Source organism: Haliotis rufescens, unplaced genomic scaffold, assembly GCF_023055435.1.
Source record: "Haliotis rufescens isolate VD_foot unplaced genomic scaffold, xgHalRufe1.0.p SCAF_32, whole genome shotgun sequence".
Lineage (NCBI taxonomy): Eukaryota > Metazoa > Mollusca > Gastropoda > Lepetellida > Haliotidae > Haliotis > Haliotis rufescens.
In genome coordinates this window covers 1,420,904-1,492,992 of record NW_025964024.1, presented here as the reverse complement: position 1 = coordinate 1,492,992, position 72,089 = coordinate 1,420,904, and the positions used below count along the sequence as shown (strand labels likewise).

General features: G+C 40.2%; 1 protein-coding gene across 1 annotated transcript; it reads left to right on the top strand.

Annotated features, from left to right (window-relative positions):
* The first annotated feature begins 35,943 nt into the window (after positions 1-35,943).
* On the top strand, positions 35,944-65,396 carry LOC124149139 (organic cation transporter protein-like). Its single transcript, XM_046520513.2, has 11 exons — positions 35,944-36,056; positions 51,661-51,885; positions 52,301-52,538; positions 55,205-55,308; positions 57,845-57,999; positions 59,567-59,732; positions 60,385-60,600; positions 62,599-62,825; positions 62,949-63,130; positions 63,400-63,551; positions 64,406-65,396. The coding sequence occupies exons 2-11, from the start codon at positions 51,740-51,742 to the stop codon at positions 64,494-64,496; spliced, it is 1,677 nt and encodes a 558-aa protein (XP_046376469.2). The 5' UTR covers positions 35,944-36,056; positions 51,661-51,739; the 3' UTR covers positions 64,497-65,396.
* Positions 65,397-72,089: the final 6,693 nt, after the last annotated feature.

Here is a 72,089-nt window from a genome sequence, read left to right as displayed (position 1 = left end):
GCTAGTTTATTTATGAATTGAAAATGTCATACTTGTTTGTACATATCTAAATCATTCCCATTGTAATACTGTTGTGAATAGATTATCGCAATTCTGTTACCTTTATAACGTTATTTACCTTTGGAATATGTATTATGGCTGAACTAGTATGTATATTGTGTGAATGCAAACTCGGATAATGCATTAGTGAGAGTGTGTCGGGTATTCTATATTCAATCGGTATTCAATCATTTGTAAAGCGTTGTATTACGTTGTTTACCTTGGAATTGAATGAACGAATGAATGAATTTCCCAAAATGATTTGAAGAGGAGTACATTCATTTACATACCATTACATTATTCGTCAGTGGCAAGATTCAGGTCGTCACATGTCCTCGTGTCTGAACTGTGTGGCAAGGCTAACATTGTCAAATGGATACTCGCAAAGCACATCTCTGGTCCATGAGACCGCCACAGTGAAGCAATTCGTGCTTACGAAAGTTATCACATCCACAGTTATAGAGCAAGTACACGCCATAACAAGTAATATGCTGAACGTTACCAGGGCATATACAGGGGGAGAAGCAATATCATACCATACACAGATTCCAGAGACTATGTGGAGCAAGGCGGGTGTGGGTATAACTAAACCTAGGCATATCTTGACGTTGTTGCAGAGTGTTTCTCCACTGAAAATATGTTCAGACTCACGCATAGCTCGCTGCAACCTGCATTTCCATACACTCTCAGATGGATATTCTCCAGATTTGATGAGTTTGTCTAATACGCCTGATAAACAATACCTGTAGGTCACACTCTGTAAATCCTGTGTGATAGATCTTTTACTGTGTGTGAAAGTGGTGACATACTGGGAGAATCACAGATAGAAAATCGGCTTCACAATTGTTGTGCCTTCTGCTCTACAGAGTCGTCCCAGAAAGAGAAGCTTCATTTTCTCCACCTTGCCCAGCATTTTTCATGATCCTAGAAACTGAGATGTAGCAACTGTAAAGGATCTTCTGTGAATGTTTTGGACTCGGCAAGCAAAATAGTGCTGTGGAGTTTCCATCTCACTGATCTCATGATTGTTGATATTAGACCAGAGCTCACATGCATTGAAAGCAGAAGGGAAGATTACTCATTGACAGATGTTCGATGAAGATACTCGGCTTAATCATCAATCTCTAAAACCCAATCCCCCGCCTATAACATGGTCGGTCCCTAATCATTATATATCATGTTCATCTGATGTTCTTCTCATATATATACTTCTATAACTGATTATAAACATTGTCAAATATATTTTTATTGACATTTTCTATTTTCAGGTACAGACAAGCAACATATGTTACATAATTGTAACAGGACGCATATAATATATTCGTATAAAGATGAATCAATATATCCTATTTCAAATAAATAATTTCTAACTGTGAATATATTATATATGATTCTATACTGTAGCCATTTCAGATCGATACTTTGGGTTCACTTATTTGAAATGATATTCAAAATATTCCAATCGCTTTCAGTATAGTGACAACCAATTATTCGTTCCCATTTAGTATAGCAAGGTAATTTGACAAAATTGGAATTTAGAAGGTGATTGTACAAATATTTGCTTCCCAAGATAGTGTTAATGTGTCTAAGATGGAAAGGATATACGTGGTTGCATAAAACAAACTTAAAGTTTATTATATACTGAACCACAAAAGAAACGTCACCCCAAGTAACATTGCATGAAAAGTCATTTAAATATCTGGGTAATTTTTGTCAAAGTTTCTAAAATTTAACATTACCTTGTCCGGAAAAATGAAATTTGATTATAACAAAACAAAGCAGATGACAATAAAACCGATCGCCCGAGCGCATCACGACAACGGCCATGGTAACCTGATGCACGTGAGTTCCGTGCAAATTGAAATGCACATGCGTTCCTTCATTTCTTGCCCTATGAAAATCAACCCAAATCGAAAAACATTCATTCCTTATTGAATTGCTACCACATGCCAAGATTGACAAGAAAATAGCGACACCAAGCCCTTGGACGATTGCAAGCTGGACAGACCGCCCGGCAAGTAGCCAATGCATTTCAAGTCCACGTAAGGACCATATACAGGCTCCAGCAACGGTACCAGACCACCAACACTACAGATGACCAACCATGTAGTGGAAGACCAAGGGTCACCACCCGACATCAGGATCGTCAGATTGTGCGACAGCATCTTCAAGATCGCTTTGTTACTGCTGCGGAAACTGCTCGACAGACTATCGAGACACACCAGCGACACATGAGTGCGGACACCGTGCGTCGACGATTGACGAGCAGACACCTCCACTGTCACAGGCCACACCGAGGACCCATTCTGACACCACGTCATCGCCAGGACCGTCTTCAGTGGGCACCACAGCACCAGCATTGGCGCCACCAGCAGTGGAGAAGAGTCCTCCTCTCAGACGAGAGCCGTTACTGTATTTCAACAGCAGATGGCAGAGAGAGAGACTGACGACTCCGTGGGGAACTTTATTCGTATCCTTGTGTTGTTGTGAGAGACCCGTTGGGTGGTCCGAGCATCATGGTGTGGGGTGGAATTGGTCTTGCTCAGAGGGTCGCCCATGTGGTCTTCCAGAACATCGGTCAAGGGAGAGGCAATGGTGTCACAGCAGCTCGGTACATTGATCAAGCCTTGAGACCACACGCCATACCTTATTTGGCACGTCGCCGCAACTACGAGTTTCAGCATGACAACACCCGTGCCCACACTGCGAGAGCAACAAGAGACTTCCTCCAGCAGAATGGCATCAGAACCATGCAGTGGCCTGCCCTCAGTCCCGATCTAAATCCCATTGAGCACCTGTGGGACGAGATTCAAAGACGGCTGAATGACGTCCGACTAAGGCCGCAGACCAAGTGCAGCTGAACTGCATCAAGCGTTCCGCAGAGTGTGGGCTCAAGTGCCTATGACCTTCATCAACCGCCTCATCCATTCCATGTATCGACGTTGCACGGCAGTCATCAATGCACATGGCGGACACACTTAGAGACTAGTGTTGTGTTTCACTTTAAGAACATTTGACACTTTAAGTTCAACCTTCATGATCACTTTTGCCAAGTTTCATCTTTTAAATATGTATCAAAGTATGTTTACAGTGTTTGGACAATATATCTATCCATGGTGACGTTTCTTTTGCGGTTCAGTATATCTAATTGAAGCGCATATTCCTTTACGGCTCTTTTAACACGTTCGTTACGAAATTTGTTACTGAAGAATATTTGGTGGTAAATTCTTCATAAGTAAATTATTTGTCTTCCTGGTGCATAAGGTCGTTACACCCGTGAAGATCCGGGGTAGAACAGGTCTTCAGCAAACAATGTTGCCGTAAATGGCGACTATGCTTGTCGTAAGAGTAGAGTAACGGGATCGGGTGGTCAGGCTCGCTGACTTGGTTGATGCACGTTATCGATCCCAATTGCGGGGATCGATGCTCATGATATCAATCACTGGATTGTCTGGTCCAGACTCGATAATTTACAGACCGCCGTCATATAGCTGGAATATTACTGAGTGCGGCGTAAAACAACAAACCAACCAACCCACCAACCCGATTGCGTAGATCGATGCTCATGATTTCAATCACTGGATAATCTTGTCCAAACTCGATTATTTACAAACCGCCGTCATGTCGCTGGAATATTGCTGAGTGTGGCGTTTAAAAACAAACCAACCAAGCAACAGAAGGTCGTTTAAAAAAAACACCTTTGTCTAATAATTGATTGTAAACATTCGGTTGTTGACTGATGATATTAAAGATTCTGTGGCTGTCGAATAAACTGACTGTTTATTCACTCAGGTCTTGTGTTGTTGTGTGAGGTGGTCGTTGGACCTCTGCAAAGCGAGATGATTCCTCGACCCCAGCATTACCATTTTTTACATGGCAAGGGTACTGCTGTGCGGCGGCGGGCAACAAACACTTTTTACAAATCGTGTGAGTGTCGGATGCTACCGGTATCATCAGAGATCCTGTCATACACTTTTCATCGCAATTTCGCCATTTCCGTGGTTAATGGATACTGGTTCTTCTGAGGCGTTGACGTATTATTTATTTTATTTTTTTATGAATATGGAAAAAAAAGTTTTGTTGCCATGATCTATATTATTTACACTAAGATCTGTGATTAAATTAACTGTATCATTAATTCATTCACAGCATTTCCTACATTGTTTGCTCACCCTCTCTGTTATATACCATCATATGTTCACAGTTAGTCTGTCATACAGACCCTGAAACTAATATATACAATACAGCACATGCAAGTCTAGATTACTGCAGTATCAGGCTGAAAATGAAGAGAGTCTCTGGGCTCCTTTTTATTATATTTCATACCTATAATTTAACAACTGTTTTTATCTGTAAAAGTGTTCATTTCAGAGACTAGATGTTAGTCTTGTTTTCAGTCTACTGACTGAACATTGCATTGTGGATGCTAGCTGTAATACCACCGTCACATTATGTGTGGCGTGACTCTGTCCCTGTATGGAAATACACGCTTAATCAACATCTTCCCGAGGCAAGAGAGTTAACTGACTTTACAAATCCAGTTTCCACCCTTGCCGAACTATGCTGGAATTCCTGGGCTCTATCGTAGCGCCACCAGTGGCTTTACCAGTTATGTCCCTTCTAAGCCTCTCCTATGGACCAATCAGATTCCACCTCTCGTATCGCTGGTTATATCCCAATAGTTAGACGTCCCAATAGTTAGACGTCCCAATTGTTAGACATGTTTATTTAGGCAAAGAGGGAATATACCTACAGGTGTAATGGACCAGTCCTAATTAGATTAAAGTACAGTTTAGGGAGTATATATGTTACAATTTCGTTTAATCAACCTAAATTACCTTACTCTCAGCACAGGTTCAATAGGCATGAGATTAACTGTGTAAACTATGGAGTAGCTTAATTGTCTTACTGTATGATCAAACAAATAAAAATGATCTTCGGGTACGTATCATTATCAGTATCGATATGGCTGGTTTAAGGAAAGTAGAGTACATCATCACCTGTCGGCGTAGAAGTAAGCAGTTGATATTAGATGGATATATTTACAACAGAAACCGCGAGATGGAGATGTGTCGTCAAGACGTGCAATGGGAAAGGTATGACTGTCAGTGACTTTCTTCGCTATCAGTCGGAACATAACCATCCGCCTGAAGATGAAACCAGAGTGAATTTGTCAGCAATCTTCGTAAAAGAGCGCGAGAATAAACCACACAGATGCAGGCATTGTACGAGGAGCAAGTCACTCAAGTAGATGAAGCCAACATCCCAGCGATGCCATCATTTCAGAGCGTGAAAAGTGCACTTTACAGGTAAATATCATCCCGTATTTTTGACTTGGTTAGAATTAACTTTTTTTTAGGTCGCACATAACTTGTTTCCCTCTTAACCATTTCAAGTTAATGAAATGATTATCAATATTTCATGTAACATATGTGTAACTGTAACTAGCATTGTTTTTTCAAACAAAATGGCGGCGCCCGGGCAAGACGATATGATCGATAATCAATATCTATATTGTGATAAAACGAGTCTTACTTCGCGAAGTGCATCAACTTACGTGAGGAGCTTGATTAAAAACATGAAAAGTTTGAGAAAATAACTGTTGACAACGAGATGGCGGTGCACATGCTTTGCAAATCCTGCAATCGACCGAAATCTGCACGACAGTTGACGAACCGGATTTCGATTTCGTTGCGCGATTTTGATTGGACTGTGCATAGACTTAGTCGAGCTAAAATGGAGCCAAAACTCCATAATACCAGCCTAGTTCGGCAAGGATGGAAACTGGACTTTTATAGCCAGTTAACTCTCTTGCCTCGGGAAGATGATAATCAACGATGCTCTGACATGCATCTTGGTACGTATACATTCATATTTAAGATCTGTTTCATGTTTAAAAGCCCGGAAGTAAACAAGAAAAGATGTTTAAATAAAGTTTGAAAACATTAACGAAACGGCCTGAAGGATCGATCAGCTGATCCAACCGCCTAGTTTTGAAAGGCCATCAAGTGGTTTCATCTTTTTAATCAATTCGAGGCAGTCGTGGTCATCCTGTATTATTTTGTATCGTCTGGTCCTTTAACAGTTTGTTGTATCACTTCTTTTGTAGATCTGACCAGTGATAAGCTGGTGTGTTAGCAAAGTGTTCATCATTTTGAAGTTTTAATTGTGGCTTTTGTAAACAAATGCAACGAATGTGATATGAATTCATCACTGAATGGCTTTAGATTTAGAAAGAAGCAAAAAAAATAACATATTTCATATTATTATGGATAGGCTCGTCGTCTTAGAGCGTCGGGATTCGCGTCTCTCAGGCATATCAGAAACGTATGATCATGGGTTTCCGTTTCGCGATCTTTAAGTTTCTAGATTGGTAAGCACCCTACCCGCATTTGACTTCACTAAAGTGATAACTGTCTTAAAGCCTGAATCACGTTCCTCCCACATTAAGCTGCCACGCCGTGTTCTAAATAAAATATTATTCAAATCATATGTAACTATGAGCGAGTGAGTGAGTTGGATTTTACTCCGCTTTCAGCAACATTCAAGCAATATGCCGTGTGACACCCCAAATATACGTCACTATGCAACACTTATCAATACATTATATGTGCATGCTGTTTAGCATATTTAGTTTATGTTACATATGTTGATGGGAACTACACTAATCAGTGCATATTGTTTCAATATTCGTCGGTACCGTCACACAATCCGGGAGACATTTTCCGCTTGTATCCGCTTTCTAGTATCTGCTTGGACTCAAAGACCCATACCGTGCATGATGACAACCTCCGCGGTATGGCATGCTCCATCGTGTACCATGCCAACTCATGTGTTTTCTGACCGCCTCCGTGGTCTAGTGGTAGAGCGTTCGCCCGGAGAGCGGAAGGTCCAGGGTTCGATCCCCGGCCGCGTCATACCAAAAGACGTCAAAAGATGGTACTTGTTGTTACCTTGTCTGGCGCTCGACATTAAGGGGCTAAAACAAAGACTGGTCGGCTCGGAGTCAGTATACTGTTTCTGAGTGGGATATTCATGTTAAACTGCGGCGTGGTATCTCAGTGTGCTATCACTATAAATAGGCATCAGTCCGGACTAGTACAAGGAGCCACACAAACACACACAGGTACATGCACGTCGCTATAGAAGTGCAATTATCTTGGACGCGACACCTCACCTCACCTCATGTGTTTTCTAAATGTAGCTCACATGAAACACAATTGGATAGTTTCGGGACTTGGCGGGCTAGTCCAATGTCGGTATGCCTTCTCGTAAGAGATGATCGGTGACGACCTGGGCACGATATTAAAAATAATATAATTCCAGCGTATGTAAAAACCACAGGACGCAACATATCGTCAACATATCGCTGGTCAGTCAAATGTCAAATCACAATAACCAGATCAAATCGCCTCGCAAAACGGAGGCAAAACCTTGATTCGTCATATTTAAATCTATGCACGATTCAGAGAAACACAAAGCTACCCACAAGACGGCATGGCGAGAGAAATGCCAACTTTCCTTTTTATGTACATTTCGAGCAATATTCCAGAAGCTCCAGCCTTTGATGTCGACATTTCACTTGTGAGGTACAAAAGCATGCTATTTCAAGTACGATTTCAAAGAGCGTCATACGGCCCTTCTCAACAGTTGTTTGATCAGGGTTACACCATTAAAGACCTTTCGAAATGCTTATGGTAGACAGGTGGGGGCCATTTTAAAAGAAATTGACGCAAAGTTCAAATACAAGATACTTTTTACATGATAAAATCTACATTAGATTATGAAGTCAGAACGAATAATATTTATTTGCATGAGATCTACATTAGCACGAGTTTCATTCATGGATAACGCATGCGATTAGCGATAAAACAGCATTTATGCAACATTTTATAAAACATTGTTTAAATTATTGTAAAATAAAAGCGACAAAACCATTTCTATATTCATATGAAATCGTCGATTGTACGATTCCGACTATAAAATGAACATGTGTTTAAGAATCACTTTCAAATAGTGATATCATCCTGCCCCACCGGTGGCACCCGTCACGAACACATGTAAAGTCGAGTAAATTGTTCACCTGGAAAAGCATGGGAACATATGGTATAAGTCGAAATAGATAAGGAATTGCATCGGACATCATTCATGTCACTTATGCGTCAAATTTAGAAAAGTATTCCACATGTCTACCACAAGCCTATAGAAAGCTTCACTGATGACTTGGATGTTGTAATTGTATGACGGTTCAGAACATGTGTTTTAACAATAATTAGTTGTCAGGAATTAATTACTATCTATCGTGTGAACGTTACTCTCTTTAGATTCTTGAGTCAAGTGTAATCTGTTGTAGAACAGCTATAGTCTTGAACAGTATGGTATGGAACTTTCTATAAAGTAAACTATATAAAGGGCAAGCGCATTCATCTCTCATCTCACATTACATGAAGACCAGCGGTTGTGTGAAGTTTGAATAAGGGTATATTTCTTTTTACTAGCTGTTCGAGGGGTGCGGGAGATCCAGTCGTCTTAGGAGCCGCAATTCGCTCCTACCATTCCTACAACATTAAATTGACACGCCGGCATATAACAGAATTACTGTTAAAACCCATCTCACTGACCCTTACAAGCTGTTCACATAGTCTATATATAGAAGGGGTTTAATAAAAGACTCGGTCTTGCGAGTCGATATTCGCCGACACGGTACACTTGACTCTACCACAACCATATGAAATACCCACATAATCAGTTTGGAATGTTGTTACCACGTTAGATGGCATTTCAGTGATGATATAAAATGGACGCTACTCTAAACTGACAGCTTCTCACAGATGGTGCTATGGTTTTGCGCCACTTCGAGCAGACAACGCGACAAAAACACAAGCTCGGTCATCAGTTTTCCTTAAATATATAGAGGTAAGTGTTTAGTTAATGTCGTGTTATAATGTTCGAACAGTAACCGAGAAAAAAAACAACCATTGTTGGAACCTCATAGAGAAAACTCTATACTCTTTTTAGCGTAGTGAAGTGTAAAAATATTTCAAGTAGTGTATGAACTACTTGACCATGGTGAACAGGCAGAGTGATTATTTTTTACCGAGCGAACAGTCCTTACAAACAAGTAGTCAGTGTAGAAACATGTTACGTGAACCGTGTAAGTATGCTGCTCCTCAGTAAACAAGGTATTTATTTATACTCTTTCGCCCATTATCAAAGTACCAGGGATGGCCTGTCACTCATAATGTCCCTATGGGTAGTTATTCATCCATATCGGTGTACAATACGTAGACATGACACAGCGACTTTCTAAAATATATGTCGGCCATCCCCTCCTTCCCAGGAATCACTGAATAGTGTTACGTCGCTTTTCTGTACTGTGAAGCAGGAACGATCGACAGGCTCTACGTCAGTAAGTAATCAGTCTTTTAATTTTTGTGTACGTTTGTTTATTGTTTAACGCCCCAATCCATATTCCAGCTACATGACGGCGGTCGCTAAATAACTGAGTCTGGACAAGACAATCCAATGATGACATAATGAGCATTGATCTATGCAATTAGTATACGATGACATGCAACGAAATAGTTTGAGTCGCCTCTTACAAGCCATTTGTGCTTGGCATAATATTCATTTGCGCCGAGCTTACAGTTCACAAAACGTTTCGTATTCATGTGCATTGTCTTCATTGAACATAAAACATAATAAAGTCGGAAAAAACATCATATTTTAAATTATGCATAAATTGTCTATTTCGCTGAATGAACGTGTGCCTGTTTACATGGTTCAAGATGAACAAAGAATTTGGGATGAGGCTACACAGTAAAACAGTTTCCCCTAAACTGACATAATAGAACATTACAAATCACAAAACTGTCAAGATAGAAACCAAATTCCTCCCAAAACTCTTCCCAAGAGCACCGAAGAGCTGTGACACATGATCGTTTTTAATATAGTTACTGCCGCACTTGTGGTCGCCGAAAGGCATAATGCCCGCTCGCGCAGAGTTCAGTTCACTGAATGTTTCGGATCACTGTGCATGATCTTTAGCGAACAGTAAACACAGAATGTAAGGCTGCACGTTACCTTTACGATAAACTTTGTCGCATCGTCCTCGATACATAGTGTTTTTAGCGAGCATCAACGCTAGCCATGCAACGGAAACGATGGCAAATTTTGCAGCGTCAGACATTTTAAAAGTGATTTCAACCTATGGTACGGTGGCCCATAAGGAACATGGAGACTGTTTTTCAATATTTTGATATTTCACTTACTTTTATCATAACATTTTGCACAATAACACAATTCGTCATACAAATATGTGATAAATCATGCATAAAAACAACCGAAAACATGGAAAATGTACTTCCAAATAGCTATTGAATCGCTGAAATGTGAAGCGAAAATGTCAAAAACTAAAATGGAAATGTCAAAAACAAAAACGAAAAGGTCAAAAACTAAAACGAAAATGTCAAAAACAAAAACAATAATGTCAAAAAGAAAAGCGAAAATGTCAAAAACTAAAATGAAAATACAGAAAACTATTGCCACCGCGGTGATAATATTTACACCGCGGTGACATTTTCGTTTTTGTTTTTGACATTTTCATTTTAGTTTTTGACCTTTTCTTTTCACTTTTCCCCGATTCAATATCTTCTTTATACATGATTTATCACATATTTGTATGACAAATCGTGTTAATTTGCCAAACGTTACGATAACAGTAAGTGAAAAATCAAGATATTGAAAAACAGACTCCATGTCCCTTATGGGCCACCGTACTATGGGCTAAATAAGAAAAAACCAGCCGAAGAAATGTGAGAAGCCAAACTGAAACTCGTTGTCTGCTGCGAATGCGCATTTGTCTAGTAAGGGTAATTATAAAAGGACGAAATTAACGATATTACGATACATTTAAGTTGTTAAATAACGCTTTCTCAGCTACAATATGGCCTTACCGCACTGATAAAACACCAAAACGGTCTTTCAATTTGATATTTTACCGAACTGGAGAAAAAGGTAAATGGGAAACAGACTTCCGCATTGGTTTGGTCAACAGAAGTTTGTTTATGTTTATTCCTCTTCAAACTACATCTGTAGTCATAAAAAGAACTACACCCACTTGAATTCATATCAAATGTTTGTCCCTCGTGAAATATATATCAGTTTGCTCTCAGTGTAACACTAACCAGTGTGGCCAGAGGTTTGTAGACATGTGGGCTTATTGTGATCATCAGAGGAAAACAATAACTGACCCATAGTAACAGGAAGGAGACACCCTCCATGCGTTCTTGTATTTAATGACCAGGTGATGGCCATAGATCGGACAGTTGCTGACCAAGAGTTTCCAGCTTATAGTACCACGAACTTGTTTTGCCCCCCCCCCCCCCCCCACACACACACACACACACATACACACACACACATACACACACACCCCTAATGAATTGAGGGTCACCAATGGCCCATTTAGCAACTGGCAGTAATACCGGTTGATTAAGCTGGACATTTTTGTGACCGCTCTGAGAACTTGAGTATCACTAATAGTCCGTTTACGGACAGGCGGTAGTGCCGGTTGACTTAAGCTGGACGCTTGTTGTCAACACCTGATGGAGAATCTGCTCGGGCAGGGTCACAGCTAATCAGCTAAGAAACCCCTATATGAGCAACACCGTCAATGACGTCGGCAGACAGGCAGAGAAGGGGGCTGAACCTTGAACAGGACCAGATAGACAGAGCAGTCCAGAAGAAGCGGCATAAGAACGAGCCAACAGCCCACAGCTAACAGTCGTTCAGAAGGTCAGAACACTTGGACGAGCTCTCGTCACACTTGGTCACGACTGAAACAGCCTATAGCCTTTCCCACAGTCTCTGCCACGCTCTTGTTAACCGTTAGTAGTACCAGCGTATAAAGAGTCCTTATTATTAAAGCTGCTGAAACCATAGACCGTTTTGGTTGTTATGCTACATCAGTAAACGTCGTGTCAAAAGCTTGATATCAAAAGGAAGCTCGTGCAGTGTCGTATAAATGTATTACTAGATTTACTGTGTTTTCTCTGTTTTCTACATGTGGTGACCATAGATACAGTTACATATCTATCTTTTGATAACATTTATGTAAAACGTTTTCTCCATGGACACCAATTGTGCTCCCTTCTTGATGATCTTTTTTACTTGCCTTTGCATGTGTTTGTGATGGATGCAACCGGTGAGACAGGATACGATCACCTTTTAGCGAACACCTAGAATTGTCACTATTTGATTTATAAACACATGCATGTGATATAGTCTGTTCGGACTGGCAAAATCTAAACAAGGTACTTGGCAAACGAAGCTTCGAAATCAGAGGACTTTCCCGGTATTTTCTCATGTTACTGAGCGGAAAGCCACTGTTATCGGGAAATGGGTTATGACAGATAATATTTACTACTTTTTTCAAATTATTTTTGGATTACGTAAACAATGAAAATATTAAAGCTCCAAGTAACACTGCGCACAGACGTCCATGTTCGAATCCTCACAGGATTTCCTTGTACCAAATCCGTCAAATGCAGGCACCACTTGCAGGGTATCGCCGCTACGAAATTGTCATATGCCGGGATGTCCAATTCTTGTCTTAACCCATTTCCGACCTCGAACATGTTCGAATCCTCAAAGGGTTTGCTTGTACCAACTCCGTCAAAAGATAGTCACCATATGCAGGAAATCGCCCCTGCGAAATTGACGTGTTCCAGGGATGTCCCAAATATAAATCAAATATTACCACCAAGCGGTGTTACATTTAGCATGCAACCAAGAACAAAAAGAATGAGATGCATGTGGCACACTAACTTCATGTAAACTTGCAATAATTTCTGTGGAGAACCTTACACGATATGATCTTTTAAGTGAAATTTCGGTGATTTTTTTTAATCAAAATTAAAATCCAATTTGGCCGCAACTTAAAAAGATATCCAAAAACAGCTATCAACAGTTTGTTGTGTTGTGTGTGGAAACAACTCTCAGAAAGTTTTGAAGCATTTCATGCAGTGGATTCAGAGAAGTATGCATTTGAAAAAAGGTACCCAAAAGATAGTGAAAATCTTGAATCCAATATGGCTGACCTAAAAATATATCCAAAAACGGCTGTTAGAGTTTGATGTGTTAAGTATGGAGACAATTCTCAGAAATTTTGGAAGCATTTTATACAGTAGATTTTGAGAAGTATGAGTTTGAACACATGTACCCAAATTACACTGTGAAAATATTGAATCCAATATGGCTGCAAAACCACCAAACCAATGACCGAAGTTAAAGAATATCAAATGTCAATCATCTAAAGCAGCAGACACATGCAATGTTTGAAAGTAATCGGACAAGCGGTTGTGGAGCAATAGGGCGGATTTTTTAAATTTAGATTTTGATTAAATGTAAGTGTGGTGATAATACTTCAGTATATTAATGTTGTTTTCATTATTGAGCATCGATCCACACAATTGGGATCCAAGACGTGGTTGATGCATGTTTGAATTTACCCCAAACAAGTTGTTTGACCTCATGTACGTCATACTTGATTTCAACAAGTATTTACATGAATGAAAATGAAACTTGTTATAGCGTGTACTGTCATGTTAATAAGTAGATTCAGACAATATCAATCAACATTGAAATTTAAACTCGCTAAAACATGTAATTTAAGAGAAGAATATTGAAATTTGGTGGTTATATTTGATTTGTACACATGATTCAGTATTCTACATGCATCCTTGGGTATGTTTACCCCAATGCCGAAGTTCAAATCACTCAAATATGTCATCAGAGACCAACCGTGTATTGATATTCTATGTCTAGCCATCAATCTCTTGGCGGCCATCTTGGAATTTTGGGCTCTGGTGACGGAGTTTCTATATAAAAGTGTTAACTATACTTCAGTGAGTTAGTGTGCCAAGTTATATGCACATATGTCTCAGCACACTGTTTTTAAGTTAAAACATTCAACAGTGTAAACACACATTTAGGAAACTTGTCGGCCATCTTGAAATTGGCGACCATCTTGAATTTTTGCAGATTTGTCAATAGTTGTGAATATCATTTTAAGAACATAATATGGCTTTTTCGCAATACAACACATGCTTTTTTTCATCAAAACGTTGAACCTCATCTGACCTATGGAAGATATATTGATAATTGGTGGCCATATTGGATTATGCAAATTAGACATATTTCCCAAACTGGGATTGCTTGGGACTTTTAGTATGTTGTTTTGGGGACCTTGTAGAAATGCATTTTGGTGAAATAAATTCGGGCTTGTGAGCGTCAACAAGGGCACAATCTCATTTCGTATCTTTTGAAAGTTGAACCCGACATTATTCAAAATTTTGAAAGTAGACAGGCGCAAAATGGTGTCATTTTAAGGGATGAATATAAACTAAATGGAACCAACAGGGGAGAACATCTATTTTAGAACTAGAATAGAACGACGGCAATGGGGCATTTCGAAGGGGATTGTTCTGATCTGAATTTTGAAGATGTCGCTTGCGTGAAATTATCCCTTGTGTTCCCCTTCCCTCAGAGCTGCAACACAAACGTTCTCGTTTGAATATTCAAACTCAGAGGAGGAGAATGTTTCCGTTACTGTACCCTGTTGGGTCAGAGTAAGTTTCGGGAACAAGTACATCATGACTTGGCACATTAATTAAACTTCATCTCAAGGGCTTTGGATAAAGGTTGGTTGGTTTGCTATTTAACGCCACATTCAGCAATATTCCATCTATATGACGGCTGTCTGTAAATAATCGAGTCTGGACCAGACAATCCAGTCATTAATATCATATACATCGAACCACGCAATTGGGATGGATGACATGCATCAACCAAGTCAGCGAGCCCGTCGCCTCTTACGACAAGCATAGTCGCATTTTACCGCACGCAAGGGCTGCTGAAGACCTACTCTAACCCGGTTCTTCTCGGGCCTTTGAATAAAGGAATATTCTCGCTACAACTTGTATCGATAGGAGGACAACATCGCGTGCCGGGCACGTATTGCAGCGATCAGGGCGATCTAGTGGCAAAGGAGAGAGTCATAGATCTCTTACTGCGCACGTCCGATATCGTTGACGAGACATCTCACTTCGTGCTCATCATGAGCTTGTCAGATAAAGATAGTAAACACGACAATTCCAGGTCTATCTGTCGCAAATATTTGTTTAATCTGAAAACCCTCTCGAATAACACTATTATCGTCATTAAGCTCAAAGAATGAACATGCCCGAACCAAAACAAGGAATGGTAGAGTTTGGCCTTTTTTATTTCTCAAAAACCCGGGGCGGTCGGGTAGCCTTGTGGTTAAAGCGTTCGCTCGTCACGCCGAAGACCCTGATTCGATTCCCGACCAGGTCACAATATGCGAAGCTCATGTCTGGTGTCCCCCGCAGTCCCCATATTGCTGGAAAAAGCGGCGTAAAACTATATTCACTAACTCACTCTCTCACAAACCCAACGGGTCTCATGGGTCGTCATATTCGATGTCAAACGTATTCCCGATCCGGTGGATGCCTGAGAATGGCGATGGGCGTATTCAACATCACATGCAATGTGGTGTTCTGCGGTGAAAAAGAAGCTGAGCATTGCATAAAACGTTCAGCCGAGGTAGATGAAGTTCAAGATATTTCAGATATACCCCTCTATATCACACCAGCATCTGTAGGCCGTCATGAGATTGACAGCGCCATCGGTTTAGATATCACTATTTCTATTATTTGTGAGTTAGGTTTCGAGGGATGTGTCATCCTCTTTGCTGTGCGAACTAACTATAAAACATTCATTTTTTCCAGCGTATGTCACTATGCTTGCAGATACAACGACCTCATTCTTCAGGCCGCAAGTCTGTTCAGTGATCGGAACAACCTGCGTCCCACATAATACAGAGCATTGTTTCATGTTTGAAAATGAGTATCTATGTTTCCAGACGCTTTAAAATTTCACAACACCTCGCGAAATAAGTTTGTACTCTGAGAAACAAAGGTCAGAATCAGTTCATCCCTTTAAAACAAGAATCTCCTTATCACCCCAAAACTATGACTCGAAAACTGCGGTACTTGTTCGAGTCTTTCTGTTCTGGATTAAACTGAACTGTATACTCGGAATCAGTTTTATTCAACTCAGCTTGAGAAAACGGTGTCATGGGAAGAATCATGAGAGTGTTTGTGAGTCAGCTATGGGACACCTTTCAAATACCGTTGGTAAAACATTTCACGAAACTTTATGGGGTTGTGAGCACATAATGAAACAAACGGTTGAAAGAATCATTTAGTAATGCTAACCCTTAGGAATGACGACAGACAGTATTAAATCACGACCCGTCGTGTTGCTTTTGACACGATGGATAATGCAGGTTCACGTTTCAGGGCGAGATGTGCAAGAGAGGACTGTTGGCTGCCAGAAACCGCACTTTGCGTGCCAGAACCATAGATCGTTGGTTCGAATTTCATATTCTTGATTTGTCAGCTCCATATCTTAGTGGTGGTCAAAAGTGGTGAACGTCCAAGACCTTGGCGCGTCACGGGTGTCCATTCAAATCGAATCGAATAAAACGATGTGAACCTTGCGCGACGTACGCGCGACGTTCCGATTCAGTATCTCGTCACCTATTTCTTCAGCCTGAGGTTAATACAGTTAAGTCGCTGTCTGGTGTCCTATTGGTCCATACAAGTTGTACGTAATTTATATTGAAATAGATTTGACTTAACAAGTGTCTATACCAAGATACACAGTGACACTTTAACAATTTGTACAATGTCCAATAAAACATATAACCTACATATGTTACATATCTTTGCTGGGCATGCACGTGAAGAAGATGGTTTGATTGACAGGTCATATTGCAACGGAATTGTCTCAACGATGTGCCGCAGGTGTGCGTACTGAATGGACCTAAAAGCGCGCGTTTCACACGGTTTTGACCGACATAATACATTCTTCATGATTAGGATCGTGCATACAGAACCAACGTCATGCGTCTTCTGATATAATGTATTGTTACATGATTACAGAACATGTTAGATATGCATTGTGAGGCCACACTGTTATATATATTTTGGAAGGATATTTCAAGCATCACGATCAGATGTAGCTGTGTAGTATTCTGTCTAAGCTGCATCGTAACTGAATCTAGTTTTGAACAGCTACCAACATCCTTCTTCGTAGGTTCGCTGTTTGAGCATCTTTCACTGGCGCTCTTCCGCTGTGACAGGTAACGTTTCTTATTTCATTATTCTTCAGATCAGAAGACCAATATATGGTTAGACCTGGTAGTTGTAATAAGAACACGATGCGTGACGTATACGATATTTAACGTATGGTGTACATTGTGTTACGATGAACAAACGATTAATGGTTCGTGTATTTGAATCACGAGTCAACAGCTACAACTGTCTTCTCTTATTAAAATCACCTCGCGTCTTTCTTTGACAAAATACTCCCTAGTGGAAATATTTGAAACTAGACCAGAACTAAACGAGATGCACGTGGAAAATGTTCTCTGCATATTTGGCACGTCCACCAAGCTCCATCGCCACATAGCCTTTACAATGCAGGGTACAAGGCTCTTTACGATTTAATGGTGGCATAGCCAGGTATTTTATCAATCGCTTGCACGTTTTGATATCGAGGATTACAGGAAATCTTGAGCCCTGAATAGGATATATATACATTTGGAAAACACTTCACGAAACGTTATGTGGTTGTGAACACATAATGAAGCAAACGGTTGAAAGAATCATTTAGTAATGCAAACTCTGAGGAATGCCTACAGGCAGTATTAAATCAATCATACATCACCACGTCCCGTCGTGTTACCATGGACACGACGGATGATGCATGTTCACGTTCCGTGCCGTAAGTTAAAGTTGGTTGGTTTGTTGTTTTACGCCACAATCAGCAATGTTCCAGCTATATGACGGCGGTAATAATCGCGTCTGGACCAGACAATCCAGTGATTGATATCATGAGCATCGATCCACGCAATTGGGATCGATGACATGCTTCAAACCAAGTCAGCGAGCCTGATCACCCGATCCCGTGAGTTGCCTCTTATATAACTTGTTTGATAGGCATTACTTAGAAGTTGGCGAATGACAAGATAGACACAATTTTATGGATAACAACTTCTTTAATACTATAAAAAAAAGCAAAAAAAAGCGACGTTTCGGTATAGATCCTTATGCTTGACAACGGTATAAGGATCTATACCGAAACGTCGCTTTTTTTTTTTACAGTATTAAAGAAGTTGTTATCAATAAAATTGTGTCTATCTTGCCTCTTATATAGTCGCCTTTTACGGCAAGCATAGAATGATGATGCCATCAAGTATCGTGTGCTACGAGAGGCGTCCAATAAGTTTTGCAACTTAAATATAAGACCACGTCTCAGAATATCTTTTGCATTTATTATTTTTCAATATAATCTCCATTCACCTCAATACACTTATTCCATTTGTCCTTCAACCTTTTAATACCACTTTTATAGAAATCCTCAGATTGGCCCTCTAACCATGCCTCTGTGGCAGCCTTTATGTCCTCGTCATCCTGGAAGCCTCTTCCACGTAAGGCAGATTTCATTTGCCGGAACAGGAAATAGTCCCTGGGGGCTAAGTCTGGGCTGTACAGTTAAATCACCCACCCTACAGCCCAGACTTAGCCCCCTGTGACTATTTCCTGTTCCGGCAAATGAAATCTGCGTGCCAACATCATATGATGATGGGTTCGAATTCCATAGTCTTGGTTTGTCAGTATCATGTCTTAGTGGTTTGCAAATGTGGTGAACGTGAAAGACCTTGATGACGTTTGTTTACCTTGTAGAACGGGTAACACACTGTCTGTGTTGTCTTGCCGACAAATTACACTTTGAATGCGTGCTATACACTCGAATGAGTATAAAACTGTGTTGTGCAAGATTGTGAATAATATTATATTGACATTTGAAGGGGAATTGACGTTGTATATCACACGTCTTTCCTGCGATCAGCACGTTTTGACACAGCTGTGCAATCGCTCATGACATGCATGTGAATCAGGTCGTCTGAGTGGCAGGTAATATTGCCAAAAAAGCAATTCTCCCCGAGTGCCCAAAATATGTGTTCTGAATGAACCTGAACAGCGCGAGTGTTTTCATCCACAGGGTGATGTTATCGTGCGTTCTCGGCACCTGTACAAAACTAATTTTGAACCGCTCCTATCACCCGTCTTCGTGGGTTTCCTATACTACCCATCAAAAGTTTAGACTCACTGAAACCACTCACTATATCTTGTAAGAAAATCGTATTTGTGAAAGCTACCAATAAAAAATAACAAAATCATTCATTTAGGTCTTCATATCCTTGTTCACAAGGACGTGTGCATTGATGATTAGTGAACCAGAATGCCGTATTAGCTAGTACCATACAAAAGTGAAATTGCAAAATTTAATAACGGGTATGACCACCCCTGGCTCTAACACAGACATTGCATCGACGTTGCATACCACGAAAGAACAGTTCAATCTGCCGCTGGGGAATGTTTGCCACTCCTCAAACAATGCATTGCGAAGTTGGCGAAGGTTAGCAGGGGGAGGAACTCTGGCATAAACACGCCGTCCCAGCAGATCCCAGAAACATGCTCAGTGGGGTTCATATCGGGCGATAATGCTCGCTAATCCATTCGATTCACCCCATTTTGTTGTAAACAAGCTGACACGATGCGAGCTCTGTGAGGCCTGGCATGATCATCTTGGAAAACCGCGTGACCTGGCATGGCCCTTAAGAATGGAAGCACAATAGGAATGATGATCTCGTCCCTGTATCTCTGGCCAGTCAGATTTCCATCCTGTACCAGTAAATCAGTTCTTCCAGTCAGGGTGATACCTCCCCAGACGATAACGGATCCACCTCCAAATCGATCATGCTCCACAACAGCAACGTCAGCGTACCGCTCTCCCTGACGTCCATAGACTGGGATCCGACCATCGTTGAAATGCAGATTGAACCTTGATTCGTCGGAGAAGAGTACCCTTGCCCATCTGCGGGGACCCCAGCGTAAATGTCCATTTCCCCAATTCAGTCTGTTCTGACGGTGGCGTGGTGTAAGAGGGGGTCTTACAGCTAGACGACGTGCCCTCAGTCCGTAGTGACGTAATCGGCGGCGTATTGTTGATACAGATACACGTCGTCCTGTAGATTGTTGGAAAGCATTATTGGCTGCTGTGGCTGTAATGTTTCTGCCCCTGAGAAACAGCAAAAAGACGCATCGGTCATCTTGCTCTGATGTTACCCTTGACCTACCCGACCTGGGTCGATCCTGGACGGAGTTGGTCTGTTGAAAGCGTACCCAGAGGTTGGAAACTGCCTATTGGGATACGCCAAGACGTCTGGCAACATACCGTTGTGATCTGCCATCTTGTAGCAGTGCCAAGGCTTGGTGTCGTTGCTCAATACGGAGACTTCTCCCTCTACCCATGCTTGCATCAAAGAAGAATTTCTCCACTAACTCAGAGAAGAGTACCCTTGCCCATCTGCGGAGCCAACTGCAATCCTTATAAAGATGAATTGCACGAGTATCCCGCGTCAAATTGCTGCTAAAACACGTGTATTATCGTGCATGTGAACACCTGCGTTTTGGTGCGAATTTTGTTTAAAAATGTGCGACATTTCACAGAGTTTTATCAATTAATGAACGAAAAACTCTAATCTTTTCACCGTTACAGATTTGGTTTTACGCCACAACAGTTCATGTGTTAACAGTACCTGTAAAAAGTTTAGAATATTTGGCATTATCTGGTTTGAAACAGTTGAGTACAGTGAGTGGCTACATTTACACTGGTGAATCTAAACTTTTGATGGGTAGTATATTTGAACATCTTCCACTTTGATTCAAGGGACGATGACCGATTCCACTTCGGGGCGTGTCACTTGTCCACGATCATGTCGGCGCATGACATTTGTTCACTGTGTTGTCAGGGATTGTCACTTGTCCACGATCATGTCGGCGCATGCCATTTGTTCAATGTGAGGTCAGGGATTGTCACTTGTCCACGATCATGTCGGCGCATGCCATTTGTTCAATGTGAGGTCAGGGATTGTCACTTGTCCACGATCATGTCGGTGCATGCCATTTGTTCAATGTGAGGTCAGGGATTGTCACTTGTCCACCATCATGTCGGCGTATGACATGTTTTGACTGTGATGTCAGGGATTGTCACTTGTCCACCATCATGTCGGCGCATGCCATTTGTTCAATGTGAGGTCACGGATATTGTCACTTGTCCACGATCATGTCGGCGCGTGCCATTTGTTCACTGTGTTGTCAGGGATTGTCACTTGTCCACGATCATGTCGGCGCGTGCCATTTGTTCACTGTGAGGTCAGGGATTGTCACTTGTCCACCATCATGTCGGCGCATGCCATTTGTTCAATGTGAGGTCAGGGATTGTCACTTGTCCACGATCATGTCGGCGCGTGCCATTTGTTCACTGTGTTGTCAGGGATTGTCACTTGTCCACCATCATGTCGGCGCATGCCATTTGTTCAATGTGAGGTCAGGGATTGTCACTTGTCCACGATCATGTCGGCGCGTGCCATTTGTTCAGTGTGAGGTCTGGGATTGTCACTTGTCCACCATCATGTCGGCGCGTGCCATTTGTTCACTGTGAGGTCAGGGATTGTCACTTGTCCACCATCATGTCGGCGCGTGCCATTTGTTCAATGTGAGGTCAGGGATTGTCTCTTGTCCACCATCATGTCGGCGTATGACATGTGTTCACTTATATAAGGGCGTTTTAGTTGTCTTTTACCATGTCGGAGCGTGTCACTTGTCCAATACCACGTAGGGGCGTGTAATGAGTCCACAGTCGTGTAGGGACGTGTCATTTGTCCAATGTAGGGGCGTGTCACTCGTTTACTATCATATCGGAACGTTTCAGTTGTCCAATACCATGTAGGGGCGTGTCTCTTGTTCACAGTGATGTTGAGGTTTGTCACTTGTTCACATGGATATAGGGGCGTGCCACTTGTCCACTACCATGTAGGGGCGTGTCACTTGTCCACTACCATGTAGGGGCGTGTTAGTTGTCCACTACCATGTAGGGGTGTGTTAACTGTCCACTGTGATGTAGGGGCGTGTCACTTGTCCACTACCATGTAGGGGCGTGTTAGTTGTCCACTACCATGTAGGGGTGTGTTAACTGTCCACTGTGATGTAGGGGCGTGTTAGTTGTCCACTACCATGTAGGGGCGTGTCACTTGTCCACTACCATGTAGGGGCGTTTCACTTGTCCACTACCATGTAGGGGTGTGTTAACTGTCCACTGTGATGTAGGGGCGTGTTATATTAGTTGTCCACTACCATGTAGGGGCGTGTCACTTGTCCACTACCATGTAGGGGTGTGTTAACTGTCCACTACCATGTAGGGGCGTGTTAGTTGTTCACTCTGATGTAGGGCGCGTCACTTGTCCACTACCATGTAGGGTGTGTCAGTTGTCCACTGTGATGTCGGGGTGTGTCAATTACCCACTCTGATGTAGGGTCTTGTCAATTGTCCACCGGGATGTAGGGGCGTGTCGCTTCGTCCTTGTGATGTAGAGGCGTCTTTCAAAGCTTATGAAACAATACGAATGACAGGTTCGATTATATATCCTGATTAAATTCCAGTTCCGTCCATTTAGGCTCAAGTACTAGTGATGTTTCGTCAAGGATAAAAACAACTTTGGGGTAATTGGCATCGGACATTTACAGAGGGCACAAAGTAAATGATAGCTTAATTATTTAGACAATGCTCAAAGTGACATCGCTCGATAGCGGACCTTCGTCATGTTTCTGAATAAATAAAACAAATAAACTAATTTAAGATCACCCAAGACAAAGTAAGCGTTAATATCGTTGTAAATCTTTTCATAGGCAGCTAAAATATTCTACAAACCCATTTTCTATCTCGGGCGCCTTGTGATACAAGTATCTCTTCTTTGTGCAACCACACAGACCCGTATGTAAACTTTGTGTATTTGGCGCGTTGTTAATAGTTTAAATCTAATGAATAACAAGCTTCAGACGTGAAATAATTACCATGCTGCAGGCAGACACATCATACTGACTCCTAGCCGACCAGCGACAGGAAGAGTAACAACAAATACCATATTTTAATGTCTTTTGGTATGACGCGGCCATGGATCGAACCTTTGACCTTCCACTCTCCTGACAGATGCTCTGTCCACTAGACCGTAGAGCCGGTCACATGAGAATACGATTTGTTTGTTTGTTTTTTAACGTCGCATAGAGCATTATTCCAGCTTTATGACGGCGGTCTGTAATAAATCGAGTCGGGGCTTGGACAATCCAGTGTTTGACATCACGAGCACTGATCTACGCAATTGGGATACGATGACATGCATCAACCAAGTCAGCAAGCCTGACTACCAGATCCAGTTAGTCACCTCTAACGACAAGCATAATCGCCTTTTACGACAAGCATGGGTTACTCAAGACCTATTCTACCCCGGATCTTCACGGGTCCCAAACACTATTGATATCAATAAACGAACTTTACAACGATGTCAGAAGATGGCCTCCATTTATGATGTCACAACAGTCGCCAGGTGCTGTCAACCATGAAGCTTTTATTTAGGTTTCCATAATGTTTCTGGACGACGTTTTTTTCTAAACGTTTTGAAAACCTCCATAAATTTAGGCTTTGAAAGCGTTTGAAAACGTTTCCAAACATTTTAACAAGGTTCTTAGGTTTCTATAATGTTTCTTGCCAACGTGTATTGGACATATTTTGAAATCGTAAAAGAAACTCCTCACATTTAGGCTTTTAAAACTTTATTTTAACGTTTTTGTAACCATATAGAAACGTTTGCAAAACGTTTTAAAAATGTTTCAGTGTTCGCTGGGGTGTCTCTCTTTATGATCAACTGCTGAAGAGTTTTGATCTTACTAATTACCTCACGGGAGTGTTGTGCCGGTTCAGGAATGAACCGATACTGTGTGACATCATTTAGCTGGAATATTGCTGAGTGCGGCGTTAAACAACAAACAAACAATCAAATCATGTTTGAGGTAATGGCATTATTGAATAGCCGCCCATGACGATAGACAGTTTGAATGACCCTACATCACTTGAACCGCTAACTCCAAATCACCTCCAGACATCAAACTCCAAAGTCGTTCTCCTACCTCCTGGAAACTTTCAGAAAGCTGGTACCTATTCCTGAAAGATGTGATGACGTGTGCAGCATTTGTCAGGTGAATTCTGGCAGCGCTGGAAACGGGAATACTTACAAACTGTGCAAATTCGCCAAAAGTGGACGCGTGTCCAAGAGTGAGGCTTTAACACCTTTTTTAACAGTATTCCAGTTATATCACGGCGTGTGAGCTTAATGTGGGAGGAAAGCCTCAAGTGATGCAGGTCTTAGACCTTTACCACTTCGGTGAAACCCACGAGCACGGGTATGGTGCTGACAAACCTAGAAACATGATCGGGGCGAACCGGGATTCGAACCCATAATCATAGGTTTCTGGCATGCCCAAGGGACGCAACTCTGCACAGCGAATCGCGGCGCCTTAGACGACTGAGCCACCCGTGCCCCCTTCGAGTCCAAGAAGAATTGCTTAAGGTTGGGATAGTGTCTTACTGAAAGATGATGAACTGCCGCAATCTCTAGCGATTGGGTCGAGTCTGCGAAGTGTACACTGATTAAGACAATCTTATACGCAAGGTGAATTCAGCAATAGGTGACCAAACATTCTCTACTAAAGGAAAGCGAGTGTATCCTGTGACCAACCTTGACCGACCAATTCAGAAATTAGCCCTTCTCTTGGAATCTGAAATTGCTGTTGTTTAGAACTATGAATGTTGATTTGTGAATTTAAGTTTTATTTGAACTCTGAAGCAGAGACTGTTTACTTTCATTTTCAGATGAATAATGAACATTTGCTGAACACTGATGAAAATTAGAACATTTTCACGCGAATGTTTTTTGTTTTAGTATATATACAAATCGTATTAACTCAATAATAATGTTGATCGAGCATGTGGTTACAGGTAAGAGTTTGGACCAGAGCGATTGCGGGAGATTGTTGTGTTTGCATTGTTTCCATGTTTCCTTGGGTGATCCATGATGTTTTACGTGCATTTTTGCGTACATGTGACGTATTCATGAATTGAAAGTTAAAATTTGATCATGTGCGAGCCTTAAACTGCGATAAAACCTTACAGAATAAACATTTTCAACTTTTGGTCCCTCGGTTTTCGTTCGCTGTGCGACAACAACTTGGAATCAACTACAGTTATGTAATATTTTATTTCACGTCAGAAAGAAAAGTATAATATCACAAATTAAAATTATATATTCATGAGCAAGTTCCCTTTTTAATATACAATACTACGTAATTCTATACCTGAGTATTGAAGAGAAAATACTGTAGACAGGTATGTATGATATATATGTATCATAGTGATATTTCTTGGAGTTGTCTCCCCAAGATAATATAAATATTCTTATTTTGGCTGTTTAATTATGTGTGTTTATTCACATTCTAGTACCAACACATCTAAATGAATGCGAAAAAACCCCATATTTCCATAGTCATAAAAAATCTCTACTGAAAGCAGAGTGTTAAAATATTTGCTCATCTGAAAAAAACAAGGAAACATGACGTTATTTTGGCACTCACACGTCAAATTTGGAAATATCCTCTTAAAACAATTAAACTTTTTTATCAAGGTCTTGAATGTTGTAACCCTGGTCAAACAAGTTACTAATAAAGGAAATGAAAAGTATTATATTACTAAAATATACTGAACAGCAAAAGAAAGATATGTACCATAGATAGATTTATGAGACACCTTTTTTGTCCAACTTTTCATGCAATGTTTCTTGGGAGGCGTTTCTTTTGCGGTTCAGTATATAAATCGTTCATGGTTTTCATGCGTATTTTTGTCTATCTTCTAACATGCTAATCTAACTGGAGCATGGAGTTACGAGGGGCGTTCAATAAGTTTTGCAACTTCAATATGATACCTGGTCGCAAAATATCTTTTGCACTAAGTCTTTTATTTTCCAATATAATCTCAATTCACCTCAATACACTTATTCCATTTGTCCATCAACCTTTTAATACCACTTTTATAGAAATCCTCAAATTGGCCCCTAACCATGTCTCTGTGACAGCCTTTATGTCCTCGTCATCCTGGAAGCGTCCTCCACGTAGGGCAGATTTTATTTGCCGGAACATGAAATAGTCACAGGGGGCTAAGTCTGGGCTGTTGGTAGGGTTATTTAACTGTTCAGCCCAGACAATTTATTCAGATATGATATGAAGGAAATGATATTGTGAAATTGAATCGTCATGGCAAAGTCAGTGTCTGGTCCAGGAACCCGTGAGCATCGCTGCATGTATGACATTTAGATTATCAAACACAGAATTGTCTCCCGTGGTATCCTTCGTCATTTTTCCTGTAAGGCCTGCCCAATTCTGGGAAAGCTGAGGTCGGTTGCGAATCCTTCGTCCCAGGACGTGCCATGGGCCTTTAATCGGTGACAGGTCGGAAGATATGGCTGGCTAGGGCAAAGTTGTGACACATTGCTGCCTCAGACAGTCGACTGCAATACGAGCTCGGTGAGGACGTGCGTCATCCTGGAATTCAAAGTTTTAACCTACGCTCTGGGCAATTGAGTTGACCAATGGAGGTAAGATATTGGACCACATAGCTTTGACCGGCCATATTCCTTTGCAAGATCATTAGAACCGTCCTGTTGTGGTACGTGATGCCAGCAACGACCATGATGCTGCAACCACCGTACCTATCGGTCAGACGCTCCTCTGAAAGGACATTGATTTCAGACCGCAGTTTTCAACCTGTTTCGTATACGTAACAAATGGTATATTTGGGATAACACTTTCTTAATAAAGTACAGATTCTAGTACTTTCGGGGGTTGAGTGCCATCCTGGATTCCAACCCATACTGACAGATTTAGGCACCTAATCGCCAGTTCAATGTTTCTACAGAAATTGTCGATATTATTCCTCCGCATTCGTTTTAGATTAAAAAGGATTCCAGGTCATTAAGAAAGATTGAAAACAAAAGGGGTGACAGATTTTCTCCTTGTCGTATACCTAATTCACATGGGTAATACTCAGGTAACATATTTGATTTCACCAATGATTTTATTTTCATAAACATATTTTTAATCATCACACATAATCGTCCGAGAGACACGTCTCAGCTATATTTTGTTGGGTCCATCGCTTTTAACATGTCTAAGAATATCTCACGTTTAGGGACTTGGTGAGTTAAAACTGGCCGCCCTGATAATGTTTTTAGGTTTGGCCGCAACAAGACCATGCTCATGGATTTCAGTGATAGATGTGATTTGTTACCTAGATGTTATCACAATAAGCCAAATATCTTAAATTTCCACAGTTTGTTCAATAATACAAAGTTTATGAAACGAGTGAATAGTTCTAATACCACAACGTTTCACGATTTTCATAAGATTGGTATTACACGGGAGCGAGTTTAGTATTTTATTTGCTACTTTCCATTTATAACTTTATAACACCTACACGATCGACATAACTGACATAGTTTAACATAGACTTACGACTGACGTTGCGCTACAGTACGATTGCATTGTGAAACCAGAAAGTTTACAATCACTATATCCGTGAAAACCATGTTGCTCCTGTGTGAGAATTCACGTGGAAAAGAGGCTGAATTCATTAGTATATGAGAGTTATCCCCTTTGAAGTGGTGATCTGAATAATGATAGTTGCACCTTGAACCCACATTTTGAAGCTGCCTCCCTTGGCCTACAACTTGATTAATGTTGTATTACATGGCGTGACTTGACGATTTTGAGATTTTATGAGACTTCTGAAAAAACACATTTTTAACGCATAACGTAAAAAATTATCAATTTAATACTATACAACGGCACGCCTGTAGAATCCAGGTGTCCGTTGCACAAAGCTACGGTATCGCTAAAGCTATCGTAACTCCAATATTTTAAAATACACTTACGCCTTGTGGAACGAGGCCCTGCACCACAAAGATTACAATCACGACACAATGCCCTATGACGTAATTTGTTGAATTTTGTTGCAAGATCGACCGGCAAAACAATGGCATGTGACGTGGCCAAACGTGTTATTTATTTTCAACAGTAAAGACAAGAAATACTAATAGGGCAAGATTGACAAAAATTTGACTGAAGACAGTTTAATGGATTAAAAGGTAGATGACATAATTGTTTTTTTTTCAAATATAAGGGCTTACACAGTTTCGGATCAATACCCCAAATGTCAGTCAATACCTGGTGTGACAACCATTAGCATTGATCACTGCCACACATCTCCTGTACATTGTGTGGATCAGACGATTTTCGAAGGCCCCAGGGATCCTCCTGCACACACCCAGAGCAGCTGTGCGTAGTTCATCGGCAGTTGTAGGGACTGGGCGCACATTGTACAGACGCCTTCGAACATCATCCCACATGTGTTCGATGGGGTTCAGATCAGGGCTGAGGGCTGGCCACGGTAGAACACGGATGTTGTGTTGTTGCAGAAAGGCCATGGTAGCTCTGGCATGAGGACGAGCGTTGTCCTGCTGGAAAATGTGTTGTTGATGCTGTGCAAAAAATGGAACAACGTGGGGTCTGATCACTTGGTCTATATACCGCTGAGCAGTGACGCCGTGTCCCCGACCTTGACCAACATTCACAAAGCACATGGGTCCAAGTCTCGCATTAAGTCCAATCCCTGCCCATATCATGACGCTAGGTCAACCCCATATATCCCTTTCCACAACGTTTCTGTCAGCGAAACGATCACCTCGACGCCGCCAAATTCTGACGCTCCCGTCTGCATGGGAGACACGAATGCGACTTTCATCAGAGAAGATGACACGCCTCCACTCACGATGACGCCAATTGCGATGACCCTGTGCCCACTGAAGTCGTGCTTGTCGATGCCGTGGTTGGAGAACAGGACGACGTGCTGGTCGGCGACATCTGAGGTTGTTGGAACGGAGACGTCGGATCACAGTGTCCCGGCTAATGTGTCGATTATGTGTTCCTATGGTCTGTCGAGCACTTTCACTTGCGGTTAGGAACGGATGTCGCTGGTGTTGACGGGTAATCTGCCGATCTTGTCGAGGTGTGGTGACCCTAGGACGACCGCTCCGAGGAGGGTCATCTGTGGTCTGTGTAGCATTGTATCGATGCAGGAGACGGTAAATTGTGGTTATGTTAACGTTGAAATGACGGGAAACATCTTGGACAGACTCTCCAGCTTCCAAACGTCCGATAGCCTGGTTTCTCTGAATTTGAGTTAGGCGTGGCATTGTTGACCAAGGAGTGGTAGGTTTTATACCCACAACAGTTCGTGACAGTTCGTCCTTTTTCGATTTCGCGAGAAATGGGTGCATGATACCCACATATTTATTGAAATATTTAATTTAATTTAATTTATTTATAATGAGGATTCATTTTTTATGTTGCGTTTTTACTCGGGGCTTCCAAAATGCAACCAAAAATACTGATAACACCACCAGGCTTCACTACATGCTAAAACTCGTATCAAGTTATGGTTCCGTGTTTGTTACCTATTTGCTTAAAACCACTTGCGTTGCTTTTGCGTGTGAGTATATGTTCATAAAACTTGTTCCCTAAGTACATAAACACGCGCTTTGGTATTACACAATGTGTAATACAGCTGTATGTTAATTAAACGGGTAATCTTTGAATTCTGTCTTTCTTGGGAACAGTGTTATGGGCCGAGCCAGCCTGACACTTATTCTTTTTTGATCTCATAGCTTTTAAAGTCCATACTTTCTGGAGTATAAAACCTCTGTATCCCTGGTGTTGCGGGTTGGCTTCCACTGTGATATCGTCCTTGTTGACACTCGATGGTGGGTGGGGAGCAGGGGTGCTGAATCAATAAATGACACCATGGCTCACAACAATTCATCTGGTTCTTTCAAAACAAATAAACGTCGCCATGTCTATACCGTCTGACGCCGAAGAAATATCAACTGAAATTGCAGATTCTTGGCCGAGATTCTTTAGCATCGCATCTGCTGAAGGCAATCCTTTAAAACTAAATCCTTTTGCCATTTCGAAAGGCATTCAAGGTGTTTGGGGAGAGGTAACCAATGTTACACGTCTTCGTTCGGGTTCCATTCTTGTGGAATGTGCACGGAGACAACGATCTGTCAATCTGCTTGGTCTACAGCAGTTTGTTAACACCCAGGTTGTTGTGTCGGTGCACAATTCTAGAAGAGGCATTGTCATGGACCGCGCTCGCTGTCTATCTGACATGACAAAAGGAGAGATTGCTGCTGAATTGAAACATCAAGGGGCCACTGCTGTTAAGCGGTTTAGCAGAAAATCAGAAGATGGAAAATTTATCCCAACAAACACATATCTTTTCACTTTTTCTCTTGTCACAATTCCTAAGTCTATCAAAGCCGGTTACTTTAACATCGGAGTGGAGGTTTATGTTACAAATCCACTCCGGTGTCACAAGTGTCAACAGTTTGGACACGGGTCCCAAACTTGCACTCGCAAGGCTAGGTGCTTCCGTTGCAGTGGAACTCATGAGGGTTCCGAGTGCACACATGATGTCAATGTGCCAACTCCGACGGGGAGCAATGTGGCCTCGTCCAAATCCTGTCCAATGTTTATATCAGAATCACAAATCTTAAAACTAAAGCATACACAAAATATGTCTTACTCTGCTGCCAAACAATTAATTAAATTCCATCTAAATTCCCCGCGAATACAACTTATTCAACTGCAGTCTCTTCTCCGACTCCAGTTGTCAAAATCACTACAGCCTCTACTTCATGTCAGACTTTGATCTCTTGGGTTAAGGATAACCAGTTTATCATCGACGAAGCACAGACATCTCTCACTATAAAATCTACTTCTGCTTCCCAGACAGTACATTTAACACCAACACCTCAGATTCTGCAAAATTCAGAAAATAGTAACTCAACCATCAGAACCAAACAGTGTAAAAGACACCGAAAAAAATGGAATTGCCTTCTCTTGCCTCTACTGATGGAGGTCAGTCCCTCACTCCCGGTTCGTGGGAGTGGACGTCCCTCTCGCTCAAGATCTCCAGTTGAGCCTCCATGAACGGCTCCAATAATATTATTCAGTGGAATTACAGGGGACTAAAGAATAGTTTTAATAATCTACAGTTATTTACAGGATTTTAAACCATCAGCATTTTGTTTACAAGAAACGTATTTTAAAGATAATGATGTAATCAATTTGAGACAATATGATGCATATAACTTCTTTTCTCCTCCATGACCTAGGGCTACTGGAGGATCTTCAGTGTTGGTGAGACAGAGTGCTATACATAGCCCTATTCCGCTTGATACACCACTTCAAGCTGTTGCAGTCCGTTTAAGCCTCAACATTGTTTTCACATTGTGCTCGCTTTATGTACCTCCATCTTCTACTCTTCAACAAACTGATCTTCAGGTACTCTTTGACCAGTCCCCCAAGCCATGTATCATTGTGGGCGATTTGAATGGGCATAGTCCACTTTAGGGTAGTGCTGATACAAACAGTAAAGGGAAGATATTATAATATTTCATTTCGAACAACGATTTATGCATCTTTAGATAACTATATTTGAACTATATTTGTATGGCACACCTATCAAGATTGCAAAGGAAGCCAAGTTCTTGGGTCTTATTTTTGATAGCCATCTGACATTTAAACCCAATGTAAACTACCTTAAAGCAAAGTGCCTGAAGGCGCTTGACTTATTAAAAGTCGTTTCAAATTCAAAGTGGGGAGGTGATCAGAAGACCCTCCTCCAACTATATAGGGCTCTCATACGTTCAAAACTCGATTACGGCTCCATCGTTTATGGAGGAGCATGCAGAAGTAATCTTAAAATGCTTGATTCTAGGCTGATGCAGCTGCAAAAGCAACGCTCATAAAATCTGTGACACCACTTTAAATCCAGTACAGTGATACCAAGCCTGTTATTAGATGTTACATTAAACATCTCATGCAAAAGATGTGGGACACCCAAGTAGGTATCAATAAATTACATGAAACTAAACCAAATATCGCCTACAATTCCTTGGGTTGTCAGTCCAGATTTGAAGAGGTCATTATGCGACGATTATGCGTCGTATTGGCCACAGCAGATATATGCATGAGTATTTATTAAAAGATAAGGATCCTCCGTTGTTTACCCCTTGTGATGAAAGAATCCTGCTCGAATGCATTGATTTTTCCATCACAAGGGATCAATATCTCAAATCATCATCTATTGAAGATAGTGTTAATAGTGTTAATTCTCGTTTAATTATAGGTTTAAAGGATATTGAATTATTTGCAAAATTGTGATTTATCATATGTTTTGCATAAAAACAATGTTTTAAATTTGGGAGAGAGGATAACGTACGTTCCACACCTTTCAAAGTAAATTTAAAACTACCACGTTTTTAATCGTAGAACATGTGTCATTTTAATATGTTAGGCTAACTTCATCAGTTATCGCCAACACTTGAAGGAATGATGTAAATCCTGCTGGGGTCCATGCAGGAAGTACTGTAAGTCCCCATGATCCCTAGTATGGTGATATACCTTCAATTGCTGGCTATCTATAGCCCGTTTTTATAATGTATTGTTATGTACAGTGCTATTCATTTTATGATTCAATACTAGTTTTAAATCCTTTTCTGTGATACGTCTAGTTATTTTACTGTCCTTTGTTGGCAGAATTTTATATAAGTCTCAATGTATTTATTATGTTTAACCCTTGATAGTCACGATATGGCTGAAATATTGCCGACGTGACATAAAAATCTAACGCACTCACTCATGTACCGCCGTTGTTTTTCAGAAAGTAATATGACTAAATGTTTGATATAACAACTTATATTTTTATCTCGATGGTTGGACCAATACTTTTAGTCGAATACCTTTAGTATTTTAATAGGCAGATTTTGGTAGAGTGTACGGGGCAACATTTGACATTCTAAACTCTCTACGCAATCTTAACATAGACAGTCACATTTAGTCAACGTTCATACACAGACATATACTGAACCTATGCTGCCAAGTAGGTCTTTGTTTATATAGAAGATTTATGGCTGATGAACAAGCTAGTGGAAGGCCAAATAAAGCTGGTTCGGTTGGTCATATGGATATACTTCTGACTGTTGCTTAATAATGTTCATAATGTACAATATATCAAGTATGACTGGCAACAAGTGTCGAACCTGTAATGTTCGCATAACACCCGCGTGAGAATGGCCATACGTATATTGGTCAATTAATCAGTCTGTTTATATTCAATACGGGCCAGTTTGTAGTTACAGACAACCCTTGCACTCTCTGTGAACCGGTATTTTGTGTGAGCAAGTGCTACATGTCATACCACAATAGGCTTTTGACAACAAGGGCATGCTTGCCGTAAAAGGTTACTATGCTTGTCGTAAAAGGCGACCAACGAGATGGGGTGGTCAGCCTCGCTGACTTGGGTGATGCATGTCATCGATCCCAATTGCGTGGATCGATGCTCATGATCCATGATCATGGTTATTTCTTTCTGTTCTGTTTCTTGTTTGTCAATACAATTGTATTACCACGCAAACATGGAAAATGGCTTATAAAGTCTGAAAACAAGTGAACCGTTATACGGTAATAATCGGGGTATCTATTTCTGTGTTATAGAATCAAAGTATCGTTGTATTTTCAACACATAAATGTTACTGTGTTCAAGATGATGTTCATTCCGTAACCAGTACGATGTTCAAATACATAGACTTTTAAAAAAAGTCGACAGATGTAGACGATGATAACGATAGAGAGATAAATAAATGCAGATAGGGTTAGTTTTATTTCCTTTATTGCAGTTACTAGTTAACTATAAGTATAAGTTGCCATTTTTAAACAAATGAAAAAAATGCAGAAAAAGACTAGCTATAACCGTGATGCAATCGCGTTACTCAATTCAACCCAAAAGGCGCCTTGTTGCCAGTTATTCCTTATGTCAAGATATCAAGAATTCATATATTGATACCAAAGAATGGATTTATATCACAAATTCGATTTAATCATTTCAGGACATATTTATTGATTTCGCAATTTTTTACATATCAATAAATGCATTTATTATATCAACTAGCGTAGTTTATCTTACAACAAATCGAATTTGTGATATTTGAAATATCTTAAGAAGTTTTTCATATCACCAATTGTGAGAATTACATTCCCTTGAGTGTTTTGTCAATGGGTTTCAGCTAATCGGTGGATGTATATTTATTTGCACATCTCCTAATTACATATATCGCATAATATAATCAGCTGGGTTAATGGTTGCAACGTTTAGTTATGTTTCAGGGGATACTTTTCGATAAAATGAAGCAATAATGATCACATAAAGTGTTCCTGATGTTGTTCCTGACACGAGACGCTTTATACTTAAATGCCACCAAAATATACAATTATTGCTTGTAAACTTAACACAATTGAGAAAGATTCTAAAACACATGATTGCAAAAGATTAATGTATATGTTGAAAAACAAACATATTGTAAAAGACAAAATTATGTATCAAGGATCGAGTAGAAGATGAGTTGACAGTAGTAGTTTATTCAATACATCCGGGAAAACAAATCTACTTTATCCCTCCTTACTGATGCAGCTCTAGTTTTACCTCTCCTGGCGGCCATTATGCAACTGTCGTCTTATACACAATCCCGCGCTCACGTCTGCTGGTCGTTTCCTGTGGTACGGGAATTAGTGGAACATCCTCGCTCAAATGTACCCTAGATGATATAACCTACTATCATAATTAAATGCTGCTCTTTCAAGCGCCGCGGGGACACGGGTGGCCCAGTCGTCTAAGGCGCCGTGATTCGCTGTGCAGAGTTGCGTCCTTTGGGCACGCCAGAAACCTATGATTGTTGGTTCAAATCCCGGTTCGCCCGATTATCTTTATAGGTTTGTCAGCACCATACCCGTGCTCGTCAGTTTCACCGAAGTGGTAAACGTCTGAGACTTGCATCACTTCGGGCTTTCCTCCCACATTAAGCTGACACGCCGTGATATAACTGGAATAATGTTAAAAGCGGCGTAAACCCAACTTACTCACTCACTCACTTTCCAGCGCCGCAACTATGGAGCTGTGACAAAGAGATCAACACATTGTTTGTCAACACGTTACAGGAGGCTTTAGAGCATTCTAGTGCGCTAGGGGTGGTAAGTATTGGTTTTTGGGTCTTTGTGGCTTTACCCACTGGGCCTCGCTTAGTGTTAAAGATGATGGTTGACTCACTACGCGTGTACACTTATGGAGCCATAATTAAATCCTCATCCACAATGGCCGTCAATCTGCCTGTTGCGGCAACCAATGCTCCGTGTCAAAAACTGCTGTCAAACAAAATAATCGCTAACACTCATTTATATCGTGTATATAGTTTTATGTGATAAAAAAACCCCCGGATATTAGCGACAATATGTAAGCTAATTGGTTGTTACAATCAGCAAAAGGGTACCGTTTGTGGGAATATGTACTAGACATAACATTTGAAGGCTAATGAAACGAAATATATGACAGTCCATGCAATAGAAGCGAAATAGAAAATGTTTAGGCATTAACTGTTGTGTAATTTATGCTTGTTGTGCCCTAAAATGTAATATTGTTAATTATGCCCGGAAAGGCATGACATCTGTGACAGAGTTTACAAAAAAAATCAGGAGGCAGTGTGTACGTGCCAGTTCATCACGTAACCTAGTTCCAGCCTGAATAGGTTACTGCGCTCATTTTCTGTGAAAGAATCGTGTTTATCAATTTCAGTAAGTGAGGGAGGTAATTGCACAGTCGTCAAGAACAGGGTATGAATTGAGACCAGTTATTCTTGTTTGAATTGCAGACTGGGGAAAAGCCATGTGAAGCTGAGAAGTAGAGAGCAAAGTATTCACACACGGAAGCAATACTTTTCACTTGTGTATATGCCCATTCCTCTTGCAAAAGTAAGTGTCACTTCAGTACTTCAAAATAAGTGGGGGCGGTCGGGTAGCCTAGTGGTTAAAGCATTCGCTCGTCACGCCGAAGACCCGGGTTCGATTCCCGACATGGGTACAATGTGTGAAGCCCATTTCTGGTGTCCCCCGCCGTGATATTGCTGGAATATTGCAAAAAGCGGCGTAAAACCATACTCAATCAATCTAAATAAGTGAGTGAGTTGGCTTTAACCCCGCTTTTAACAATATTACAGTTATATCGCGGCGTGTCAGCTTAATGTGGGAGGGAAGCAAAAGTTATGCAGGTCTCAGACGTTTACCACTTCGGTATGGTGCTGAGAAACCTAGAAACATAATCTAGGCGAACCGGGATTCGAACCCACAATCATACATGTAGGTTTCTGGCGTCCCCAAGGGACGCACCTCTGCACAGCGAATCGCGGCGCCTTAGACGACTGGGCCACCCGTGCCCCCACTTAAAAATGTGGTTAATATAGTAATGAATAGAACTTGCGGTGTCCGATAGATATAATTGGTGGTTTATTGATAGCATTGATTGATAGGTATTACCCTGTTACGTAATTAGATTTTCAGCGCATATCGTAACTATTTGTAATCTCATGTAGTAGCATTGTTATGCACATATTTGATAAGGATCGGCTGTTATAATATGTTAATCTATGGGGAGTCATGCATATTATAACTTTATTTATGCTTACTTTGATCAACTGAAATATAAATATAATATTAAAATAAATCAACAAAAGCCTTTCCACAAACAATATAAAACGTCAATGCCAGTGAACAACTCAATGTTCTCATGAAACAGATAATACTTGGTGCAAAATAGGGGTGAAAATTATTAGGGGTGTCAAGATAAATCTAAATATCGATATATTGCTGTTGGTAAGCACTTAAAGTCAATAAATCGATTGTTAAAGCAGTTTCCGATCAAAAGTATCCATTTCAGTTAGGAATATCGATAGTTTCCATTGTACTTACCACATCAATAAATACATGCAATGCTGTTCAAATTTGTTTTCTTTTGATCATGAGTGGTAGTAACTTACATATGGTAATGTATAAGGGTAAAGAAAAAACAAATCTGTCATATCTCAAACTTTTTATTTGTTGTTATGGTTATCACATTCAAGGAAACTTCAGTTCCAAGCTTTAATTCAGCACTAAAATCCATCTAAAATGATACACTGAATTTCAAACAATCGATATTTATCGCAATAGTTTCTTTCAATATCAATCGTTATCGCAATAGTGATTTCCAGACCAATAGAAACCCCTAAAAATATATGATTCGATCACTGACAATCAGCGATGACATCGGGTGTTCGCGAAAAGGGTAAGCATGCCCTGTACGACCGACAGCATCCGCCATTCACACAAATTGCATGACAAAGTATGATAGATGTTAATCAATGGCATCTCAAATACCCGGTACAGATTATAGTGAAGCTTAATATTTACCTGCGTGCATAATGTAGATATGTAGTGGCTTCTTTATGTTTGTGGCATGGGCATCGCTACGTATTAGCAATGACCACAAACGAGGATCGTATGACCATAGGGTTTATTTCAACCGCTCATGATGAGTCCCATACATAGAACCACCTGAGAATACCGCTGTTTTACACGTACGTAACACATCCCCCTTTTAAACAAAAGGTTGCGTTTACAAAGTTAAGTTCTTTTGCTTCCGCTGGCGACGCCATCTTGAGGATTACAATGATTTAGGTTGTACATCCTTATGATCATTTCCCTGTGATCTGCTGACCAACTCTCTGGGGTTGTTGAGAGGCTTCCTACGAGTCTTTCTCTGTGGCTCCAATGTATGAGATATCTGTTCTGTATTTGTCGATCCCTGCAAGGCCTCAGCTGGCTGCTTCAGTAGCTCCACAAACTGAGTGATCCGAGGATCTTCAATTTATTCCTTCACTGCAGGCTTCTGTGATTCTGTGTCTTTGGTAGTACCAGTATCCACATTGTTTTGATCCTTGCTTTTCTATTTATCCTGCAAGGGATGCTCTATCTGTTCTTCTGGTACTGGAGGTTAAACATGTTTGAAATTTCTTGCAATCCAGTGAGAAAGAGCAGTATCTTGTTACATTTGTTGTCTTGAACTTCAAAGTGATCTGGACCAAGAACATCTGTCATAACAAATGGCCCTTTCCAAATTGGCTTAACTTCGGCGATCATTTTTCTGGGTTTTTTTCCCGCATCAGATCATCTGTAATGTAAGGCTTGTCTTTACTTCCTAGGTCATACAACCGTTTCTGCTTTGTCTGTTTGTCTTTCAATGCTTTTCAGAACACACTGCATCCCTTTCAGTTGTGTCCAAATGGCATTGATGTGACCTCGAAGAGTCCAAATCTGGTGATTGGTCCACTTGATTCATTTCTATTTTGCGTAAGCCACTCTGGAAAGCTAGGGTTAAAAACAAACTTGCCACACTCCTTGCAGGTAACAATTAGACCATGTGTGGTGGAGGGTATACATTATTTTGAGTTGCACCGTTTAGCTTCTTAAAATCATCCACACACCAGCGCAAACTTCCATATTTATTTTGACCAGGACCACTGAGCTAGCCCTTTCTGAGGTTGTTGGAACCACAGGGCCCTTGTTCAAAAACTTTGGAGATGGTTCTCCTCTTTGTGCTGGAGTCATATAGGTGTTCTCCTTTATGGATACAAAATAGACTTGGCACAACCAGTTGTAATTCAGTGTTGAAGCATCCTAAATCGTCATCTTCCAAATGAAAGCGCAAAACCCTTTCAATATCTATAACAAATATCTGCCAAAAGCAGAGACGATTGCACGATTCCAATCATATCATGAGCATGTGTTTCTGACTAACGATCAAATACTGATGATACCACGTGATCAAGAAAGGGTGAATGCATCCTGCACCATCGGTGTCACCGGGCACACATACATGCAAAGGCAAGGCCATTGTTTATCTGAAAACAACCACGAAAACACAAGTCAAAATAGGGAATCGCATCGGACATAATTTTTGTCACTGGCGCGTCCAATTTGGAAATGTCCTTCACATGTCTAACATAACACTTTTTTTAATTTGTACTTAAATGTTGTAACCTTCTGAGCAAGAGTTGTCTGGCGTTCATTGAAATCTACGTGGAAAGAGTATGCTCGATAATACCTCAAAACACATCTTCAATTTTAGGTTGAGTGTCTGCCAGTTATGCTTTTTTCCACGTTGTGTAGATGTTTAAATGATTCCTCTTACAATCTGACCAGATGCTGTGGCACTTCCTTGTCCACTTGGTCTGGTTTCAAATTCAAATTTTATACGTTCCACCTTCGGTTGGGCATCTGTAAGTCTACCCAAGTGAATTCTTTTCTTAGCAGACTTAATCTTACCCTTCACCACTCCTGCACTATGAAAAATGCCCTTTTTATTCGAGACTTGTTCTAACACTGCCGATCTCGCATAATTCTGTAGTTGGCATTTGACTCTTCCAGTAAGAAGTTTCTCTGACGTTGGGGGAATGATTTCATCCTCATCCAGTTGAACCGTGTGTGAATTTGTTTCATTTGAAGAAATATCTGGAATAATGATTCCGTTAATAACAAAATCCTCTTGCTTTGCAATAATGGTGGCATCCACTTCTTTCAAAGAGTTAAGGCCCGTTAGGATTTTGTCTCGTATTGGTGCAACATGTACTGGCCACAACCAGGAACATCCAGCGACTGAGATTGCATTTCTGCCCCATACTCTGCATTAAACAAAATCAGCTTGTGGGATCCGTTCTGTACCTGTATTTCTCCACTAAATCCTGTTCCTGTGTCAATTGCCGATAGCCTCAGTTATGATGTTTGGATGTGAGTGTTTGACTCGCATGACGGTATTCAGCTCTGGTCAGTTGTGGGTTTACCTTCCTTTGATTGTCTGGGTAAATTACTTGTTGAGGGGCTCATGTTAACCCTCTTAGTGCCATGGGACCAAATATGGCCCCGTTAAAATGTCCCATTTCAACTGTGAAGTAAGATGTCAAAGACTAAGTGCGCAACATTATAACCATCATCACCCCAATCATCTCAGTGAGTGAGTGAGTTTGGTTTAACGCCGCTTTTTACAGTGTTCCAGTTATATCACGGCGTGTCAGCTTAATGAGGGAGGAAAGCCCGAAGTGATGCAGGTCTTAGACGTTTACCACTTCAGTGAAACCCACGAGCACGGCTATGGTGCTGACAAACCTAGAAACATAATCGGGGTGAACCGGGATTCGAACCCACAATCATAGGTTTCTGGCGTGCCCAAGGGACGCAACTCTGCACAGCGAATCGCGGCGCCTTAGACGACTGGGCCACCCGTGCCCCCTGTGTGATCTGAACAAATGGAGAAGGGTTTTTCAATCCCCTCCCCATTTGCCGTTTGATACGACTTTCAATAAGTCAAGTGCTTTCAGGAACTTTTAATAGATGGCAGGAATATCTACTTTGATAGGAGTGCCAGATAAAATAATCCTGGGTCTTTCTACAGAAATGTATACGCTTAGTTTTTTTCTAGTTTTAGTATATTGTGACAGTGCACAATTTATGATAAAATATTTCACATTTTTATATTATTTGTATGTATATATTTTGCACATATTTGCCATAAATTTCATGTAATTATTTCTATACAGTTACTAACATTGAAGTGTCACTTTAATTACCCCTCATGTCAAGGCCAAGCTTAGCAAACCTAATTAACATCATCTTCCCGAGGCAAGAGAGTTTACTGACTTTAAATGTCCAGTTTCCATCCTTGCCGAACTAGGCTGGTTTTATAGAGTTACATTTGACTGGGCTAACGAGTCTATGCATAGTCCAATCAAAATCACGCACCGAAATCGAAATCCGGTTCGGAAACTGTCGTGCCGATTTCGGTCAATTGCAGGATTTGCAAAGCATGTGCACCGCCAACTCGTTGTCAGCAGATATTTTCCAAATGTTTTCATATTTTTAATCAAGGTGCTCACGTGATTTGATGCATTTCGCGATGTAAGACCCGTTTTATCACAATATAGATCTTGATTATCGATCAGATCGTCCTGACTTGCCGCCACCATTTTGTGTGAAGCAAACACAAGTGACACGTGAAGTGGAATCTGATTGGTCCATAGGAGAGGCTTAGAAGGGACATAACTGGTAATAGCCAATGGTGGCGCTACGATCGAGCCCAGTAATTGCAGCCTAGTTCGGCAAGGGTGGAAATTGGACTTTTAAAGTCAGTTAACTCTCTTGCCTCGGGAAGATGAATTAACATCAACCATATGCTATTGCCAGTGTCTAGTTAAAAACCAATCTATTGATTTCTTTACCTGTAAATGACCATTGTATAGACATCCAGGCAGCAGTTGGTAAAACAAAGTTTACTTAGTCTGACGTAATTACCGCAATTACCATCGTGTTACGGTCACGTGACACATCCTATAAGAACTCATTCCGGCCTGTCCAATCAAATTCTTATTAGCAAATTACCTATTTTATACCTAAATTATCTATTTCAACCAACCAAAATTGTAATTAAAGGACACATTGTATGTTTTGGCCAATCAAGAGAATTCCGACGTTGATCAGTGGTGTTTCCAGTACTTTTTAGACCATAAAAAGAGGTCCGTGATTTCATATCAACACATTGAACCTCACAATAAATACTGGAACATCTCTTTCACTGATCACTGACTCACGGAATTCTCCCTTCTTATTTAAGGTAGGCTCACTTGTACAAACTCTATTATTTATGTCAAATAATATCACGATAAAAATTTTCTATTCATGATGAATAGAAAGTGGCAAATATTATGTATTTTGTGTATTTTTAAATAATCTCTGCGTGAATATTGTCGTGCATAATAGCTCAGTCATTACTGAATATGTAAATGAATTATATCTATTGTCATGAATAGTAGTGTATTTATTGCACTCATGAATGATTAACTATATGCTGATAGAGAACCAATGCACATATTAGGTTCAACGGCAAATGTCATTTATTTAGGATTTATATGACAATCTTTGAGAAATGATTTAAGGAAATGTATGAATGGTTTCTGAACGATTATTATCCAATGTTGTGTTGAAAGAATAAAATATTATAATTGTTAGGATGTATACAAACTCTACCATGTGAAACGCTAATACCCCCATCAAAGTAAAACGTTTATTTAAGATTATTGGTTGATTAATTTATTATGTATAACACATTGAACCTCACAATAAATACTGGAACATCTCTAGGACTGATCACTGACCCACGGAATTCTCCCTTCTAATTTAAGGATAAGAATACGTCTTGTTATCCCATAACAATATTTTATATGTTTTTATGTATTTTATTGAGACATTATTGTAGCTGTCTCTCAATAATATGCATATTTTTAACTTGACAAAAAATATTAAAATCATCCACTACAAGCGATTACTTACTCTTCAGAGTCGCTTTATATTTTGAAAGACTATTTGTCTTGATACGGAATAGTTTGACAGACAAAATACTACTTTGTGGGACGCCCTGATCGTTGTTATAATCGTCAGATAGGTTGACTTGAAATTGTCTGTCTGTAATATGTGTGATAATAACTGTGATATAAAAAGAGACAATCGACATCTCAAACCAAAATTCCATGCTTACATGTAGTATCGTATGCTTTCTCTAGATCGATGAAAATTAATTCATTCTTTATGAATACCCGTGCTCGTGCGTTTCACCGAAGTGGTAAACGTCTAAGATCTGCATCACTTCGGGCCTTCCTCCCACATGAAGCCGTGCTTTAACTGGAACAATGTTCAAAGAGGCGTTAACCCCAACTCACTCACTCACCAATGTTGGTACCAAACAGTCCTATAAATAATCATTGCTACATTAAAATGACAAGGAAAGAGTACCTTTTGAACTGAAAAGTAGTGGCGTTACATGACCTTCTTCCTTGATATAATTCTGCTTATTATTATTATAATTATTATCATCATTATTATAAGTTTTGAAATTGAGTAAGTTGTATCCATATAATATATATCATGGCCCTTTTCCTGCACCATACCATCACCAATATCACTGTCAATGTGTTTGATCTTGCACACACTGCACGTGAAGCGCAATACCATTGAAATATCTAAAAGCACATATTAGTCGTGAAAATTGCAGGTACACAATTCTCAACACAAGCTGGATGGTCATTACAAAGTATTATCTTGGCACGTCGTTGATTGTCTTGAAGCGTCAAGATGGTGGATTATTGGAATGAAAAATGTAGGAAGGTATTGTAGTGAAATTGTATGTAGCCATGCTGTAATTTCATGATTAGTGATACCGAACAACAAATGTTAAGGACAGGCCACGCGCATGTCAGCCACGCAAGACATCCAGGAGAGAAGATGCAGCATTAGTAGAGCTCGTTAGACTACGTCCATTTGACAACATTACAGTTTTAAAGGCACAGTGGCTACCAGGCAGAGCAATTTCGACAAGAACCACAAGAAAACGTCTGAAAACAGCTGGATACAGGGCGTGATGACCAATCAAACGTCCCTTGTTAACTGAGGCCAGCAAAGCTGCTCGTTTCGTATGGTCTAATCAACGTCCATTTCTTCCAATGAAAGTCTGTTTCTGTTGGTAGACGTCCGTACACGTGCCTAGGGGTAGGCGAATACAGCCATGGCTGCACACAACATTCCTGAGACCTATTTATTTAGTGGGTATCGGCAATTGTATGTGGTTCATATAATTATTAACCTGACTTGATCACTGTGCAAGGTAATCTGAACGGATTTCGATATCAGCATGCCTTTCTGGAGAAGGCAGTTGTCATCCATTTTGACAATCATGCATTGGCCACTAGACATGTCTTTATGGATGGAAATGCTAGACCTCACAGATCATTGCTGTTCTGGAATGCTTACCTCAGAATGCAATCGAGACACTACCTTGGCCTGCAAGAAACCCAGATCTTAATCCAGTAGAACATCTGAGGGACATTTAATGTCGTTAATTTGACAGAGAGACCCATCTATCCGAACGTAACTTGAACTTGATTCTGCTGTTTTGCATGAGGAATGGGCTAGAATACCCCAAAGTCAAGTGCAACGTCCGTGTCATGGAATGAAGAGGAGCCTGGGGGTAGTCGTTTGTGTGCAGGGTGGTTACACCAAGTATTCACGAGGTCCGTCTTTCTTGCATCCTTAGGATTCCGTTGACACAGACTGGTTTGAAGCAGTTCTCAATTTTTGTGCGACAATAATACTTTCCACTTTGTTTTTGGTCACTATAACGTCTTCAAAATGTCAACAATTAAGAGTAAATATCAATGTTCCAATTCAAACCCTTGTTTTCATCATGATGTATGACTCTGGTTAGCAGTACACATAATTGGATACTGTTATCTCGAACGCATTTTGCACTAGGCCGCAGTTAAATTCGTAAAGATATGGGTAGGCACGTAATTAAGTTTCACCATACAGTAGGAGGGTCATGGATATACTAGCCCAGCGGGATCAGTTTCCATACCTCTGCTTGTAAACTTCTGCGGCTTGGTGCTATTCCCCAATTTAAACAGCTGGTTTGTCCGAAATATGTCCGAATTGTTACCTTGTTTCATTTTGTCACTGTATGTACTTCTGACTTTGCACTTCGTAACGTTATGACAGTACAGACAGATTCTAAACAAGCGTGACATCTTATATACTAAGGTTAGTGTAACCCCCCTTTGGAAAAGTGCAGATACTTAAGCTGGCAGACCGATGGATTGCCGCAAAGGGCGAGTAGAAACATTGTTATTTTGCCTACATGTAGTTGTGCCACTGTCTAAGCAACAGGATTCAGTTGGAATTATATTGACTGTCCGGCTGACAAATAATCGACCTTCTGACGTAATACATATTAATGTGCACATTCCAGGAAAACTTGCAATGTTTAAGTAATGTTTGTAAGAGATGAGAACATGTGCTTCGACGACAGACTTTAGGAATTACATAACTAATGACAAGACTCACTAAATATAATTATTTATTCCGAATACAGGATATCTATCATCCCCAAACTAACTAGCATGATAACCTCAATATATAACTGAACCGTGTTGATAGCGTGTTAACAGTACTGTTTTAAAAGAGAAATGCTTTTAACTTATCCTTAATGTCGATATGTAACTGTATCTATGGTCCCCATGCTGATTTGGTTGATGCAAGTCTTCGTATCCCAATTGCGTAGATCGATGCTCATGATGTCAATCACTGGATTGTCAGGCCCAGACCACCGCCATATAGCTGAAATATTGCTGAGTGCGGCGTTAACAAAAATAACAAGCAAACAAACGTTGTCGTGGGGAATAGTTGTGTAAATACACTTTGATACAAATGCTCTTTTCTGAAATTGGAACAATCCACCCTACTTTATTGCCGCTGGTCTCAAATTATTTCTATGAATATAGAAAAAACAACTTCATTTATTGTATAAAGGATTATGTTTAAACTTCCATAAAAGATAGCTTTGAGGTTAGATCACACCAAGCTGGGCCAGGTGATCCTAAGGTTGTCAGCAAGCATTCCACAGAAGCCACCTTCAGCAGATCTCCGATACACCAGATCAAGAAGCTCAGAGAATAGTATCCACTTGGACAACACTGAAGCAAGTCAGGGAAATGAAAAAAAAAATATCAGGAGCCCAGGATTTCACGAACCAAACCTGTTTCACATCCTGGAATAGGAATGGACTCGACTGGAAGCTAAGAAGCTAAACAAATCGTACGGACTATCCAGCCTGCAGCTGCAGTATAGAGGCTGAACGTCGACTATGGTCGATATGCAAGTGGATAACGTGTAGTAGTGTGAAAACCAATTCCCAGGTTTGTAAAATATACACAAGTTTATGAAAATGTTATCTTAAGTTTGTTTGATAAGTCGATGTTACATATTGATACAGATGTTTAATTGGATGAGTACACATCAATCCTAACGGCCCACCATGGCATACTAACAGGTCAGTTAAAGGTGGTATATATTATGTTCTACCTGGTAAATGTACCACAACAGGTAGGGGTTTTATCATTGTACTTGCGGGGATTTCAACGCACGGACATGTATGGAGAAGTCGTTGTGGCAGATGACATTGCCGCTGGGTTATACGTGGATTAGTCTGAATTCATAAATATAAGCATGAATTTAGAGAGGTTTTCTTGCAAAAAACAACACATGGATATAAATATTCTGATCATGTGCTGTTGATATGCTGCCCCATGTAATAGCTCCCAGGCAAAATGTAGAGATTCTTGCATAATCACGAAATACGATACCCCGGCGTTATTAACAACGACACAACATGACGGGTTTAAGACATATTCACAAGAATGGAATGACGCATGTTGAAACTGAAAATTTTGAGCATTATGGACAGATTATTAATATGTTATTTCCTTCAGAGATTGGTTGAAATACAACATCTTTTTCATAAAACTATCTTTTTCGTCAACAGCATTTTATTATGCAACAATGCAGATATGGTTTAATTCTCACATAATCTTTATATTTTCTGTGAGTCTTTTATCAACTTTAATATAAAAACGTTATAGATCGCCAGCAACCAAAAGATTATCACCATACCAGGCACCATTATGACTTACAGTACCTCTCCTACCTGCATGGTATCTCAGTAGGATTTACACCATTGCTTTACTCGCTGGCGATAGTTTGCAAGTTTTGCCACAAATTTAAAATGACAAATATACCACGTTTGAAAGTCAGGCGTACATAAACATACTTCGATTGACGTGAAACTTCAATCTGAGTAACATTCTCATACAAAAATGAGTTCTCCATGTTGTCCCATAATCTTTCAAACTTCAGGAACTATAAACAGTTTCACTTGCCTCACTGGACCCCATTTCATCCACGTTGATAAATTATAGGAACGGTTTATCAGAACATGGTCTCAAAAGGTAACGTCCTCTACATGTGCCTGCCAAGATTCAGCACCAACAAGTTGGCCATATAATCACATGTGACTACTCTATTGTTGACAATAACATCCGTCGTTAGTTCTTCATATATGCATCTAAATATCATGGCAACTTCCTTCCAAAAGCCATTTCCTAGTTTGGCCGTTTAGAGTTATCTGCCCCTGATGACACGTGACCGCGTCAGATTTCCGAGCCGAGATCGCTTGTCGACAGACGAAATTGCCTACTTACGTTCCACGGTAGTGATTTCAAGAAAATATCAAGTATGTTCTCTTCCAAGACTGTACCTCAGTTGAAGATGTATTTAAAGGATCATGGTTAAGACTTTTACAGGGTACATTCGTCACGAAGTGGTCCATTTGTGCGAATGTGTTGCTTAACGTCTGACTACTACCACCTTTGGATTGCTGATAAGCTGAATGTTGACATTAAAAATGCTTATTGCCAGTGCCCTGAAGGGTAAGTCAACTGGTAATCTTGAACATTGAAATAGGCCCGATTAATGATGCTTAATATTAAATATTTTAACGGCCATCGAATACAATGCATATGATTAATTCTTATGATAAAGCAGAATTCCCCAGCCACTTCAGTTTCGAAAGGGACAGAACCTGTTCTAAACTCTTGAACAATGTATATATATGTCCATATGAATTTGCAGTAGACCTCTGCCAAAGTTTTTATGTTTTACTTCATGTAAATTTATACATAACACTGTTAAACACATTGAAACATTCACTCTTCATAAAAAGTAGTTACGTGTACATACATATATATCTTTAAATAATTTCAGATCTTATGGGGCTTACAGGCATATAGCTGCAACCCTGTTTGATATTGAAGCTTTCGAGAAAATGAGTTTCACTGATGGCCCATCCGTATGATCAATCGATGAAGAAGCAATGATGAGCCTGTGATGTAATTGATAAACTGAAATATTGTACTGATGACATCAATTACACAGAACATGAAACTACAGGGCAGAGTGAGAATCCTACATGGTCAGTTTGGTAACAACTTCCAATTTTAAACGTGTTTGCACCAGGGCAGATTCATTTGAAAACAAACAGTACCATTGATTGTTCAAAGTTAGTTCAATGTTTGCTCCATGACAATATTTTAACTGGTAGCATTGAATATTGCAATGTACCAACTTCTCTTGTGTGGGGTAGAAAAAAAGAAAGCAAGGGAAGAGAAATGTATAAACAGATTGAGAGTAGGAGACCTAAAGAAACTGTCAGAGCAAATTAAAGGTTTGTTGATCGATAAAGAAAATCTGTCCCTTGGTTCTTCAGTGGTTTGAACAGTTAATGCAAAGAAAATCATCATAATACATTATTGGAGATTAAATGTCCGTGGGCTTTGAAAAATGGCTGCAAAATGTAGGGGATGTTACTTGAAAGATGGTAACTGGTATCTTAAAGGTGAAAGGGATTTTTATTACCAAAATCAAGGCCAGCTATGTGTATACTGATTTCAGTCCTGTGATTTGCTCATACACACCAAGTAATGTATACATGTCATTAATGCGCCTTTTCGTGAACATTTCTTTGATTGTATGAGTAGCAAAATCAAATAAATGTATACCCCCAAAAATATTGCAGGCCTAAAAAGTAAAACATGGTGCAGATGTTTTTTTCAGCCTTGACAGATACTTCATGGTCACTGTATGAAACATTATAGTTAAATGGACATCTATTTAGCAAGAACATTGTCCACATTACACAGTAAAGCTGCTTCCTTTACACACTGACGAAAAGAATATTTTTGTAAGGAATGACACCCTGGAATAATTTGTATTCTTTTGGTCTCCCAATTGCCATACGTTTGGTAATTGAGACATCACCCCCTGCAATTCTCTTCTTGCATGGGGTGTCAGAGGCCCTGGAGTATGCCTGCCTTTGTGGTGGCCTGGTTTTCAAGGGCCTGGATGTTGCCGAGACAGGGTTGGGAAAATCCGAATTTGGTCCACGGCCACCTATTGGAATACTTATAAATCAATTGTGGTTTATACAAAGACTAAAACGTCTGTTTGAAAATATTTCGGAATGCGTGTTTCTGGGGTTTAGATCCTTGTCCGAGAAATTCATTATATTAGTCAACAACAATATTTATAATTTTCCATTTATACCTGAGGAAAACATACATTGTCACATATTCATAAACTACTCACCTACGGAGTGTTTGGAACAAATATAGGTAGGCCTCGTGATGCTTTGGTCGTCACCTCCCTCTCGACCACAGGAACTCGCCCACCTCAAACACTTCTCCGGTTGACTCTTTAACTTCAGAATAAGAATAAAAAGTACATTTTTCATGTCCTTTTATAAAAACAGTAGTGAAAGGCAGATTCGGCTCCTCTTTCCGTAACCGTCAGAAAGCGGTCAAGCATGTCAAATGTTTGACAGAGGTTTGTTTTTGACGGTTGGGCCGCGGTCATGAGGTTTTGGAAAGGGACGTCACTGTAAACGGACGTATTTATTTCGCGAAACTGGAAAATGGCTTTAAGATCATGGATGGTGTCGAAGCATATGCCAAAATAATAGGACAAATGAGAAGAGAAACCCGTTGAATGTCCTTCAGAGTCAGTGCATGATGTTGTCATTAGTAGAAAGAGGAAACCCGTTTTGTTTCAACTTTGCTGTCATCCAAAATCTAGCAGCCCTACATGAAAAGTTTGTTGGTCCTACTGACAAGGCCTCATATAATATAACCATTATAAGACGCACTACATTAACTGTTTGATCAAAGAAATTGGTTTAAGTGGCATATCAGATAATGCCACACGTGATGCCATATAAGGCCAGATCTGAAGAAATCTTCCCTAAGCACGCATCAGTACTATCTACTTCTTGCTTGACGCCAAACCCTCGAAATATATCCAAAGATTCCAATGATTCTGGATTCCAAAGATCTGTTCAAAGGAAGGTATATTGCTGGGTCCAGCTAATGTACCACCAAATCCCTGTCTCAAAGATTAATCATAATCCTTAATGCAATCAAGGAAGGGTTTTCTTTATATACACAGAAAGTATTTGAGACACTCGAAGGATTTGTTTGTACTGTTGCAAACTCAGAAAAGAACCAAGTACAGGTGTAGCAAAACATTTGATTTTTAAATCTTTGTACACCACTATGCAACACGACAAACGTCCCACAGGAAAAGTTCATTCCTTGATCTAAGGGGCATTCGTCACTTAATGTGGTGACCATAGATATAGTTACATATCTGTCTTCAGAGGTTCAGGATAATGTGTCAATAATGAAAGCAAATAGTATCTGAAGTTCACTGAGAAACCAATATGTGAAATGCTGGACCAATCATGATCCCCTACTTGCTGATCTGATTCTGTATGCATATGAATCGAAATATCTGTTCGGATTGGCAAATTTAAAAGAAGGTAATTTGGCCAAGAAGTTTGATACAGCTCATAACTAAGAACTATTTCCTTCCCACTGATGTGCCCACCTGAACTTGAAAAAAGGAGCCCAGTGAAACGGCCTGATCTGTTTCATATGTTTATCTATGTATAAAGATTCAGAGCGAAAAATCTCTCCATAAGACTGTATGACAAGAGGGATGACTTCAAAAAGTCATTTTTTTATGCCGAGCAACATTCAAGCAGCTCCTTTTGGTGTTTCCATTTAAAACTTTTGATGTATAATCGAGCATGCTCTTTCTACCAAGATTTCAAAGAGCGTCATAAGACTCTTGCGCAGGACCGCCTCCGTGTTCCAGTGGTAAAGCGTCTGACTGGAGAGCGGAATATCAGAGACTCGATGTCAAGCCGCGTCATACCAAAATACGTTAAAGGATGGTACTTGATGTTACCCTGCCTGGCGCTTGGAACTAAGGGCTGGTCTGCTAGGAATCAGTAAACCATGTCTGTGTGGCGTATTGATGTTAAACTCGAGCATGGTATCTCGGCGGGCTAGCACCATAAAAATCGGCATTCGTCAGGACTAGTACAAGCAGCCACACACACACACACACACACACACACACACACACAGCCACACACACACACACACACACACACACACACACACACACACCGCTATATGAGTGCAATGATCTTGAACGCAGCGTTAAACCCTATTTCACCTCACCTCCTCTTGCTCGTAAGTTGTTTGATCAAGGTTACAACATTCAAAGCTCAGTAAAGATTTGAAAAAAATCTTATGGCAGACATGTTGAGGACATTTCCAAATTGGACACATCGATAACAAAAATGATGTCCTATGCAATTCACTATTTTGACTTTTACCTTATGTTCCCGTCTTTTTCAGACGTACAATTGATCATGACTTACTCCTGCATGTGTTTTCCCCAGTGGTGGGGCAGGATACGCTCACCTTTCCGAGAACACCCGGTATCATAACAATTTGACAGTGATTCATAAACGTATGCTCCCGATATAGTCAGAATCGCACAATCGAGTCTACTTTTAGCAGAGCTTTCTTATGAATCTGGAAAGGGTTTAGCCGTTTTTATTTTAATAGGGCTCCACTCATTGACATTACATCAGTACTTGAATGCTGGATGCCTGCCACTATGCAGATAACTTTCAAATCATGTGTTGAAAGCAATCTTGTCGAAAAGATCTGAAACCTATAATGTCAATTCTTTCCATTAAAAGGGAAGTCGAAACACTGCATCAAGAAACGTATCCTTGGAAGAGAATAACAGATGATTCGAGAGAGTTCCCTGGAAACAAAATGAAGTTTGACGACATTCTGGAGACACTGGGCGATTTTGGTCCATCCCAGAGACGTCTGTACATTCTCCTTAGCCTCCCCGCCATCCAGAATGCTGTCATCGGTATGGTCATCTTTGTGTTCCTCTTTGCTGTGCCAGAACATAGGTAAGTCCTGCAGATTAAGTTTCTTTTTCTATTAAACCATTATGATGACGTTACGCTATGGTTCTTGCAGTTGATTCTGGGCCAGTAATTCGCTGGCAATTCTGAACGTTCATCTTAAACAAGTAAGAGTGACGCAACTATATGTCATGCAAAACTATGGAGAAATTAAATATCAATCATAACATGCTGCTCGGGGCTGTGTTGAACCCAACTCGCTCATTCTCATTCTCAACAAAACATTTCAAATATTATTTCTTCGTAACCAAATTACATCACAGGTGTCATAAGGTCTGTGAACAGGCTGTGCCATCATTGCAGGTTACTTTACCTCTTTAGGGTTTATCTAAATTGCCACTTCAAACATGTCCTCCCTGTATTAGCAAGATGTCAACAGTTGTTTTTTCTTGCATTACAGATGTGCAATACCCGGATTGAAAAATGATACCTTCCAGATTCAAAACGAGGCTCATGCTGATCTCATCAACAGGACAATACCGTTTGTTAATGATAACCATGGCGACCTAACTCAATCATCGTGCGATATATATTCGATGTCTGATAATGCATCATCCCACAATTTGAGTACCATCACTGAACCATGTCATAAGTGGAAATATGATAAAAGCGTTTATCAGTCAACTGTTACCCAAACAGTAAGTAATTGATAATGATACAGTTATTAACATAAGAAAGGCAGGGAGCATTGGTTATGTGTGACTTCTTAGAACTATAGGTTTAAACGATTGTAAACTCTAGAGAATATTCAGTCTCGATTATCTGCCGGAATATATTCCTTAGGGCCTTTAGAGGCAACATAGTGATTCTGTAATTCTGTGATCGCGAAAAGGGTAACCGTGTCATTTTCTACCCTTAGTACCCACCACTCACACAATTTTCATAAATAAAAGTATGTCTTCATTTTTTTCTCGCAACCAACAATAATCCTGCCATACGACGGCGGCAGCATGTTAAAAACCGGTTTTGGACCAGATAATCCAGTGTTCAATAACATCAGCAATGAATAATTACCAAAAATGACCACCCGATCCACTTCAAAAAGTTCTAATGAGTAAGGAGGTGTGAAAACTGCATGTAAAGGTCACAGTACGGGATAGCATGTTGACACTTAGAACATTACTCTAGTACCCCATTAGGTTTCTGGAATGACTTGACAAGGCCTTTGATTGTGAAACCTTGATTGACAAGTATAGCTGTAAAGTAAAATTTGTCATTCTATGAAATTTGACTAATATGTACATGCACATAAGTACCTTAGCAGCAGTGAAATGTAGACGCCATAAGCTGGATCCTTTGTAAACTAACGTTTAGTCTCTGAAAAAATATTGAACCGCAAAAGAAACGTCACCCCAAGTAACATTGCATGAAAAGTTGTCATTTAATATCTGGGTAATTTTATTCAAAGTTTCTAAAATTTAACATTACCTTGTCCGGAATACACGCCATACCTCAATTGGCACGTCGCCGCAACCAGGAGTATCATCATGATAACGCCCGTGCCCACACTGCGAGAGCACCAAAAGACTTCCTCTAGCAGAATGGCATCACAACCATGCAGTGGCCTGCCCTCAGTCCCGATTTAAATCCCATTGAGCACCTATGGGACGCGATTCAAAGACGGCTCAATGACGTCCGACCAAGGCCGACAACTCCAGCTGAACTGCGCCAAGCGTTCCTCATAGTGTGGGCTCAAGTGCCTATGGCCTTCATCAACCGCCTCATCCATTCCATGTATCGACGTTGCACGGCAGTCATCAATGCACACGGCGGGCACACAAGATACTGACTTGTGATGCCATTTGCTCAGAGACTAGTGTTGTGTTTCACTTTAAGAACATTTGACACATTAATTTCAACTTTGATGATCAGTCTTGCCAAGTTTCATCTTTTTAATATATCTCAAAGTACGTTTCTTTTGCGGTTCAGTATATAATTCTGACAGAAACAAATAACTCTAAAAATTGAAAAGGAGTCCCAGTGAGTTGGGAGATTCAGAGACTAATAACATCTGAATTGGCGCTACATGTGATGGGGTCATTATCAATTAAAAATCACATTCTACAAAAATAACATAAAGGTTTAAATGACAGGCATATATGCAAATGTAAGAAGAGAATCCTGACCACTGGTGAAGATGTCAAAGCAGTTTGATACGTTTACTCTGTTACCCGACCCCTGAAGTGAGTTAGTTTTCTTGCTGATGTTAGCAGACCCTAACATGAGGAAAATCCAGAAAATCCAGGCCTTTAGCATTACAGAAAGAGCGGCTTAGGAGAGAATATAATCTCATTAAAATCAGACCTTAGTTCTCGCTATGCTGAACAAAGATCTATGGACATCCCATTAAGGGTCACGTCAGAACGACCTTTCATCCAACCAATCGACGCTTACCAGATCATGAAAGTGACAGTCGGAATGTGTTTTCTAATCATGCAACCACGAAATATTAAACACGGGGTATTCCGAACGACGGTTACGGGTTTTATGATTATATCCATACAATCTAGGCCATCTATAAGCCATTCCAAAATATTCTTCTTATCGGTTTTATTTTTTTTATTAAGAATACGTCAAAATATGTTTCGAAGCGTAGTCACCAGTTTGAAACTAGTGTCGTAAAGCTCGAGAAAGCTGCCTTCTGATTGGCTGATGTCGATTTCTTGTCAGTCATTTCATTGGTCGGTCAAAATTCGCCAAAGGTCGTTGTGACGTGACCCGTAATGGCATGTCCTCAGATAGGTAGCGTAAACTAAGATATGATTTTAATGAGATTGGGAGAGAATATAATATGGTTCAAGGACTGTGAGACAGCCTGGAGCTGATGGTACGGCGTTTATTGCTCGACAGAAAGGGAAAATCAAAATCATCATTCTTGTCTTACACCTTAGCCAAATATAATGCCTATACATAGATCAAGATATGACACTTAATATGTTTCCTCAGCTATGTATTTGATTTCTAACCCTGGTTCTATAGATCCAAATCTAAAATGAGCCGCCCATCAAAGTTGATGCCTAGGAAATAAAAGACTTTATTTCTTGAAGCAGAGACTGAAAACATGTCAATTAAACAAACTGAAAGCGCTAAATATGATACGTATATTCAACAAGAATCGACTCAAATGGGGATCGGGTGGTTATACTGACATTACACTGCGCCATCATACCATGACGGTGTGTTCGCCATGATACAGCGGAAATAATGTTGAATGGGAAGAAGAACAACAAACAAACCAAAAATTTTGCTTTTGAGGCCAAGTGTGTATATGTATAACATTGAACCGTAATACTCACCTTCTCAGATGGACCTTGTGTGTGACCGGAAGCTGTACGTAAGTCACGCCAAGATGATGGCCATGGTAGGGCAACTGGTTGGAGTTCTTATTGGAGGCCCCATGTCCGACATGTAAGTACTCGGTCCGCCATAATTTAACCGTCTTATCTTTAAGTATGATTTGAACAACTATGTGAAGCCGTCGTGTACAAGCATACTACTCAGCCTTTGCTTAGGATCATCAATTGTATAGGTAATAGGTCAAATTGTGTGCATCTGTTGACATAACAAAAGACAATATTGTGTATATGTCATGTCTAATGAACAAACGTTCGTTGTCCTCTGACCAAATCACGAACAATAATTCATTGTCCAAAAAACGAAAAACTCCCAGTCGCACGTATGCGATCCACGTGATGCGACCAAAGTTGTCTGATACTCCCATAAGTGTCAGGACGGTTGCCATTGGGAGATTGTTCCACTCTTCAGTACCAGTCGGCGAGTTGAGTTGCAGGGAGGAACGAGCGTCGTGAGAGGGCGATCTCGCCAGGCTGGCCACGCCATCGGTTCGTCCAGCTCTACTCATACCATCCTATCTCAAATTATGAGTCCCCTCCACAGCGGTCATGTTGGGCTACGTTGGAATCCTGAAGTCATTCTCCTTCGGCACAACGATCTGTGAAATCTAGAGAGTATCTCTCAATTCATCAGTGAAACGTACTGAAGGTCAGTCCTGGTAGGACGATCTTTAGCCCATTCCAAAGGTGCCTGCCCGTGATGACGGGTCAGTGGGATGCAAATGCATGGCCGGTCATGAAGGTGTTTGGGACATCAGACTCACTGAGATAATTATGCTCTGTCTGAGTAGAAACGTTAACGCCACTCCGCAGGTCATTTCTGAGTATGGTGACGCCATGCCGCTATTTGGTGGACACGCGTGCCTGTCGCTGTGTAGCTGATCCATATGTCTAATGTCGATTCCAAGCCCTTCTGATCACATTTTGGCTGACGCCAAAGACGTTTGCAATTTTACATGGTGGTGACCTAGTTTCAAGCACGCCTATGCATCTGCCTAATTCGTCGGTCGTCAAACGACGTCTTAGACGTTGAGAGGACATAAGTGCATTCAGTTGCAATCCTCAGTGGCATGTGTCATTGTGCTCTCTGGTAAGAAATGGGGGTAATGAGTTTTAAAGTGTTCCTGACAATAAGACGTTTGACATGTGTTCAGATCTTTGCTCTTTTTTAAAGCCACAAAACTAACATGTGAATGCAAAGATCTTTCTCAGCGATACAGTTGAAATGACATATACATTCACTTACGCAGTCAATAACTGTGTTTCATCACGATCCTGTTGAACCTATTGAGGACCAATACTGCGATAAAAGCTCTTTGAGAAACGTTTTCGATGATAACATCAATAACAAATTGAGAGATCTAAAAAGAAGAAAACAAACATCAAACATTTACTAAATATTAATATATGTTACAACGTTTAGCGGTACATCTTTTCTATTTCTGATACTAAATTTAGAAGCTTTAGTTGGTTTCAACTTCTTTGTTCTTCAAATGAGACGTTTCAGTACGTCGAAATAACAAGAGCCACTCTCATGTTCTCGTACAGTTACTGGATAATAGGTTGACACATGTACATGTATGTGATCGCAGGTCAAAACTCAGAGGTAAATATAGATCAATACAGGACGTTGCATGGTCGTATTTTACAATGGTCAGAATTGTGCTCTGATGTAAACGAAAAAAGTCGCTCTCTGTCATGAGAGCTAGCGAGGTGAGACAATCTTGTGGGCAATCAATCTTGCCGTTTGACAGCACGTGGAAAGTCTTACTTGTTTCATCCGTGTGTTTCTGTTCATATGTAGTTATGATACATTTTTTCAAAGTGCAATGCCACTGTTGGGTCATTACTACAGTCCGTTTGACTCCAAATGAGAACGATGAATTACAAAATAACTCGAAATCCAGAAAAGTGTATGAAACATCAATACGGTACTTGACCATGAATACCCTGTACCCAACAAAATCTATCTATGGCATGAGCGAGTCAGATTGCGACTGAAATTATCATGAGACGGCCCCTCTAACGCTCTGTCATTTCCCCTACCACAGAACGTGCAGACCGTGCTTGTGCTGTTCCTTCCACGGTTTGTCCCCCCTACGTGTCATGTACACATTTCTATACAAAATTACATGATAGTTTCTTAAAGAACTTCATGCGTCATGGGTCTTAAATTAAACAAAATTCAGATTTTGTTGGGTACAGGGTATTCATGGTCAAGTACCGTATTGATGTTTCATACACTTTTCTGGATTTCGAGTTATTTTGCAATTCATCGTTCTCATTTGGAGTCAAACGGACTGTAGCTCATCTTGTCGCGAACACCTGGTATCATCACCATTAGATAGTTACTACTATGTTGTTACAGTTGTTACCAGTAACGTTATAATACCTACTGATTGAAAATCCCTGAACCATAAATTGAGATGATAGTTCCAATTGTGTGACTAAATGAGGTCTTTTAGTACATCAACTTCTTCCTTCCTATTATCTTACACATACCCTTTGTGTGCCATAACAGTTATTTAATCTACAAATAGGCACCAACTATATCTTTGTAAAGACTGCTTATGTTGCCTTTCGTGTTGCAGGTTCGGACGGCGGAGAGTAATCCTGACCAGCACATTTGTCGCAGTTCTTCTGAGCATCTGTCTCGCCTTGATTACTAACTACTACCTGATCATCACAGTAATTTTAGTCATAGCAGCAACCAACAACGTGCAGTACCTCTCGTGTTTCGTGTTCAGTACGTTCATATTGTTTACTTCGATTAAGATGTTTCCATGTTCAATTGAGAAACCTAATTTGGGACCTAGTAAAATAGTTTCAATTTTTATTTACGACGACTGGATCGGATGGGACTGGGAATCAATGACTTGGTTGATTGTTTCTCATCTTTCCTCGAGGGCGTTGCATGCTGCTCACAATATCAATAACTGGTGTGAACGGTCCAGACTCGATTATGTTCGGGCTGCCTTTATATTGTTGCTGGAATGTAACTGATAGTGGCGTAACACATCACCCTAACGAACACCTGATAAATATAAGGAAGATAATTTATGGATGTCAACTTCTTTATTATGATGAACACAACGTTTTGGAGTATATACTTACTCCTTAAGTGTACACTTAACTTAGCACTGATTGAAAGTAGGCAATGGGCAAATGTGACTGTCCTGTTTCTGTTTGAAATACATGAGTATGAGGAAGCGTAGTGACTGCATAAGAAGGTTTAATTCAACACTGTATCCTTAATCCTGTAAAAAATTATTTTCTTCTCACAAATATTAGTCAATAGAAATGGGCTTTGTCACTTATATTTACTAACTTGATTATATAGGAAAACAGTGAGCACATATTAAATGTAGCTTATATGGAGCACTGCCAACCTCGTTCTTACCTTAACGGTAGCAAAAACATTATCTCCACGTGTAACGTCCATGGTCAATTATCTAACATTTGGAACATGCGTTAACATGTAAAACAAATTGATTCTGTGAAATCTCGTGCATGTTCAGTCTCAAGTTGCAATCACAATTTTAGCAGAACATCTGATTCAGCACAAATGAATCGAGGCCAGGTCTCTCACAGAACAACCCAGTCTTGCATTTCTGTCCCCATTATTGAAATTTCGCTGTGAATATTTATTATGTTGGCCCAGTCGTCGTAGGTGCTACATTTCGCATTCCCTTGGACACAAGAAAAGTGATCGTAGTTCGAATCACGTTTCGTCCCGTCTACATTGTTTGTTGTTTAACGCCGCACTAAGAAATATTCCATGGCCAGCTATATCACGGCGATCTGTAAATAATCGAGTCTGGATCAGACAATCCAGTGATTGACAATATGCCCACCGATCCACGTAATTGGGATACGATGACATGCATCAACCAAGTCAGCGAGCCTGACCCCCCTATCCCGTCAATCGCCTCTTACGACAAACATTGTCGCCTTTTACGGCAGTTACTGGCAATCCATTTTATGCCATACATGTTCAGGATGATAGTATAATTTCTCTTCCGGTTCAATGGCATGATGTTTATGTATTTTGGTTTATCGTTCAATGCCGCACGCGGCAATATTCCAGCTGTATGACGACGGTCTGAAAATAATGGATTCGGACCAGACTATTTAGTTACTGACATCGTGTTTATTGATCAACAACCATGACCACCCGATGCCGTTAGTCGCCGCTTACGACAATATGTTAATGATCAAGAGTTACCAAAGATGATAATAACAAAAACATGTTAGTTTGGAGATTGGTGTTCAGTCATTAATTTGTGAATGTACATGAAAATGTTTTTCACCAGGTATGGAATGTGTCGGTCCCTCCAAACGAATGCTGGTAGGAGTGGCTATGAATCTCTTCTGGAGTGTAGGGAACATCATTGTTGCTCTGACGGTCTACCTGATGCGTGACTGGAAAACAAGACAACTTGTGATTAGCATTCCTGGAGTTCTTTTTGCCTATCTGTAGTGAGTATTCTTACTTATGTGCAGTATACTAAATGATACATATAACTTTTTGAATGTTGCAGATATGAGCTAATTAAATTACAAAAAGGCATTGTGTATTGATGACGTATTATTTCTGTCATGTTTTTCGTTTATAAAGACCTAACTTCAATCCATGTTTACCGAAAAAAGCGATTATGCTTGTCCTAAGAGGCGACTAACGGTTGGATTGGTTGGTTGGTTTGTTGTTTAACGCCGCACTCAGCAATACTCCAGCTATATGACGGCGGTCTGTAAATAATCGAGTCTGGACCAGACAATCCAGTGATTAATATCATGTGCATCGATCCACGCAATTGGGATCGATGACATGCATCAAACAAGTCAGCGATCCCGTTAGTCGCCTTTTACGACAAGCATAGTCGCCTTTTACGGCAAGCATGGGTTGCCGAAGATCTATTCTACCCCGGATCTTCACGGGTCTGCGACTAACGGGATCGGGTGGTCAGGCTCGCTGTTTTGATTGATGCATGTCATCCTATCCCAATTGCGTGGATAGAGCTGGAATTTTGCTGAGTGCGGCGTTAATCAACAAACAAACAACCATGGTAGTACCTGGTTCCAAATTCACTGTTTCAAAGTTGTGTGTCTAATAAGTAGGATTATTTTCTAGTTTCCTGCCCGATTCCCCAAGGTGGCAGTATAGAAGAGGGAAGACTGCAGAAGCAAACACAACTGTGATGAAACTGGCAAAGGGAAACAACGTTAGCCTCACTCAAGACATGCTTGATGATGTCACATGTACTCTCGATACGCGGCAGGAACAGTTCTGGGAATTACTGAAGTCACCTGTCATGTTGAAGAGGACGTTGATTGTATTATACACCTGGTAAGTGTCATAGGTCAATAGATATCACTGCATTGAAGATATGGGACCGATTTCAAAAGATATATGGGGTAGCATGCAGGACGCCGAGGAACTAAGTTCCCATGATCCTCAGCGCGGTGGCATAGCGTTGGTTACTGGTGGACTATAGCCCGTGTTTAAAAACTGAATACATGGTATTGTGAAGCTCAAATATCTTTCATAAATTGTTTGTAAATATAACTTTGCATAAATTACTAAATTGTGAATACATTAACTTGGTCTCGTCGCTTTCTTGCTGAAATAGTGCCGATGCGACGTTTAATTTTAACTCACTCACTCACTCAAAAGATATATTTAAAACATGCAGCACAGGTATTTTTACAAGTGTCAATAAAGCTATTATGTGATTTAAGATATAAAGATGCCAAACTTCGTTCATACAACTATTATTTCTTCTGATAAAATTAATGTCCTCCTTGGATTGAACCCAAAGTGTTAGCGACTATGAGGAAACTCACAATCACTACTGCAACTGTCCTCAGTACACGCTCCTAAATGCCTCCAAGACAGTTTATTGAAATTGATCTTCGTGCCCGAAATATAATTTTACATTTGTCGTCCTTATCAATATTGTTGGTTATATACTGAACCGTAAAAGAAACATCACCATGGATAGATATATGAGAATTTGTATTTGTCCAAACACTGTAAACATACTTTGAGACATATTAAAATGATGAAACTTGGAAAAATTGATCATCAAGGTTGAAATTGATGTATCAAATGTTCTTAAGGTGAAACACAACACTAGTCTCTGAGAAAATGGCATCTCAAGTCAGTATCTCGTGTGTCCGCCATGTGCATTGATGACTGCCGTGCAACGTCGATACACGGAATGGATGAGGCGGTTGATGAAGGCCATAGGCACTTGAGCCCACACTCTGAGGAACGCCTGACGCAGTTCAGCTGCAGTTGTCGGCCTTGGTCAGACGTCATTCAGCCGTCTTTGAATCGCGTCCCACAGGTGCTCAATGGGATATTAATCGGGACTGAGGGTAGGCTACTGCTTGGTTCTGATGCCACTCTGCTGGAAGAAGTCTCTTGTTGCTCTCGCAGTGTGGACACGGGCGTTATCATGTTGAAACTCGTGGTTGCGGCGCCGTGCCAACTGAGGTATGACGTGTGGTCTCAAGACTTGATCAATGTACCGAACTGCTGTGACACCATTGTGTTTCCCTGGACCGATGTGCAAGCCTAATTCCACCCCACACCATGATGCTCGGACCACCCCACGAGTCCCTCTCAGGAACACAAGCATCCGAATAACGTTCCCAACGTCGTCGCCAGACTCTCTCTCTCTCTCTCTGCCATCTGCTGTTGAGATGCAGTAACGGCTCTCGTCTGAGAAGAGGACTCTTCTCCACTGATGGTGGCGCCAATGCTGGTGCTGTGTTGCCCACTGAAGACCGCCCGGCGATGACGTGGTGTCAGAATGGGTCCTCGGTGTGACCTGTGACAGTGGAGAGGTCTGCTCGTCAATCGTCGACGCACGGTGTCCGCACTAATGTGTCTCTGGTGTGTCCCCATGGTCTGTCGAGCAGTTTCCGCAGCAGTAACAACGCGATCTTGAAGGCGCTGTCGCACAATCTAACGATCAAATCGTCCAAGGGCTTGGTGTCGCTGATGCCTTGTCAATCTTGGTTTGTGGTAGCAATATTCAATGACGAATGAATGTTATCGGATCTGGGTAGATTTTTATAGGGCAAGAAATGGTGGAACTCACGCTCATCGGGTTACCCTGGCCGTTGCCGTGGTTCGTTTGGGCGATCAGTTTTATTGTCATCTGCTTTGTTTTTTTTATCATCAAATTTCATTTTTCCGGACAGCAAGGTAATGTTAAATTTACCCAGATATTTAAATGAAAATTTGTCATGCAATGTTACGTAAGGTGACGTTTTTTTGCGGTTCAGTATACACATACATATATATATATATTGTACTTTTGGTTTCTATTTGAAGGCTTGCAATTGGTATGGGGTTCTTTGGTCTCAGCATGAACGTCACAAACCTCTCGGGAAACGTCTACCTCAACTTCTTACTGTTTGCTCTGGTCGAGGCATGTGCATATGTCATATGTCTTCTCCTGATGGACCGCATTGGGCGAAAGAAAATGTTGTGCACCGCTATGCTGATGGCAGGATTGGCATGTTCTCTGTCGTTTGTTCCGTTCTTTGTCACAGAAAAACGTGAGTTATCAGAAAGTAAAAATACAATGTCAGAATATGCATCTATTCCCCAAATGGAGGAAAAAGTATATGTATCTATGTCATCACCAATGTGTTATTCTATTGCACTATTTCTTCCCGTAGCTAACAAGTGGGTCATCAACATTCTTGCGTGTCTGGGTAATACTTGTGTATCAGCCGGATTTGCCTCCGTTTATGTCTTCACTGCAGAGCTGCTGCCGACAACTTCACGAAACTTTGGCATGGGACTTTGTTCTGTGTTTTGTAGAGTTGGCAGTATATCTTCACCATACATAAATGATCTGGTTAGTAGTGCAATATGTCAACCATCTGTTCTAGCCCTACGTCAGGGATAGTCTTATTGAGGATATGCATATCTATTATGATTAATCATTATCTTCATTATGGGACTTTTTAAATTCTTGAACGTTATAAATTTATCATTGTGTTGCCTACTGTTGAAAACTTGTTGATCGTTGTCTTCTTTGATTGAATTAAATAGCTAAGATGTGTTCTATCTAATGTCAGATCCTTAGTTTGCAAGCATTATTATTAATTACTTCGATCATTTCAGACAATGCACATAACAGGTAGATACAGCCAGATTCTACCCATGTTGGTTTTCGGGGGTGTTGCTTTCCTTGCTGGACTTCTGGTTCTGCTTCTGCCAGAAACACTGAACAAAAAGCTTCCAGAAACAATCAAGGATGCCGAGAAACTCGGAACGTTGGTACAATTTCGATATTTTTATGCAAAAATTCATACCAATGTGTCATGTTTTGGAAACGTATTTTTTAAAAATGAAAACCAAGCAGTATGTTTATTGCTTGGTCATCACTGGACGAGGAAGAAAATGAAACTTCCAATATCTGATTATCTTTGGCTATTATTGGCTTCAATTCAGGCAGTCTTAGGATAAGATATGCGATTGATTAGCATATGTGCATGCAGTTTATCAGGAGACCTAGGTTACACACATGAAGTCTTCAGTTCAATATTGATGTCTTTATCTGATGGTGGAACAGGTCTGATCATATCACTAAGATTTCATTGTAATATCCTTTTGAAGAATTTGACTACACAGCTTTTATGGATGGTCTTCCGAGTCCAGAGATAGCTCTGTGCTGTTTGTGTGTATAGGGTAGAAAAAAAGCTTCGCCATGAATTTGCATTCCCTTTCGTACTTTTGTAACTGCTAATTAAACCAATTCTTGAATCGTATAATTGTATATATAATTGCGTGCTGGATATTGTCTTGCTCCAATTTTAATGTTAACATTAAATGATTATATTTTTTAATTTGTTTAAATAATGATCCATTATTAAACCATAAGAACGTGTGTGGTACATCTTCAGTACAACATATTACAAGTGTACTTCAATTCTTCATTGGCGAAGACATGAGATTGTGGTTATATACTATCAAAATTTGATAGTGATAAACAAATACATGCTCATGATATCGTCAGAATCGTAAAATCGACTCTGCTGTTAGCAGAGATATCAAATGTACCACTGAATATCAAAACATACTTGGTCTTACGTCTGAGTAAATCTCATGACTATTGTTTATCCAACAGGAATGTAACTGCTGAAAACAGACCTACTCCAGCACAAGACCTGCGTCTCCTTGAAAGGGAATGTGACAACAATACAACTGCAAGAGCTTGACTTCAGGATCGAGGGCATCCATCTATTTGCGGAAGCAATGTTGGTTAAATGCAGGATAAAGTACTTGGCTTTTGTGGAATGTTCCGATGAATTTTGCTTCGTGTAGAAAAAGTCAAACTGTGTTTTGTAATCGCTTATAGACCTGCCAAATACTTTCCTTTAGTCTTAAAAATATTGATATGAATCATCCATGTTGTACAATATCTATTAAACATATTTTGTAAAGAAACAGAACTGCGTCATCAGCATACAACAGTACAAACATAGTTATACACCTTCACAAAAGTCATTAGTGAGTTATGATTCAAGGTCATTTGAGGTCCATGCAAACAAAAGATTGACTGGTAGTCTTTAAATTGAAACATGGTTAAATATGGAAGCATTTGCCAGATATATTATTTGTAATAACTTTTGCCAAAGACCAGACCACCAGAGTCTATCGAAAACGTTTTCAAAATCCATTATTTCAAGCTTTATTTTATATAAGCTATAAAAGGTACATATTAGGTCGATCGTACTTATCCTTTTGTAACTCCTGCTTCCTGTTTCAATAAAATTGTATAAGCGTTTAGTTACAACAGAAGTTAAGTTGATTGGTCTGTAAATTTAGATCCCCTGTATTATGTTAACCATTGTTCAGGTATCAAGAACGCCTTTGGAAAGTTTAACATTCATATTCATTCATATTCATGAACATATAATTGGTGGTTGAAAACTTCCGTTGTTATGAAGTCTCAGAGCTTTGTTATTTTTTAGGTTGGTCCAATATTTGTTACTTGTCATCACATTGTTTAGTGATCTGCTTTCTCCCGCTTTAAGAGCATTAAAATGATCAAACCCAAAGTCATCATCTGCCGATTATTAGCTTTTGCGTTTGGATAAAATAAATAATGATTCAGTCTGTTTTTTTGTTTTTTACTCTTTGGGGTCCAGGATGGCAAATGGGCCATGCTGGTGGATTAACTTATATTTAGTTTATTGTCTGCTTGAGCATTCCGTTCAAGTATCCTCAGAGCTGCCAGTTGGATATCCACGGGCTTAAAGCATTTTCTTTGTGATAGTCCGTGGTGGGTGGGGAGATGGTATGGTGAACCATTTACAACTTCAAAATGGCACAATCCTAAAACACAAAACGTGCGTGAGATTATTCCCCAGATGTAGAAAATGCTACAAGAAGAATTCCTCAATTTAGTTGTTCTCGATTTTCAGAGGTTTCCAATGCTGATGGTACACTTGAAGCTCAATTTTTGTTGCCATTTCTAAGGCACTTGATGGAGACGTGCAGGATGTAAAAAGTATTTTATCTAGATTTCTGCTGGTTGAATGACTGCAAACAATCAACAATCATGCAATTGCAAGGGTTCTACTCCTGTTGTGATTTACCCACACCAAAAGCTTAATTACAGGAAAGGAGATAGGGAACATACATTGTCTCTGTTGTATGACAGAAATTGAAATGAATAATCACGGAGTAACAAATGTCAAACGTTTCCCATACAAAAGAGATGATGCAATCATTAATCAAATACGCTGAGAAGTGTGATGTGGTGAATGTCGAAATTAGCAACAGAACTTTTAGTGATTTTACGCTTTGCAAATAAAGGTTGTGACACTTACGTCATAATAGTGCATATCCAAAACTGAAGTACAATTTTGTGCGTGAGTAATTGATATTAATTCACCTTCAAATGTAATGGTTCAAGAGGAAAGGTATACATGTATGTCGGTATCCAGAGGATTAATCGATATATCCTACTCAAACGAAGGCGAAGAACACCAGCTTCTTTCATATTACTTTAGATAACCTGGCGTTGAGTGTTCTTTAATTTTTTTCGTGTTGTAAATATTTAATATCACCACATCCATGGTGTATCAGAAAGAGCGTCTGTCCGGATGGCAGAAGGTTTGTGAGGTGAGGTGAAATTGGGTTTAACGTCGCGTCCAAGATTATTGCACTTATATAGCGACGTGCATGCTCGTGTGTGTGTGGCTGCTTGTACTAGTCCGGACTGATGCCGATTTATAGTGCTAGCCCACTGAGATACCATGCCGCAGTTTAACATGAATGCCCCACTCAGACACAGTATACTGACTCCGAGCCGACCAGTCCTTGTTTTAGCCCCTTAAAGCCGAGCGACAGACAGGGTAACAACAAGTACCATCTTTTAACGTCTTTTGGTATGACGCGGCCGGGGATCGAACCCCGGACCTTCCGCTCTACCACTAGACCACGGAGGCGGTCCGGCAGAAGGTTTGATCCCATGACCGATCTCAAGACTTTACTGGGCAAGCACTATAAAACCTACATGAGTTCGGATAGATCTTTCCTAATTGTATTAAAAATTATGATTAGTCTTTGAGACAGGACGAAGTTATGTATTTGCTTGACCCTGCAATAAACTTCTCATATGCTTATGGAGCTTTCGACGTCAGTACAAAACATCAATGAACATGTCTACAGGTTTTAGTTCCATGCCAAAGGTGATAGTACCGATGCTTGGGTTTGGCTGGTATTGGCCCTATATGATGCATTATTTGATAAGTTATATAACGACTTATTTGACAGGATGTTGGGTATTGAGTACCGTATTTATGTTTAGTCCAAACATATGTATATGTTTTATGGCTGAAATTAAGACTGCCGTAAAACCGTCTCCAACACACACACATTGTGTACCTTGTCAAACGAATAGTCCTACGTCGAGGTTTTGTTTTTAGTAATTGTAATAGTAATTTTGCCCCAATTCGTTCACAGCGTATTGGGTGCATATATGGCCTCTACTTAGTTTATGATAGGAGTAAGAGCACTTGTTCACAAATTATGTGACCTAACTTCATAATGTAGTACGATTCGCTGTGCAGAGTTGCGTCCCTTCGGCACGCCAGAAACCTATGATTGTGGGTTCGAATCCAGGTTCGCCCCGATTATATTTCTAGGTTTGTCAGCACTAACCCCTGCTCGTGGGTTTCACCGAAGTGGTAAACGACTGAGACCTGCATCACTTCGGGCTTTTCTCCCTCATTAAGCTGACACGCCGTAATATAACTGGAATACTGTTAAAAGCGGCGCTAAATCCAACTCACTCACTCTTCTATAAGATCTTACAACTGGCAACTACACCATCGAATTTTGTTGGTTATCAAGTGTGACACCCAAGTTGGTGTGAATACATTGCATGAAATTAAATCAACTATTTACACCTACTTGGTCTGTCAGTCCAGATTTGATATGTTTTGAGTAAAAGAAGGACTTTTTTGTAATTTGTAGAATAAATGTGATAACTGAGATTGTTAGTGGCTGGGGGTTGAAGTCGTGTAAAATGCTTGTCCCCTGTAAATGTATGTAAGATATTATTACCGCCACGTTTTAAATAGTAGAATATGTTGTTTTTTAATTACTGGCAAAATTTGTCCAAAAAAAACAGCCAGCGCTTGAAGAGATGATGTAAATCCTGCTGGGGTCCATGCGGGTCGCAGAGGTACCCTAAGTCTCTTTGGTCCCAAGTATGGTGATCTACATTGAGATATGTAGCCTGTTTTTATGTATTGTATTCTACTGTCAAGTACTAGTTATGACCTTTTAATGCTTTAATACTAGTTTCATATACAGATAAAATATATTCTAGTTATTGTATTGTCGATAGGTTTTTATTTTATTATTATTAATGTATATTTTTTTTTCGGTCACGATATGTCTGAAATATTGCCAATGTGGGTTTAAATTTTAACTCCCCCACTCTGAAACAAAAACAACGCTGTCAAGGTTCAGGAACATAAATACAGATCACGTATTTGAAGATTCCAAGAAATGAAACACGCTCTGCAAGGATATGCCGCAAGATAAATTATGAATGTGAACTTAATGAAACAAAGATGACGGAAATCCATAAGGGACAATACAAACATTTTGTGAAAAGAATTAAAGAAAATTAATTAATTAAAGACGAAAAAGAGAATAGTATGCCTATTTGCAAAGGGGGAACAGAATGATACAACGATGAATGAAACAGTCACTAAGTTTCTATGTGTGGATGAGGAAAACTGAAGTATGTGTGTATATATGGGACGTTTGATCCTGTTACTTTACTGGAAGCATGATATGTTATTAAGAATGTGAAGCAGACTTAATCCCCAAGATTTGTCGATATTACACAAGAACTACTATAACTGATGTAATCTCACCTACACTATATAAAAGTATGTCCAGTTACAATTACCCAGAGGAATGGTGTGAGGCAGTTATATGTCTGCTTCATAAGAAAGGATCCTTGAATAACATGCATATGTACAACCAGAGACGAAAATAATTACTAAGAGTAAGTCATACCATATTGACTCTGGAAACCCATTTGTCCAGATCCTATCCGTGCTTTAACCAGTCTCGGTCAAAGGTATTTACAAAATTCAAGACGCTGTGTTCATGGGAATATACTAATGAAGAAAAAGAGACAAAAAATGTTTTAAAAAATCAAAATTTAAGAGTGGCTCATGGGCGAGAAAATTATCCTTTGCTCAAAACCCATGTTTTTGTTTTGCAAATACATAAAGGTTTTTCTACAAGTACCATGCCACACAATTCAACTCATTTGAACTGAGGTCAACTAATGTATAGCATTATTAAAATAGTTTGCCCATGAGCGAGAATAGTTTCCTTTGTTCAAGACGTATGTCTTTGTTTTGCAAATACATAAAGGTGTGTCTACAAGTATCATGACACATAATTCAACTCATTTTAACCTAAATCAACTAATCCATAGCGTTATTAAAATATTTCGCACATGGGCAAGAATATTTTCCTTTGCTCGAACTGAACTACTTTTAAGGATTTCAGTTGCATGGTACGGTTGGCTACTTCATTATGTGGAAGAATGCAAAGCTATTACGGAAAAGCAGAAAATAACTCGAAACTAACAGATATTGGATATTCAAACCTTTATCTGCACATGAACCGAAAATACAATATGTATAAAAAAGAGCCAAAATTACAATCGGCGCGCAATATTTCTCGTGCAACGTGTACAAAAGCTTTGCGGCCACTTTCCTGTTCCCTACTTCAATGTAAGACAACGGAAGGTAACAAACAAAGAGTCCGGCTCAATCATTGTTTCGTGAAATAAGCACGGCCTCATTCCCTTCCCTGATTGAAAACAGACACGTGTCAATGATACGGGTGTATGTATCACGGGTAACGGAGGAAAGATACAGAAGTCATATTGTCGATGCCAGGATAAATGATTAATCGATTAACTGAACTGTGAGATGTTGTTCCATTGTTCAAGGCACAGTCTCGAACAAACATGCGTGTATATGTTATTATATCGAAATTTGTGTTTATTAGGGAATTGAGGATTTCCCATAATTTAGCTCCACATTCTGTCCGAGTAGGTTACAACAGCAACATTGCACACGAAGGTGGACTCCCCCAGACAGAGGTCAATGCAGTCCCCTGGGCTGCTCACAGTGAGCCAGTGTTGTAGTTGGTCATGGTGAGAATGGCATCGGTGTACACGCTGGTGTACTCTCCTAATCCATCGCCGTATGTCAAAGTAAAACTATATAGAGCTAACTATATAGAGCGTTTGTATGTAATGCGAAGGCCGTAAAGGTAAGATGAAGACAACTCTGTAAGTTTTTATAAATATCTATAAATATGTCTCTATAAATATAAGCATAGTTCTGTTGGACGGAAGCTCACCTGTATGTGCAGTCATCGCTTTATAATGTCAGCCACAGCATCACAAATTGCCGTCACCATTGATATTCTAATGACGAAATGACAAATGTGAAATATCTGATGCTATTTCTTAATCTTTGAATGTAACATAAATGTTTCCATTTCGTTGCTGCATCAGTTAAATATCCTTCACAAGTTTCAACAGTGACACAAGAAAATTACAATACCTTTCACATTACTAATTTTATAACAAAACCTCAAAGCATCAGAACATGTCTATCAACTGTATCTGAGAAAACCGTTCAGACATCTGAACCACAAGGCTGACCCTGACTTACACAAAACGTGTAACATTTATCGCTTCTCACTCTATTTCACTTCATTTTGTCATTTTGTCATTCAGTGTCACGCAGAGATTGTTTGTTGTTTAACGCCGCACTTAGCAATATTCCAGCTATATGACGGCGGTCTGTAAATAATCGAGTCTGGACCAGAGACTCCTGTGATTGACTCCTTGAGCATCGATCCACGCAAATGGGATACGATTACATGCATCAAATAAATCAGCGAGTCTGACCACCCGATCCCGTTAGTCGCCTCTTACGACAAGCATAGTCGCCTTTTACGGCAATCATGGGTTGTTGAACACCTATTCTATCCCGGATCTTCACGGGTTCTTCACGCAGAGAGGTAAATAAAGCGTCTTCATCCAAAGAGGTAAATATAGCGATCACACCCCTTTCCTTATCCAATAGAAATCTCTTCATAAAGCAGAGTCGATGATACGATTCCGACTATATCATGAGCATGCGTTTATGAATCACTATCAAATAGTAACGAGACCAGATGTTCGCGAAAAGGTAAGCGTATCCTGCTCCAACGGTGGCACCCGTCACAAACACATGCAAAGGTAAGTCAATGGCTCACCTTAAAGAAACAAGGGACCGAGGGAAAGGTTTACCTTGTACTGGAATTACTATATTAAAGGCAGAAATCACTGCATATAAACCCAAAATATAAAACATTCATATAACAAAATTACGACCCTGGCAGTGACCATCACCTTTACCATAACACAATAGTAAGGTGCGTACACATCACCAGTGCATATTACTGGTAATGACTGATACAGGCACCTTCTCATTGACAACAGCAATGGCCGTGGACTTTGATAGACTTACTCTACTGCCATTTGATGTAGGACGACTTGTTTGGAAACCTACAGGTGTTATGCCTGTAACTGACAGTTGTTTATTATTGATAATGTTACGAAGTGATTTCTGTATTGAAACGTAGAGTTTCACAAAGGAATTCTAAAATACAGACTTTACTCTTTACATATTATTTTATAATGGTGTTAGTGAGAATGGGTTTTGAATGAAAACATCTCGGAGAAAAGTTGTTTGTTTGTTGTTTAACGCCGCACTCTGCAATAATACAGCGGAGAAAGGTTCCAGGATACGTTATATTGTTTGGGGCGCCACTAAAACTGTAACGTGGCAAATATTTCAACAAAATCAGTGGAGCGTGTTCAGCGCAGTCGCTAGAGACGTTTGAAATTTAAAAGAAAACAACTCGAGTTCGATTCCCACTATCGGAGAAGTATTGGCAGTCGCTTATGGTGGTCATTATATTACCAGTTGCCATCAGTATGTGAGTGAGTGAGTGAGTGAGTGAGTATGGTTTTACGCCGCTTTTAGCAATATTCCAGCAATATCACGGCGGGGGACACCAGAAATGGGCTTCACACATTGTACCCATGTCAGGAATCGAACCCGGGTCTTCGGCGTGACGAGCGAACGCTTTAACCACTAGGCTACCCGACCGCCCTTCAGCGCTAGAGACCAACTGCAGTATAAATATAAAACGTCATCACCAGAGAATAACCAGTCTCGAATACTCACCGATACAGATTTCTT

What these genes read in the sequence shown, in the direction of transcription:
- LOC124149139 (XM_046520513.2), top strand. Translation starts at nt 51,740, where the DNA reads ATGAAGTTTGACGACATTCTGGAGACACTGGGCGATTTTGGTCCATCC. An exon ending in AGTCAACTGTTACCCAAACA is followed by an intron (nt 52,539 to 55,204) that starts GTAAGTAATTGA and finishes TCACCTTCTCAG; the next exon opens with ATGGACCTTGTGTGTGACCG. An exon ending in GATGCCGAGAAACTCGGAAC is followed by an intron (nt 63,552 to 64,405) that starts GTTGGTACAATT and finishes TTTATCCAACAG; the next exon opens with GAATGTAACTGCTGAAAACA.